The 72,089-nt window shown below is 43.6% G+C and overlaps 2 protein-coding genes across 2 annotated transcripts; one reads left to right on the forward strand and one right to left on the reverse strand.

Moving 5' to 3' along the window:
- Positions 1-26,674: 26,674 nt before the first annotated feature.
- LOC135549775 (glycoprotein-N-acetylgalactosamine 3-beta-galactosyltransferase 1-like) lies at positions 26,675-34,498 on the reverse strand. The gene is made up of 4 exons (XM_064980062.1): positions 34,390-34,498; positions 33,917-34,109; positions 30,707-31,371; positions 26,675-28,802 (listed from the first exon to the last, which is right to left on the reverse strand). The coding sequence occupies exons 2-4, from the start codon at positions 34,083-34,085 to the stop codon at positions 28,626-28,628; spliced, it is 1,011 nt and encodes a 336-aa protein (XP_064836134.1). The 5' UTR covers positions 34,086-34,109; positions 34,390-34,498; the 3' UTR covers positions 26,675-28,625.
- A 566-nt stretch (positions 34,499-35,064) lies between these two features.
- On the forward strand, positions 35,065-48,970 carry sdhaf3 (succinate dehydrogenase complex assembly factor 3). Its single transcript, XM_064980063.1, has 2 exons — positions 35,065-35,627; positions 47,993-48,970. The coding sequence occupies exons 1-2, from the start codon at positions 35,451-35,453 to the stop codon at positions 48,191-48,193; spliced, it is 378 nt and encodes a 125-aa protein (XP_064836135.1). The 5' UTR covers positions 35,065-35,450; the 3' UTR covers positions 48,194-48,970.
- Positions 48,971-72,089: the final 23,119 nt, after the last annotated feature.

Consider the following 72,089-nt stretch of genomic DNA (forward strand, 5'->3'; position numbering starts at 1 on the left):
GAAAGTCGGACCGAAATGCAGGGTGTTGGTTACTCATGTATTTAATGAAACAAATGACGATACATTAAATAACTTATAAATACAAAAACAACAAACGGAACGTGAAAAAACCTATACAGCCTGTCTGGTGAACACAGAGACAGGAACAATCACCCACGAAATACAAAGTGAAACCCAGGCTACCTAAATACGGTTCCCAATCAGAGACAACGAGAATCACCTGACTCTGATTGAGAACCGCCTCAGGCAGCCAAACCTATGAAACACCCATACTCAGCCGCAATCCCAATAACTAAAAAACCCCACTATGAAATACAACAACATAAACCCATGTCACACCCTGGCCTGACCACCTAATTAACAAAAACACAAAATACTAAGACCAAGGCGTGACAGAACCCCCCCCCCCCACGGTGCGGACTCCCGGACGCACCTCAAAACCATAGGGAGGGTCCGGGTGGGCGTCTGTCCATGGTGGCGGTTCCGGCTCGGGACGTGGACCCCACTCCATAAATGTCATAGTTCCTCCCCTTCGCGTCCTGGGATGATCCACCCTCGCCGCCGACCATGGCCAAGTAGTCCTCACCCAGAACCCCACTGAACTGAGGAGCAGCTCGTGACTGAGGGGCAGCTCGGGACTGAGGGGCAGCTCGGGACTGAGGGGCAGCTCGGGACTGAGGGGCAGCCCAGTACTGAGATGAAGCCCAGCCAGGCAGTTGAATCCGGCAGATCCTGGCTGAATGGCGGATCTGGAAGAGTCTGGTTGACTGGCAGATCTGGAAGAGTCTGGCTGAATAGCATATCTGGAAGAGTCTGGCTGACTGGTAGATCTGGAAGAGTCTGGCTGACTGGCAGATCTGGAAGAGTCTGGCTGACTGGCAGATCTGGAAGAGTCTGGCTGACTGGCAGATCTGGAAGAGTCTGGCTGACTGGCAGATCTGGAAGAGTCTGGCTGACTGGCAGATCTGGAAGAGTCTGGCTGAATGGCAGATCTGGAAGAGTCTGGCTGACTGGCAGATCTGGAAGAGTCTGGTTGACTGGCGGATCCTGGCAGACTGACCGCTCTGGCTGCTTCATGCTGACTGACGGCTCTGGCTGCTCCACGCTGACTGGCTGCTCTGGCTGCTCCACGCTGACTGGCAGCTCTGGCGGCTTCTTGCAGACTGACAGCTCTGACTGTTCCATGCAGACTAACAGCTTTGGCAGCTCCTTGCAGACTGGCAGCTCCTTGCAGACTGGCAGCTCCATGCAGACTGGCAGCTCCTTGCAGACTGGCAGCTCCATGCAGACTGGCAGCTCCATGCAGACTGGCAGCTCCATGCAGACTGGCAGCTCTAGCTGCTCCATGCAGACTGGCAGCTCTGGCTGCTCCATGCAGACTGACAGCTCCTTGCAGACTGACAGCTCCTTGCAGACTGACAGCTCCTTGCAGAATGGCAGCTCCTTGCAGACTGGCAGCTCTGGCTGCTCCATGCAGACTGGCAGCTCTGGCTGCTCCATGCAGACTGGCAGCTCCTTGCAGACTGGCAGCACCTTGCAGACTGGCAGCTCCTTGCAGACTGGCAGCTCCTTGCAGACTGGCAGCTCAGGCTGCTCCGAACAGGCAGGAGGCTCCGGCAGCGCTGGAGAGGAGAAAGGCTCTGATAGCGCTGAACAGGCGGGAGACTCCAACAGCACAGGAGAGGAGAAAGGCTCCGACAGCGCTGAATAGGCGGGAGACTCCGACAGCGCAGGAGAGGAGAAAGGCTCTGATAGCGCTGAACAGGCGGGAGACTCCGACAGCGCAGGAGAGGAGAAAGGCTCCGACAGCGCTGAATAGGCGGGAGACTCCGACAGCGCAGGAGAGGGAGAAAGCGCTGGCTGCGCTGAACAGGCGAGGCGCACTGAAGGCCTGGTGCGTGGTACTGGAACTGGTGGTACTGGATCGAGGACACGCACAGGAAGCCTGGTGCGGGGAGCTGCCATCGGAGGACTGGTGTGTGAAGGTGTACTGGAGAGCCTGAGAGCAGGACTGGCACAGGACGTGCAAGGCTAGGTAGGTACACAGGAGGCCTAGTGCGTGAGGCTGGCACATTTTTCACCAGCCGACTAACACGCACCTCAGGACTAGTATGGAGCGCTGACCCAGGTGCCATTAAATCCCCTACACGCTCCGTCGGCCGAATCTTGTACCTAAAGCACCAAACTAGCAACTCCCTCATTACTCTCTCCTCCAATTTCCCCATTAACTCCTTCACAGTCTCTGCTTCGCTCACCTGTCTATTTCTTCCCACGTTGTATACTCCAAGCCTCTGCGGTCCATAACGTCCTCCCTTCACTGCTCCAGCTGCCTGTTAACACGCTGCTCGGTCCGTGTGTGGTGGGTGATTCTGTAACGGCGTTCTTCGTTTGTCGCAAGAAAGTTGGACCGAAATGCAGAGTGTTGGTTACTCATGTCTTTAATGAAACAAATGACGATACATAAAATAACTTGTAAATACAAAAACAACAAACGGAACGTGAAAAAACCTATACAGCCTGTCTGGTGAACACTAACACAGAGACAGGAACAATCACCCACGAAATACAAAGTGAAACCCAGGCTACCTAAATACGGTTCCCAATCAGAGACAACGAGAATCACCTGACTCTGATTGAGAACCGCCTCAGGCAGCCAAACCTATGCAACACCCCTACTCAGCCGCAATCCCAATAACTAAAAACCCCACTATGAAATACAACAACATAAACTCATGTCACACCCTGGCCTGACCAACTAATTAACAAAAACACAAAATACTAAGACCAAGGCGTGACACCGGCTACCCGGATAAAGCACTAAATACACTTCAGTTAGTGCTAAATACGGCTGCTAGAATCCTGACTAGAACCAAAAATGTTGATCATATTACTCTCTCTCTCTGATTTGGTCCTGCCGTACATACCTACACGTATGCTACGGTCACAAGACTGCAGGCCTCCTAATTGTCCCTTCGAAGCAAACAGCTGGAGGCAGGGCTTTCTCCTATAGAGCTCAATTTTTATGGAATGGTCTGCCTACCCATGTAAGAGACGCAAACTCGGTCTCAACCTTTAAGTCTTTACTGAAGTGTAAGGGATTTCTTCCATTGACGGAGAGGCGGAACAAAGCGCAGCGTGGTTATTTTGATTCATGCTTTAATAAATCACTTCACATGAACAAACTTACAAAAACAAGAAATGTGAAAACCCCAAACAGTCCTATCTGGTGCAAACACAGAGACAGGAACAATCACCCACAAACACACAGTCAAACCCAGGCTACCTAAGTATGATTCTCAATCAGAGACAACTAATGACACCTGCCTCTGATTGAGAACCATACTAGGCCGAAACATAGAAATACCCAAAATATAGAACAAACAAACATAGACTGCCCACCCAACTCACGCCCTGACCATACTAAATAAAGACAAAACAAAGGAAATAAAGGTCAGAACGTGACATGAAGACTCATCTCTTCAGTTGGTCATATGATTGAGTGTAGTCTGGCCCAGTAGTGTGAAGGTGAGCGGAAAGGCTCTGGAGCAACGAACCGCCCTTGCTGTCTCTGCCTGGCCGGTTCCCCTCTTTCCACTGAGATTCTCTGCCTCTAACCCTATTACAGGGGCTGACTGGTGCTCTTTCATGCCGTCCTTAGGAGGGGAGCGTCACTTGAGTGGGTTGAGTCACTGATGTGATCTTCCTGTCTGGGTTGGCGCCCCCCCCCCCTCTTGGGTTATGCCGTGGCGGAGATCTTTGTGGGCTATACTCGGCCTTGTCTCAGGATGGTAAGTTGGTGGTTGAAGATATCCCTCTAGTGGTGTGGGGGCTGTGCTTTGGCAAAGTCGGTGGGGTTATATCCTTCCTGTTCAGGGGTATCATCGGATGGGGCCACAGTGTCGCCTGGCCCCTCCTGTCTCAGCCTCCAGTATTTATGCTGCAGTAGTTTATGTGTCGGGGGGATAGGGTCAGTTTGTTATATCTAGAGTACTTCTCCTGTCCTATCCGGTGTCCTGTGTGAATTTAAGTATGCTCTCTCAAATTCTCTCTTTCTCTCTTGGAGGACCTGAGCCCTAGGACCATGCCTCAGGACTAGCTGGCATGATGACTCCTTGCTGTCCCCAGTCCCCCTGGCCGTGCTGCTGCTCCAGTTTCAACTGTTCTGCCTGTGATGATTATTATTTGACCATGCTCGTCATTCATGAACATTTGAACATCTTGGCCATGTTCTGTTATAATCTCCACCCGGCACAGCCAGAAGAGGACTGGCCACACCACATAGCTTGGTTCCTCTCTAGGTTTCGGCCTTTCTAGGGAGTTTTTCCTAGCCACCGTGCTTCTACACCTGCATAGCTTGCTGTTTGCGGTTTTATGCTGGGTTTCTGTACAGCACTTTGAGATATCAGCTGATGTACGAAGGGCTATATAAATAAAATTGATTTGACTAGTATTAAAGCAGATGAGTGCCTGTAACAGACTGGGTTCAAATCCAGCGTTTCCAACATTCCACAACTGTGTAAGCCTTCTGAGCTAATGTCTTGACATTCTTGAAGCAGACCTGTGTTCATTCTGCTGTATCCTTGACACGGTCGGTCGGTCGGTCGGTCGGTCGGTCTGTCTTAAACTATTTAAACGCTCTAGATAATGTCATCACATCCCAACTATTCTCACTGTGTGGCCTGTTTAAAGTTACATTTGGGAAAAAGTTACATTTTGACACTCCCTGGATGACTATTTAATAATTTGATAGCTTGAAATTAGCTTGAGGTTGATGACAGTCTGTGTTAAACTGTGTATCTTGGCACAGCCCTGGAGAGTACGCTGCTGTATATCTTATCTGTACATGGATTTCTTCACACATTCCATACACTTACTATAAATGTTTTGTCTATGGTAGGCTCAGATCTGTTTCCTTGTTCAGATTACATCATAATGTTACAAAACCAGTTCTCACAACCAGTTCTCGCAAGTAACAGACAGTTGTGCTTTGTTTAAAGAGAGTTGGGCCTTGTGCAAAGCCTGCACATTTCCCAATGTTGATGTCAGAGGGATGCACTGAGGACATGGGCTCTTATCTATCTATGGCTGCATCCCAACTCTCCCAAGGATGTGGAGTGTGTAAGTACATACTTTGGGATAAGGGTGGAGAATCGGGACACAGCCTCTCTATCCGTTACAGTTTGACCAAAGATCAGGTGAACGACAACACTGCTACACTGATGCTCCAGAGAGGACCTGTATACTCTATTTCTCTATTGTGTTCTTTATGTAGTCTGTGAACTACCCCCTGTACTGTACAAATATTCAACCTCTTTATATTTTTTATTTTTTCACACACCCCTGTTTTTACTCATTGTGTTGCTTCAAATAATGGTCCATTAAAAGACACCTTAACTTCCAAACCAAAAACACTGAACAGATTCTCACAGGTCAGGAGTCTCATGACATAAAAAGATCTGTTGTGTACTGAACTTAGTCAAAAGGTAATCTTTAGCTAACAATCTGAATTGAAAATTTCACTAGACCTCCAGAAATCTGGAGAACACATTAAGTACATACTTCTATTTGAATTTTAACAAAATATCATGTTATCCTCTGTTTTACTGTAAGTTGTAAAAAATATACACTTGACTGAAGAATATATATATTTTTATATTATACCTTTACAAAATGAAAAAAGGAAATGTAAAACTATCAACAGAAAGAACTCAACTTAGTACAACTGTCTCCCCGTCACAAAAAAAATATATTACTCTATTGTTCATGTATTTGTTGTCTATTCAAACAAACAATGTATGGCTTCAAAATATGTTTAAAACTACCATATCAGTGAATTTGAGAGTGGTTCCATTTCCTCAGTCTCATTGCTCAGCTTACCAAAGAAAGTGGCAATGTCAGGCTGTTGTTTCGGCATTTAAACATGACACAGTAATAAGTTCTTTCTTCAGTGTAGTAGTCTGTCTGTGATATCTCTGTGTTAAGCAGAGACAGGTGTGGTGGTGTTCCTCTCCATTTCAGCTGCTACAGCATCAGGGTTGTACCTGTACTTGTATCCATAGGGCCGTAGATGATAGGTGAAGTATTCCAGTGTGTACATCTCTACAGGGTAGATGTAGTGAAATGATACGATGTGATCTGAACAACATTCTGGGCCCTGGTGGAAAGAAGAACGACAATCTGACTAAGTATATTAATAGTCGTTTATGTCAGGGGTTCGTCAACGTTTTCAGCCTGGGACCCAAATGAGAAATTCTGTGTTTTCCTGGGACCCAAGCATAGAAAAATATGCAACTATATATAAATATCAGTACATTTCATTGCACTTAGCCTAAAACAAATGCAATATAGACAAAAACAAATAACAATGAAATTAAATATCCATATAAATATATATTCATGTTAATTTTTCCCCCATTAAAAACACTCTTACATATCTGTCCAGTTTGGAACTGTTGCTGTTAAAATACAAGAAATAATTTTCATTCTGAACTGGAATAAACGGATTGATCACATCCATGAGCTGTGGATGTTTGCTCAGGACGTGTCATTTATTAATTTGTTCGTTATGAGAGACGCATTACTAAGCACTTCCACACACAAAACACATCGTGGGCGCTCCTCGTTATAAGTTTGTATGAAAGAGAGAGAAACTCATCGCTGTATACGCGTTTCATGACAATTGAGCTCAGTCAGAACTTGTGGCTAGCATCAGTCCATTTGATAGCAGCGGTGAGTGATGACAAGTCCACACCGCATCTTTTTATTCTGTTTTTTATTAACAAATCAATACAGGAAGTACATGTGGAAACACAAGTATATATAAATAATATACAATGGACAGTTGGGCTGGGGGGTACAATATCACATTACACAAGGACCTTATGGGACATACATACACTCATTATTCTAACAGCTTTTTTGTTAGTAGAGTATTTAATTGCCTTAAAATACAGTTCAATTTATTTTTGTGAGGTAAGAAAATGTGTTTAGTTGTTTGTAAATTTACATTTGTGAATATGAAATTTGGCCAAAAGAATAATGAAATGAATTACATAAAAAATGTCAGCTTACTTCTGTCATAGATAAAGAATCCAAGCAGTACATCTCTCCGCAATAGTGTAAGAACATCATAAATGTGTTCAATTATAAATCTATTAATGTCTTGCCGCAGTTTTCTTGCATGAATACAATGCCAAAAAAGATGCAACACTGTTTCTGGGTGGTCATTACAAAAGGAGAAATTTGAGTTGATGTTTTCCTTAAACTTCTTCATATAGTGGTTGGCAGGATATTTATGAATCATTTTAAAGGAAAATTCCTTAATTTTGTTAACAAGTAGGTATGTGTGTGGCAACATCCAAACTTTTTCCCAACAGATTTATCAATAAATCCATTCCAATAAGGTATAGATAGATACAACATCCTGCTGAAACAAGATTCATAATCGCTCCGTTGTTGAATGGACCAAAAGAGAAACAAATCTTTCCTACTGATGAGTCAACAGGGTCAATGGAAGGTATGCTCTGAGGGTCAGGTCTTGACACGTTCCTGAATAACATAGCAACACCTGAGGGAACAGCATCTAAAACAATTGCAAAATATTTTGGTGTTACAGGGACCTTGTAAAGTGATAAGATTTCCTTATAACTGAGTAAAAGACCCTCTGCATTTACCAGTTGGCTCACCAATAGGATATTATTTCGGAAGCAATATTCTAAAAACAAAGAAGTATTTTTATACAATATATCCCGATTATTCCATATATAATATCTGTGTAGAGAAAATTATGCTTAGAAATTAAGGACCATGATAAGAAAACCTGCCGATGAAAAGCAGAAAATTTCGTGGTCGTTAGTCTTGTCACATCGCTGTAACTCCCATAAGAACTTTGGAGAGGCGAAGGTCGAGAGCCGTGCGACATCTGAAACACGACCCAGCCAAACCACACAGCTTCTCGGAAACCACCCGGAAGCCAGCCGCACCAATGTGTCGGAAGAAACACCGTACACCAGGCGGCCGTGTCACCGTACATGAGCCCGGTCCACCACAGGAGTCGCTAGAGCGCGATGGGACAAGGAAATCTTGGCCTGCCAAACCTGCCAAACCCTCTCCTAAGCCAAACCCTCTCCTAGCCCGGATGACACTGAGCCAGTTGTGCACCGCCTCATGGGTCTCCCAGTCAACGCTACGCCACTCGGGAGGCCCCTGCAAATTGATTTTAACAAACAATTGGTCCCCCCAAAAATGCGTCCCTCCGTTGAATTGCAACATCCCAATGTGGTCCTCAAGCCAAAAGGTTTGCCCACCCCTGCCCTAGCCCCTACCCCTGGCTCCTACGCCTAGCTCCTAGCTCCTACCCCCTAGCTCCTACCTCTAGCGCCTACGCCTTGAACCTACACCCTGGCATAGACCCTTCATTTGCTGTAGATCTGTTTGCAGACACATATTGTCAACATCTCTTGTTTCTTTTCAATACCAGTTCCCCTTTAAAAAAAGGTCAAATTATTTTATTTTTGAAAATTGTCATGTGGAACTGAACTAATGTTTGTGTGTTTTGCAGGGTTCTGTGGGCCAGCCAGGTCCACCAGGTATCCCAGGAGCCCAAGGTAGGGGCACATTATCATGCTGGACTGGCATGGTGGGGTGTGCGATAATGATCATCATTTTATTTTACCTTTATGTAACTAGGCAAGTCAGTTAAGAACACATTCTTATTTACAATGACGGCCTAGGAACAGTGGGTTAACTGCCTTGTTCAGGGGTAGAACGACAGATTTTTACCTTGTCAGCTCAGGGATGTCAAACTTGCAACCTTTCGGTTACTGGCCCAACGCTCTAACCACTAGGCTACCTGCCGCCCCCGTTATCTGTATGTTCAGAGGGAAATTGGTTTTGGTACTATCACACTGACGTGGCACAATATTCTGTGTGCCGCTGTATACAGTGTTGTGAGCTGTTATAACATTAGCCGTGATTAACCATGCTAATCGTTAGTCTGGTCTTCTTGTCACCTTCAGGGGCAGCCTGGGTTCCAGGAGCCAATGGGCCCTCGGGGGCCTCCAGGGGATGGCTTTCCAGGAGAAAATGTACAAACTTAGCCAACACTTTTTATCCCTGCGGGAAATGAACCCTGACCCACACAGGGCTGTAAACTGCCAAACAAACACACACAGACCGGTTCAATGACAACATGGACACACACAACCATTTGCTGTTCACTATAAATGTTCTTGTTGATGTGCTTAACATTACTGTCATATTACTGTACACAGGGGGATTGGTGAAGACTGTGGGCGGAAAGGAGACAAGGGAGAATTTGGAGAGCCAGGGTCTGTAGGACACATGGTATGATTGTCTTCTGGTCCCATCATGGTTATAAAATAACTTATTTCATGGTTCACTTATATGTTGATTGCTAACCTGTGTCCAAACTTGCAGGGGAAATCTGGTGAGAAGGGGGAACCTGGCCTGACAGTGTGTAGAGCACAAAATGCATACTGTTTCATAATGGCTCCTTTGTTAAGTCTCTCAACCATATTTTTTTATCTTAATAACGTTTTCTTCCTCCTCCCACAGAGAGAGGACGTCATCAAAATGATCAGGGACATATGTGGTGAGTTAAAACAGATCATTGACTATAATTGCAGTCGCTGTACTCATAATATACAGGAGAACGATCGCCTTACGGCGAGGATAGCTGTGCTGCAAGCCCAGCTTCAGACGCAATCGTTAGGCAAAGGTAATTTCAGTGTAGGAAAGGATGAAATAGCGTCTGTGCCACCAGTAAGTACAGATAGTAGTATAAATCCCCTGGCACGGTCCCCGCAGCCGGACAACTTTCTCACGGTATCTGGAGGGGAATGCTGTAGGAATGCTCAACCGGTGTCGCTCATTCAGCCGACAGAAACTTTGAATCGTTTTTCCCCATTAAGCAACGAGTCCGAGTCAGGCCGAGCCTTCTATTGTCTCTACTTCTCCCGTTACGGGGTCTGAGACGTCGAAGCTTCCCACTGTTAGCTCTGACAAATTGAAAACTCTAGTCATTGGCGACTCCATTACCTGCAGTATTAGACTTAAAACGAATCATCCAGCGATCATACACTGTTTACCAGGGGGCAGGGCAACCGACGTTAAGGCTAATCTGAAGATGGTGCTAGCTAAAGCTAAAACTGGCGAGTGTACAGAGTATAGAGAAATTGTTATCCACGTCGGCACCAACGATGAAACAGTCAGAGATCACCAAGCGCAACATAGCTTCTGCGTGTAAATCAGCTAGAAAGATGTGTCTGCATCGCGTAATTGTCTCTGGCCCCCTCCCAGTTAGGGGGAGTGATGAGCTCTACAGCAGAGTCTCACAACTAGATAATTGGCCCTCTTTCTGGGATTCACCCACAAACAGGACCAAGCCTGACCTGCTGAGGAGTGACGGACTCCATCCTAGCTGGAGGGGTGCTTTCATCTTATCTACCAACAGACAGGGCTCTAACTCCTCTAGCTCCACAATGAAATAGGGTGCAGGCCAGGCAGCAAGCTGTTAGCCAGCCTGCCAGCATAGTGGAGTCTGCTACTAGCACAGTCAGTGTAGTCAGCTTAGCTATCCCCATTGAGACCGTGTCTGTGCCTCGACCTAGGTTGGGCAAAACTAAACATGGCGGTGTTCGCCTTAGCAATCTCACTAGGATAAAGACCTCCTCCAATCCTGTCATTATTGAAAGAGATCATGAGACCTCACATCTCAAAATAGGGCTACTTAATGTTAGATCCCTTACTTCAAAGGCAATTATAGTCAATGAACTAATCACTGATCATAATCTTGATGTGATTTGCATGACTGAAACATGGCTTAAGCCTGATGAATTTACTGTGTAAAATGAGGTCTCACCTCCTGGCTACACTAGTGACCATATCCCCGTGCATCCCGCAAAGGCGGAGGTGTTGCTAACACTTACGATAGCAAATTTAAATTTACACCCCCCAAAAAATGATGATGTTTTCGTCTTTTGAGCTTCTAGTCATGAAATCTATGCAGCCTACTCAATCACTTTTTATAGCTACTGTTTACAGGCCTCCTGGGCCATATACAGCATTCCTCATTGAGTTCCCTGAATTCCTATCGTACCTTGTAGTCATAGCAGATAATATTCTAACTTTGGTGACTTTAATATTCACATGGAAAAGTCCACAGACCCACTCCAAAAGGCTTTCGGAGCCATCATCGACTCAGTGGGTTTTGTCCAACATGTCTCTGGACCTACTCAGTGTCACAGTCATACTCTGGACCTAGTTTTGTCCCATGGAATAAATGTTGTGGATCTTAATGTTTTTCCTCATAGTCCTGAACTATCGGACCACCATTTTATTACTTTTGCAATTGCAACAAATAATCTGCTCAGACCCCAACCAAGGAACATCAAAAGTCGTGCTATGAATTCACAGACAACACAAAGATTCCTTGATGTCCTTCCAGACTCCCTCTGTCTACCCAAGGACGTCAGAGGACAAAAATCAGTTAACCACCTAACTGAGGAACTCAATTTAACCTTGCGCAATATCCGAGATGCAGTTACACCCCTAAAAACTAAAAACATTTCTCATAAGAAACTAGCTCCCTGGTATACAGAAAATAACCGAGCTCTGAAGCAAGCTTCCAGAAACTTGGAACGGAAATGGCGCCACACCAAACTGGAAGTCTTCCGACTAGCTTGGAAAGACAGTACCGTGCAGTATCGAAGAGCCCTTACTGCTGCTTGATCATCCTATTTTTCCAACTTAATTGAGGAAAATAAGAATAATCCCAAAATCCTTTTTGATACTGTCGCAAAGCTAAGTAAAACGCAGCATTCGAGGTTCGACTACTGCAATGCTCTACTTTCTGGCTGTAACGGCGTTCTTCATTTGTCGCAAGAAAGTCGGACCGAAATGCAGCGTGTTGGTTACTCATGTCCTTAATGAAACAAATGACGATACATGAAATAACTTATAAATACAAAAACAACAAACGGAACGTGAAAAAACCTATACAGCCTGTCTGGTGAACACTAACACAGAGACAGGAACAATCACCCACGAACTACAAAGTGAAACCCAGGCTACCTAAATATGGTTCCCAATCAGAGACAACGAGAATCACCTGACTCTGATTGAGAACCGCCTCAGGCAGCCAAACCTATGCAACACCCCTACTCAGCCGCAATCCCAATAACTAAAAACCCCACTATGAAATACAACAACATAAACCCATGTCACACCCTGGCCTGACCAACTAATTAACAAAAACACAAAATACTAAGACCAAGGCGTGACACCGGCTACCCGGATAAAGCACTAAATACACTTCAGTTAGTGCTAAATACGGCTGCTAGAATCCTGACTAGAACCAAAAATGTTGATCATATTACTCTCTCTCTCTGATTTGGTCCTGCCGTACATACCTACACGTATGCTACGGTCACAAGACTGCAGGCCTCCTAATTGTCCCTTCGAAGCAAACAGCTGGAGGCAGGGCTTTCTCCTATAGAGCTCAATTTTTATGGAATGGTCTGCCTACCCATGTAAGAGACGCAAACTCGGTCTCAACGTTTAAGTCTTTACTGAAGTGTAAGGGATTTCTTCCATTGACGGAGAGGCGGACCAAAGCGCAGCGTGGTTATTTTGATTCATGCTTTAATAAATCACTTCACATGAACAAACTTACAAAAACAAGAAATGTGAAAACCCCAAACAGTCCTATCTGGTGCAAACACAGAGACAGGAACAATCACCCACAAACACACAGTCAAACCCAGGCTACCTAAGTATGATTCTCAATCAGAGACAACTAATGACACCTGCCTCTGATTGAGAACCATACTAGGCCGAAACATAGAAATACCCAAAATATAGAACAAACAAACATAGACTGCCCACCCAACTCACGCCCTGACCATACTAAATAATGACAAAACAAAGGAAATAAAGGTCAGAACGTGACATGAAGACTCATCTCTTCAGTTGGTCATATGATTGAGTGTAGTCTGGCCCAGTAGTGTGAAGGTGAGCGGAAAGGCTCTGGAGCAACGAACCGCCCTTGCTGTCTCTGCCTGGCCGGTTCCCCTCTTTCCACTGAGATTCTCTGCCTCTAACCCTATTACAGGGGCTGACTGGTGCTCTTTCATGCCGTCCTTAGGAGGGGAGCGTCACTTGAGTGGGTTGAGTCACTGATGTGATCTTCCTGTCTGGGTTGGCGCCCCCCCCCTCTTGGGTTATGCCGTGGCGGAGATCTTTGTGGGCTATACTCGGCCTTGTCTCAGGATGGTAAGTTGGTGGTTGAAGATATCCCTCTAGTGGTGTGGGGGCTGTGCTTTGGCAAAGTCGGTGGGGTTATATCCTTCCTGTTCGGGGGTATCATCGGATGGGGCCACAGTGTCGCCTGGCCCCTCCTGTCTCAGCCTCCAGTATTTATGCTGCAGTAGTTTATGTGTCGGGGGGATAGGGTCAGTTTGTTATATCTAGAGTACTTCTCCTGTCCTATCCGGTGTCCTGTGTGAATTTAAGTATGCTCTCTCAAATTCTCTCTTTCTCTCTTGGAGGACCTGAGCCCTAGGACCATGCCTCAGGACTAGCTGGCATGATGACTCCTTGCTGTCCCCAGTCCCCCTGGCCGTGCTGCTGCTCCAGTTTCAACTGTTCTGCCTGTGATGATTATTATTTGACCATGCTCGTCATTCATGAACATTTGAACATCTTGGCCATGTTCTGTTATAATCTCCACCCGGCACAGCCAGAAGAGGACTGGCCACACCACATAGCTTGGTTCCTCTCTAGGTTTCGGCCTTTCTAGGGAGTTTTTCCTAGCCACCGTGCTTCTACACCTGCATAGCTTGCTGTTTGCGGTTTTATGCTGGGTTTCTGTACAGCACTTTGTGATATCAGCTGATGTACGAAGGGCTATATAAATAAAATTGATTTGATTAGTATTAAAGCAGATGAGTGCCTGTTACAGACTGGGTTCAAATCCAGCGTTTCCTGCATTCCACAACTGTGTTAGCCTTCTGAGCTAATGTCTTGACATTCTTGAAGCAGACCTGTGTTCATTCTGCTGTATCCTTGACACGGTCGGTCGGTCGGTCGGTCGGTCTGTCTTAAACTATTTAAACGCTCTAGATAATGTCATCACATCCCAACTATTCTCACTGCGTGGCCTGTTTAAAGTTACATTTGGGAAAAAGTTACATTTTGACACTCCCTGGATGACTATTTAATAATTTGATAGCTTGAAATTAGCTTGAGGTTGATGACAGTCTGTGTTAAACTGTGTATCTTGGCACAGCCCTGGAGAGTACGCTGCTGTATATCTTATCTGTACATGGATTTCTTCACACATTCCATACACTCACTATAAATGTTTTGTCTATGGTAGGCTCAGATCTGTTTCCTTGTTCAGATTACATCATAATGTTACAAAACCAGTTCTCACAACCAGTTCTCGCAAGTAACAGACAGTTGTGCTTTGTTTAAAGAGAGTTGGGCCTTGTGCAAAGCCTGCACATTTCCCAATGTTGATGTCAGAGGGATGCACTGAGGACATGGGCTCTTATCTATCTATGGCTGCATCCCAACTCTCCCAAGGATGTGGAGTGTGTAAGTACATACTTTGGGATAAGGGTGGAGAATCGGGACACAGCCTCTCTATCCGTTACAGTTTGACCAAAGATCAGGTGAACGACAACACTGCTACACTGATGCTCCAGAGAGGACCTGTATACTCTATTTCTCTATTGTGTTCTTTATGTAGTCTGTGAACTACCCCTGTACTGTACAAATATTCAACCTCTTTATTTTTTTTATTTTTTCACACACCCCTGTTTTTACTCATTGTGTTGCTTCAAATAATGGTCCATTAAAAGACACCTTAACTTCCAAACCAAAAACACTGAACAGATTCTCACAGGTCAGGAGTCTCATGACATAAAAAGATCTGTTGTGTACTGAACTTAGTCAAAAGGTAATCTTTAGCTAACAATCTGAATTGAAAATTTCACTAGACCTCCAGAAATCTGGAGAACACATTAAGTACATACTTCTATTTGAATTTTAACAAAATATCATGTTATCCTCTGTTTTACTGTAAGTTGTAAAAAATATACACTTGACTGAAGAATATATATATTTTTACATTATACCTTTACAAAATGAAAAAAGGAAATGTGAAACTATCAACAGAAAGAACTCAACTTAGTACAACTGTCTCCCCGTCACAAAAAAACTATATTACTCTATTGTTCATGTATTTGTTGTCTATTCAAACAAACAATGTATGGCTTCAAAATATGTTTAAAACTACCATATCAGTGAATTTGAGAGTGGTTCCATTTCCTCAGTCTCATTGCTCAGCTTACCAAAGAAAGTGGCAATGTCAGGCTGTTGTTTCGGCATTTAAACATGACACAGTAATAAGTTCTTTCTTCAGTGCAGTAGTCTGTCTGTGATATCTCTGTGTTAAGCAGAGACAGGTGTGGTGGTGTTCCTCTCCATTTCAGCTGCTACAGCATCAGGGTTGTACCTGTACTTGTATCCATAGGGCCGTAGATGATAGGTGAAGTATTCCAGTGTGTACATCTCTACAGGGTAGATGTAGTGAAATGATACGATGTGATCTGAACAACATTCTGGGCCCTGGTGGAAAGAAGAACGACAATCTGACTAAGTATATTAATAGTCGTTTATGTCAGGGGTTCGTCAACGTTTTCAGCCTGGGACCCAAATGAGAAATTCTGTGTTTTCCTGGGACCCAAGCATAGAAAAATATGCAACTATATATAAATATCAGTACATTTCATTGCACTTAGCCTAAAACAAATGCAATATAGACAAAAACAAATAACAATGAAATTAAATATCCATATAAATATATATTCATGTTAATTTTCCCCCATTAAAAACACTCTTACATATCTGTCCAGGTTGGAACTGTTGCTGTTAAAATACAAGAAATAATTTTCATTCTGAACTGGAATAAACGGATTGATCACATCCATGAGCTGTGGATGTTTGCTCAGGACGTGTCGTTTTATTAATTTGTTCGTTATGAGAGACGCATTACTAAGCACTTCCACACACAAAACACATCGTGGGCGCTCCTCGTTATAAGTTTGTATGAAAGAGAGAGAAACTCATCGCTGTATACGCGTTTCATGACAATTGAGCTCAGTCAGAACTTGTGGCTAGCATCAGTCCATTTGATAGCAGCGGTGAGTGATGACGATTGGGAATGACAAGTCCACACCGCATCTTTTTATTCTGTTTTTTATTAACAAATCAATACAGGAAGTACATGTGGGAACACAAGTATATATAAATAATATACAATGGACAGTTGGGCTGGGGGGTACAATATCACATTACACAAGGACCTTAAGGGACATACATACACTCATTATTCGAACAGCTTTTTTGTTAGTAGAGTATTTAATTGTCTTAAAATACAGTTCAATTTATTTTTGTGAGGTAAGAAAATGTGTTTAGTTGTTTGTAAATTTACATTTGTGAATATGAAATTTGGCCAAAAGAATAATGAAATTAATTACATAAAAAAATGTCAGCTTACTTCTGTCATAGATAAAGAATCCAAGCAGTACATCTCTCCGCAATAGTGTAAGATCATCATAAATGTGTTTAATTATAAATCTACTGATGTCTTGCCACAGTTTTCTTCCATGAAAACAATGCCAAAAAAGATGCAACACTGTTTCTGAGTGGTCATTACAAAAGGAGCAATTTGAGTTGATGTTTTCCTTAAACTTCTTCATATAGTGGTTGGCAGGATAATATTTATGAATAATTTTAAAGGAAACTTCCTTAATTTTGTTAACAAGTAGGTATGTGTGTGGCAGCATCCAAACTTTTTTCCAACAGATATTATTAATAAATCCATTCCAATAAGGTATAGATAGATACAACATCCTGCTGAAACAAGATTCATAATCGCTCCGTTGTTGAATGGACCAAAAGAGAAACAAATCTTTCCTACTGATGAGTCAACAGGGTCAATGGAAGGTAGGCTCTGAGGGTCAGGTCTTGACACGTTCCTGAATAACATAGCAACACCTGAGGGAACAGCATCTAAAACAATTGCAAAATCTTTTGGTGTTACAGGGACCTTGTAAAGTGATAAGATTTCCTTATAACTGAGTAAAAGACCCTCTGCATTTACCAGTTGGCTCACCAATAGGATATTATTTTGGAAGCAATATTCTAAAAACAAAGAAGTATTTTTATACAATATATCCCGATTATTCCATATATAATATCTGTGTAGAGAAAAATTATGCTTATAAATTAAGGACCATGACAAGAAAACCTGCCGATGAATAGCAGAACATTTCGTGGTCGTTAGTCTTGTCCCATCGCTGCAACTCCAATAAGAGGCGAAGGTCGAGAGCCGTGCGACATCCGAAACACGACCCAGCCAAGCCACACAGCTTCTTGGAAACCACCCGGAAGCCAGCCGCACCAATGTGTCGGAAGAAACACCGTACACCAGGCGACCATGTCACCATACATGAGCCCGGCCCACCACAGGAGTCGCTAGAGCACGATGGGACAAGAAAATCTTGGCCGGCCAAACCCTCTCCTAAGCCAAACCCTCTCCTAGCCCGGATGACACTGAGCCAATTGTGCGCCGCCTCATGGGTCTCCCAGTCAACGCTACGCCACTCGGGAGGCCCCTGCAAATTGATTTTAACAAACAATTGGTCCCCCCAAAAATGCGTCCCTCCGTTGAATTGCAACATCCGAATGTGGTCCTCGAGCCAAAAAGTTTGCCCTCCCCTGCCCTAGCCCCTACCCCTGGCTCCTAGCTTCTACCCCTAGCTCCTACCTCTAGCGCCTACGCCTAGCTCCTACAACCTGGCATAGACCCTTCATTTGCTGTAGATCTGTTTGCAGACACATATTGTCAACACCCCTTTAAAAAACAGGTCAAATTATTTTCTTTTTGAAAATTATTATGTGGAACTGAACTAATGTTTGCGTGTTTTGCAGGGTTCTGTGGGCCAGCCAGGTCCACCAGGTATCCCAGGAGCCCAAGGTAGGGGCACATTATCATACTGGACTGGCATGGTGGGGTGTGCGATAATGATCATCATTTTATTTTACCTTTATGTAACTAGGCAAGTCAGTTAAGAACAAATTCTTATTTACAATGACGGCCTAGGAACAGTGGGTTAACTGCCTTGTTCAGAGGTAGAACGACAGATTTTTACCTTCTCAGCTCAGGGATGTCAAACTAGCAACCTTTCGGTTACTGGCCCAACGCTCTAACCACTAGGCTACCTGCCGCCCCCGTTATCTGTATGTTCAGAGGGAAATTGGTTTTGGTACTATCACACTGACGTGGCACAATATTCTGTGTGCCGCTGTATACAGTGTTGTGAGCTGTTATAACATTAGCCATGATTAACCATGCTAATCATTAGTCTGGTCTTCTTGTCACCTTCAGGGGCAGACTGGGTTCCAGGAGCCAATGGGCCCTCGGGGGCCTCCAGGGGATGGCTTTCCAGGAGAAAATGTGCAAACTTAGCCAACACTTTTTATCCCTGCGGAAAATGAACCCTGACCCACACAGGGCTGTAAACTGCCAAACAAACACACACAGACCGGTTCAATGACAATATAGACACACACAACCATTTGCTGTTCACTATAAATGTTCTTGTTGATGTGCTTAACATTACTGTCATATTACTGTACACAGGGGGATTGGTGAAGACTGTGGGCGGAAAGGAGACAAGGGAGAATTTGGAGAGCCAGGGTCTGTAGGACACATGGTATGATTGTCTTCTGGTCCCATCATGGTTATAAAATAACTTATTTCATGGTTCACTTATATGTTGATTGCTAACCTGTGTCCAAACTTGCAGGGGAAATCTGGTGAGAAGGGGGAACCTGGCCTGACAGTGAGTAGAGCACAAAATGCATACTGTTTCATAATGGCTCCTTTGTTAAGTCTCTCAACCATATTTTTATATCTTAATAACGTTTTCTTCCTCCTCCCACAGAGAGAGGACGTCATCAAAATGATCAGGGACATTTGTGGTGAGTTAAAACAGATCATTGACTATAATTGCAGTCGCTGTACTCATAATATACAGGAGAACGATCGCCTTACGGCGCGGATAGCTGTGCTGCAAGCCCAGCTTCAGACGCAATCGTTAGGCAAAGGTAATATCAGTGTAGGAAAGGATGAAACAGCGTCTGTGCCACCAGTAAGTAAAGATAGTAGTATAAATCCCCTGGCACGGTCCCCGCAGCCGGACAACTTTCTCACGGTATCTGGAGGGGAATGCTGTAGGAATGCTCAACCGGTGTCGCTCATTCAGCCGACAGAAACTTTCAATCGTTTTTCCCCATTAAGCAACGAGTCGGAGTCAGGCCGAGCCTTCTATTGTCTCTACTTCTCCCGTTACGGGGTCTGAGACGTCGAAGCTTCCCACTGTTAGCTCTGACAAATTGAAAACTCTAGTCATTGGCGACTCCATTACCCGCAGTATTAGACTTAAAACGAATCATCCAGCGATCATACACTGTTTACCAGGGGGCAGGGCAACCGACGTTAAGGCTAATCTGAAGATGGTGCTAGCTAAAGCTAAAACTGGCGAGTGTACAGAGTATAGAGAAATTGTTATCCACGTCGGCACCAACGATGAAACAGTCAGAGATCACCAAGCGCAACATAGCTTCTGCGTGTAAATCAGCTAGAAAGATGTGTCGGCATCGCGTAATTGTCTCTGGCCCCCTCCCAGTTAGGGGGAGTGATGAGCTCTACAGCAGAGTCTCACAACTCAACCGCTGGTTGAAATCTGTTTTCTGCCCCTCCAAAAAAAGATAGAATTTGTAGATAATTGGCCCTCTTTCTGGGATTCACCCACAAACAGGACCAAGCCTAACCTGCTGAGGAGTGACGGACTCCATCCTAGCTGGAGGGGTGCTCTCATCTTATCTACCAACATAGACAGGGCTCTAACTCCTCTAGCTCCACAATGAAATAGGGTGCAGGCCAGGCAGCAGGCTGTTAGCCAGCCTGCCAGCATAGTGGAGTCTGCTACTAGCACAGTCAGTGTAGTCAGCTTAGCTATCCCCATTGAGACCGTGTCTGTGCCTCGACCTAGGTTGGGCAAAACTAAACATGGCGGTGTTCGCCTTAGCAATCTCACTAGGATAAAGACCTCCTCCATTCCTGTCATTATTGAAAGAGATCATGAGACCTCACATCTCAAAATAGGGCTACTTAATGTTAGATCCCTTACTTCAAAGGCAATTATAGTCAATAAACTAATCACTGATCATAATCATGATGTGATTTGCATGACTGAAACATGGCTTAAGCCGGATGAATTTAAGGTGTAAAATGAGGTCTCACCTCCTGGCTACACTAGTGACCATATCCCCGTGCATCCCGCAAAGGCGGAGGTGTTGCTAACACTTACGATAGCAAATTTAAATTTACACCCCCCAAAAAATTATGATGTTTTCGTCTTTTGAGCTTCTAGTCATGAAATCTATGCAGCCTACTCAATCACTTTTTATAGCTACTGTTTACAGGCCTCCTGGGCCATATACAGCATTCCTCATTGAGTTCCCTGAATTCCTATCGTACCTTGTATTCATAGCAGATAATATTCTAACTTTGGTGACTTTAATATTCACATGGAAAAGTCCACAGACCCACTCCAAAAGGCTTTCGGAGCCATCATCGACTCAGTGGGTTTTGTCCAACATGTCTCTGGACCTACTCCCTGTCACAGTCATACTCTGGTCCTAGTTTTGTCCCATGGAATAAATGTTGTGGATCTTAATGTTTTTCCTCATAATCCTGGACTATCGGACCACCATTTTATTACGTTTGCAATTGCAACAAATAATCTGCTCAGACCCCAACAAATGAACATCAAAAGTCGTGCTATGAATTCACAGACAACACAAAGATTCCTTGATGTCCTTCCAGACTCCCTCTGTCTACCCAAGGACGTCAGAGGACAAAAATCAGTTAACCACCTAACTGAGGAACTCAATTTAACCTTGCACAATATCCGAGATGCAGTTACACCCCTAAAAACTAAAAACATTTCTCATAAGAAACTAGCTCCCTGGTATACAGAAAATAACCGAGCTCTGAAGCAAGCTTCCAGAAAATTGGAACGGAAATGGCACCACACCAAACTGGAAGTCTTCCGACTAGCTTGGAAAGACAGTACCGTGCAGTATCGAAGAGCCCTTACTGCTGCTTGATCATCCTATTTTTCCAACTTAATTGAGGAAAATAAGAATAATCCCAAAATCCTTTTTGATACTGTCGCAAAGCTAAGTAAAACGCAGCATTCGAGGTTCGACTACTGCAATGCTCTACTTTCCGGCTATAACGGCGTTCTTCGTTTGTCGCAAGAAAGTCGGACCGAAATGCAGGGTGTTGGTTACTCATGTATTTAATGAAACAAATGACGATACATTAAATAACTTATAAATACAAAAACAACAAACGGAACGTGAAAAAACCTATACAGCCTGTCTGGTGAACACAGAGACAGGAACAATCACCCACGAAATACAAAGTGAAACCCAGGCTACCTAAATACGGTTCCCAATCAGAGACAACGAGAATCACCTGACTCTGATTGAGAACCGCCTCAGGCAGCGAAACCTATGAAACACCCATACTCAGCCGCAATCCCAATAACTAAAAAACCCCACTATGAAATACAACAACATAAACCCATGTCACACCCTGGCCTGACCACCTAATTAACAAAAACACAAAATACTAAGACCAAGGCGTGACAGAACCCCCCCCCCCCACGGTGCGGACTCCCGGACGCACCTCAAAAACCATAGGGAGGGTCCGGGTGGGCGTCTGTCCATGGTGGCGGTTCCGGCTCGGGACGTGGACCCCACTCCATAAATGTCATAGTTCCTCCCCTTCGCGTCCTGGGATGATCCACCCTCGCCGCCGACCATGGCCAAGTAGTCCTCACCCAGAACCCCACTGAACTGAGGAGCAGCTCGTGACTGAGGGGCAGCTCGGGACTGAGGGGCAGCTCGGGACTGAGGGGCAGCTCGGGACTGAGGGGCAGCCCAGTACTGAGATGAAGCCCAGCCAGGCAGTTGAATCCGGCAGATCCTGGCTGAATGGCGGATCTGGAAGAGTCTGGTTGACTGGCAGATCTGGAAGAGTCTGGCTGAATAGCATATCTGGAAGAGTCTGGCTGACTGGTAGATCTGGAAGAGTCTGGCTGACTGGCAGATCTGGAAGAGTCTGGCTGACTGGCAGATCTGGAAGAGTCTGGCTGACTGGCAGATCTGGAAGAGTCTGGCTGACTGGCAGATCTGGAAGAGTCTGGCTGACTGGCAGATCTGGAAGAGTCTGGCTGAATGGCAGATCTGGAAGAGTCTGGCTGACTGGCAGATCTGGAAGGGTCTGGCTGACTGGCAGATCTGGAAGAGTCTGGCTGACTGGCAGATCTGGAAGAGTCTGGTTGACTGGCGGATCCTGGCAGACTGACGGCTCTGGCTGCTTCATGCTGACTGACGGCTCTGGCTGCTCCACGCTGACTGGCTGCTCTGGCTGCTCCACGCTGACTGGCAGCTCTGGCGGCTTCTTGCAGACTGACAGCTCTGACTGTTCCATGCAGACTAACAGCTTTGGCAGCTCCTTGCAGACTGGCAGCTCCTTGCAGACTGGCAGCTCCATGCAGACTGGCAGCTCCTTGCAGACTGGCAGCTCCATGCAGACTGGCAGCTCCATGCAGACTGGCAGCTCCATGCAGACTGGCAGCTCTAGCTGCTCCATGCAGACTGGCAGCTCTGGCTGCTCCATGCAGACTGACAGCTCCTTGCAGACTGACAGCTCCTTGCAGACTGACAGCTCCTTGCAGAATGGCAGCTCCTTGCAGACTGGCAGCTCTGGCTGCTCCATGCAGACTGGCAGCTCTGGCTGCTCCATGCAGACTGGCAGCTCCTTGCAGACTGGCAGCACCTTGCAGACTGGCAGCTCCTTGCAGACTGGCAGCTCCTTGCAGACTGGCAGCTCAGGCTGCTCCGAACAGGCAGGAGGCTCCGGCAGCGCTGGAGAGGAGAAAGGCTCTGATAGCGCTGAACAGGCGGGAGACTCCAACAGCACAGGAGAGGAGAAAGGCTCCGACAGCGCTGAATAGGCGGGAGACTCCGACAGCGCAGGAGAGGAGAAAGGCTCTGATAGCGCTGAACAGGCGGGAGACTCCGACAGCGCAGGAGAGGAGAAAGGCTCCGACAGCGCTGAATAGGCGGGAGACTCCGACAGCGCAGGAGAGGGAGAAAGCGCTGGCTGCGCTGAACAGGCGAGGCGCACTGAAGGCCTGGTGCGTGGTACTGGAACTGGTGGTACTGGATCGAGGACACGCACAGGAAGCCTGGTGCGGGGAACTGCCATCGGAGGACTGGTGTGTGAAGGTGTACTGGAGAGCCTGAGAGCAGGACTGGCACAGGACGTGCAAGGCTAGGTAGGTACACAGGAGGCCTAGTGCGTGAGGCTGGCACATTTTTCACCAGCCGACTAACACGCACCTCAGGACTAGTATGGAGCGCTGACCCAGGTGCCATTAAATCCCCTACACGCTCCGTCGGCCGAATCTTGTACCTAAAGCACCAAACTAGCAACTCCCTCATTACTCTCTCCTCCAATTTCCCCATTAACTCCTTCACAGTCTCTGCTTCGCTCACCTGTCTATTTCTTCCCACGTTGTATACTCCAAGCCTCTGCGGTCCATAACGTCCTCCCTTCACTGCTCCAGCTGCCTGTTAACACGCTGCTCGGTCCGTGTGTGGTGGGTGATTCTGTAACGGCGTTCTTCGTTTGTCGCAAGAAAGTTGGACCGAAATGCAGAGTGTTGGTTACTCATGTCTTTAATGAAACAAATGACGATACATAAAATAACTTGTAAATACAAAAACAACAAACGGAACGTGAAAAAACCTATACAGCCTGTCTGGTGAACACTAACACAGAGACAGGAACAATCACCCACGAAATACAAAGTGAAACCCAGGCTACCTAAATACGGTTCCCAATCAGAGACAACGAGAATCACCTGACTCTGATTGAGAACCGCCTCAGGCAGCCAAACCTATGCAACACCCCTACTCAGCCGCAATCCCAATAACTAAAAAACCCCACTATGAAATACAACAACATAAACTCATGTCACACCCTGGCCTGACCAACTAATTAACAAAAACACAAAATACTAAGACCAAGGCGTGACACCGGCTACCCGGATAAAGCACTAAATACACTTCAGTTAGTGCTAAATACGGCTGCTAGAATCCTGACTAGAACCAAAAATGTTGATCATATTACTCTCTCTCTCTGATTTGGTCCTGCCGTACATACCTACACGTATGCTACGGTCACAAGACTGCAGGCCTCCTAATTGTCCCTTCGAAGCAAACAGCTGGAGGCAGGGCTTTCTCCTATAGAGCTCAATTTTTATGGAATGGTCTGCCTACCCATGTAAGAGACGCAAACTCGGTCTCAACCTTTAAGTCTTTACTGAAGTGTAAGGGATTTCTTCCATTGACGGAGAGGCGGAACAAAGCGCAGCGTGGTTATTTTGATTCATGCTTTAATAAATCACTTCACATGAACAAACTTACAAAAACAAGAAATGTGAAAACCCCAAACAGTCCTATCTGGTGCAAACACAGAGACAGGAACAATCACCCACAAACACACAGTCAAACCCAGGCTACCTAAGTATGATTCTCAATCAGAGACAACTAATGACACCTGCCTCTGATTGAGAACCATACTAGGCCGAAACATAGAAATACCCAAAATATAGAACAAACAAACATAGACTGCCCACCCAACTCACGCCCTGACCATACTAAATAAAGACAAAACAAAGGAAATAAAGGTCAGAACGTGACATGAAGACTCATCTCTTCAGTTGGTCATATGATTGAGTGTAGTCTGGCCCAGTAGTGTGAAGGTGAGCGGAAAGGCTCTGGAGCAACGAACCGCCCTTGCTGTCTCTGCCTGGCCGGTTCCCCTCTTTCCACTGAGATTCTCTGCCTCTAACCCTATTACAGGGGCTGACTGGTGCTCTTTCATGCCGTCCTTAGGAGGGGAGCGTCACTTGAGTGGGTTGAGTCACTGATGTGATCTTCCTGTCTGGGTTGGCGCCCCCCTCTTGGGTTATGCCGTGGCGGAAATCTTTGTGGGCTATACTCGGCCTTGTCTCAGGATGGTAAGTTGGTGGTTGAAGATATCCCTCTAGTGGTGTGGGGGCTGTGCTTTGGCAAAGTCGGTGGGGTTATATCCTTCCTGTTCGGGGTATCATCGGATGGGGCCCCAGTGTCTCCTGGCCCCTCCTGTCTCAGCCTCCAGTATTTATGCTGCAGTAGTTTATGTGTCGGGGGATAGGGTCAGTTTGTTATATCTAGAGTACTTCTCCTGTCCTATCCGGTGTCTTGTGTGAATTTAAGTATGCTCTCTCAAATTCTCTCTTTCTCTCTTGGAGGACCTGAGCCCTAGGACCATGCCTCAGGACTAGCTGGCATGATGACTCCTTGCTGTCCCCAGTCCCCCTGGCCGTGCTGCTGCTCCAGTTTCAACTGTTCTGCCTGCGATGATTATTATTTGACCATGCTCGTCATTCATGAACATTTGAACATCTTGGCCATGTTCTGTTATAATCTCCACCCGGCACAGCCAGAAGAGGACTGGCCACACCACATAGCCTGGTTCCTCTCTAGGTTTCGGCCTTTCTAGGGAGTTTTTCCTAGCCACCGTGCTTCTACACCTGCATAGCTTGCTGTTTGCGGTTTTATGCTGGGTTTCTGTACAGCACTTTGAGATATCAGCTGATGTACGAAGGGCTATATAAATAAGTGATTTGACTAGTATTAAAGCAGATGAGTGCCTGTTACAGACTGGGTTCAAATCCAGCGTTTCCTGCATTCCACAACTGTGTTAGCCTTCTGAGCTAATGTCTTGACATTCTTGAAGCAGACCTGTGTTCATTCTGCTGTATCCTTTTTCTGTCTGATGTTAATTACACTCACACATTCATCCACTGGTCTGTCTGTCTGTCCGTCCGTCCGTCCGTCCGTGTAATTTCTCTCAATCTATGTCATTTCTCTGACTGCTGTGAGGAAGATGCTATACCTAGGCGAGGGCACCTTTATGGGTAGTGCCATCTTGAGAGCCAACCAGCTGTTCCAGGCCTCGCGGCCCGGTGTTCATAAAGTCGCCGTGGTACTAGCCGATGGGCAGGCAGACCGGCGTGATGCAGTGCAGCCTGAGGAAGCTGCCGGCATTGAGATGTTTGTCATCAGAGTGGTAAATAAGAAAGACCCGCTGTACGCAGAATTCCAGGCTGAGATGATTGCTATCACCTCTGGCCCAGATGAGGAGCACGTGTACCTGATCGACGACTTCATGACGCTGCCCAGTATGTGGTTCTAGATCAAGTTCAAGACTCTAGATCAAGTTCAAGACTAGATGCTAGACTGCCTAGTATATGGTTATAGTTGAGTTCTATTTACACTGACACTCATAGCAGTCAATACAACATGGAATCCATGCAAATAACATAGGCCTATCTAAATACATTGATAAAATAACTACCAGAACTCAGGATAAGACCCAGATGCAGACAGCTAGAATCACAGATGTTTATTGACCCAAACAGGGGGCAGGCAAAAGACAGGTCGAGGGCAGGCAGAGGTTCGTAATCAGGTCAGAGTCAGGCAGGTACAGAACGGCAGGCAGGCTGTCAGGGCAGGCAGAATGGTCAGAACCGGGGAAACTAGTTAACAGAAACTTGAGAAAACAGGAAGACGGGAAAACATGCTGGCAAGACCTGACGAGACAAGACAAACTGGAAACAGACAGAGAACACAGGTATAAATACACAGGGGATAATGGGGAAGATGGGCAAGACCTAGAGGGGGGTGGAGACAAGCACAAAGACAGGTGAAACCAATCAGAGTGTGGCAAGAACAGACAAGGGACCTATTCTAACAACACAAATGAAGAGCCCCTTAAGGGGTTTGTGACGTCTTGATTTCTGTAGATCGGCATGGAACAGGGCCAAAATTGCTTTGACAATAACTCGATGATGTTAAAAACCTTTATATAACCCTTTGGTTTATGAAGTCTGTGAGAGAGCAGCGATTATTTAAAATGTAAGTATTTGAGTTGAAACATTATGAAAATGCATTGCATGTAAAGCAGTCACCATAGTTACAGTATTGTAAACTCTTTAAACGCTATAGATAATGTCATCACATCCCAACTATTCTCACTGCGTGGCCTGTTGTTTTCCCAAATGTTACATTTGGGAAAAAGTTACATTTTGACAATCCCTGGATGACTATTTAATCATTTGATAGCTTGAAATTAGCTTGAGGTTGATGACAGTCTATGTTAAACTGTGTATCTTGGCACAGCCCTGGAGAGTACGCTGCTGTATATCTTATCTGTACATGGATTTCTTCACACATTCCATACACCCACTTTAAATCTTTTGTCTATGGTAGGCTCAGATCTGTTTCCTTGTTCAGATTACATCATAATGTCACAAAACCAGTTCTCGCAAGTAACAGACAGTTGTGCTTTGTTTGAAGAGAGTTGGGCCGTGTGCAAAGCCTGCACATTTCCCAATGTTGATGTCAGAGGGATGCACTGAGGACATGGGCTCCTATCTATCTATGGCTGCATCCCAACTCTCCCAAGGATGTGGAGTGTGTAAGTGCATACTTTGGGATAAGGGTGGAGAATCGGGACACAGCCTCTCTATCCGTTACAGTTTGACCAAAGATCAGGTGAACGACAACACTGCTACACTGATGCTCCAGAGAGGACCTGTATACTCTATTTCTCTATTGTGTTCTTTATGTAGTCTGTGAACTACCCCCTGTACTGTACAAATATTCAACCTCTTTATTTTTTTTATATTTTCACACACCCCTGTTTTTACTCATTGTGTTGCTTCAAATAATGGTCCATTAAAAGACACCTTAACTTCCAAACCAAAAACACTGAACAGATTCTCACAGGTCAGGAGTCTCATGACATAAAATGATCTGTTGTGTACTGAACTTAGTCAAAATGTAATCTTTAGCTAACAATCTGAATTGAAAATTTCACTAGACCTCCAGAAATCTGGAGAACACATTAAGTACATACTTCTATTTGAATTTTAACAAAATATCATGTTATCCTTTGTTTTACTGTAAGTTGTAAAAAATATACACTTGACTGAAAAATATATATATTTTTACATTTTACCTTTACAAAATGAAAAAAGGAAATGTTGAAACTATCAACAGAAAGAACTCAACTTAGTACAACTGTCTCCCCCTGTCACAAAAAAACTATATTACTCTATTGTTCATGTATTTGTTGTCTATTCAAACAAACAATGTATGGCTTCAAAATATGTTTAAAACTACCATATCAGTGAATTTGAGAGTGGTTCCATTTCCTCAGTCTCATTGCTCAGCTTACCAAAGAAAGTGGCAATGTCAGGCTGTTGTTTCGGCATTTAAACATGACACAGTAATAAGTTCTTTCTTCAGTGCAGTAGTCTGTCTGTGATATCTCTGTGTTAAGCAGAGACAGGTGTGGTGGTGTTACTCTCCATTTCAGCTGCTACAGCATCAGGGTTGTACCTGTACTTGTATCCATAGGGCCGTAGATGATAGGTGAAGTATTCCAGTGTGTACATCTCTACAGGGTAGATGTAGTGAAATGATACGATGTGATCTGAACAACATTCTGGGCCCTGGGGGAAAGAAGAACGACAATCTGACTAAGTATATTAATAGTCGTTTATGTCAGGGGTTCTTCAACGTTTTCAGCCTGGGACCCAAATGAGAAATTCTGTGTTTTCCTGGGACCCAAGCATAGAAAAATATGCAACTATATATACATATCAGTACATTTCATTGCACTTATGCCTAAAACAAATGCAATATAGACAAAAACAAATAACAATGAAATTAAATATCCATATAAATATATATTCATGTTAATTTTCCCCCATTAAAAACACTCTTACATATCTTTCTAGGTTGGAACTGTTGCTGTTAAAATACAATAAATCATTTTCATTCTGAACTGGAATAAACGGATTGATCACATCACACAGATGTAGACCAGAACACACAGCAGTCCTAATGATCATGTCTATTCTGGGCTCTGTTTTTGAGTGTAACACTTAGGTCATGCTTAGCCTTGAAACTGTTTCTGTACTTGTTTTTTTAAGTATGTCAGAGTTGAGGACCTTGACTCGCATAGGTATGTGGTGCCAAACTGGACCAGAACATCTACTGCTTTATCAGTCAGGCAGGAGACCGCTTCCTGCTGTAGATGAGCAACCCAGAACTGTGTGAGTGTGTTTGCCTTAAAAAAACAAACATCTTGCTTCAATCAGTTTATTCCAGTTAAGAATAACAATTATTATTGTATTTTAACAGCAACAGTTCCAATCTAGACAAGTTTTTAACTATTTCTACAGTAAGATATACAGTAGGCCTGATCATGTTTCATCTTCATCTGTACTGTTACTGGGATGCGCTATCAGTAGCTAGATTGCTTTGGCGAATGTTAGCTATTTGCTGTGTACAAGGCCATGGGATCGTATGAAAGAAAAACTCACATCTACTACTATAAGAGTTAGTACTCCCTTATTTCTGCTTATCATCACCTGTTATGAAATGACTGCAATGCCTTGCTAGCTTACTTTTTCACTGTCGATGCACTGTTTCCTGAAGCATTCTGTCCTGTTCTGAAAGAACTCCCTGGGTTTACCATCATGCTGTGGATGTTTGGTCAGGACGTGTCGTTTTATTAATTTGTTCGTCATGAGAGACTCATTACTAAGCACTTCCACACGCAAAACACATTGTGGGCGCTCCTCGTTATAAGTTTGTATGAAAGAGAGAGATACTCATCGCTGTATATGTGTTTCATGACAATTGAGCTCAGTCAGAACTTGTGGCTTGCATCAGTCCATTTGATAACAGCGGTTAGTGATTTGGAAGGACAAGTCCATGGCTAACAGCGCTGCCTGAACCACAGCGCTGCATCGGGTGGGTCGCGGAGTGATCTTCAAGAAAACTGCAGAAAAAAGATCCGGTAAACCGGGAAGCACACGGGCATCTCCCTTTCACACTCGCACAGCTGCCAAACTGAGCAGGGACCGCTGCAAAGCAGAGAGCGCAGATGCACTTGGCCTAATCAATAATTATACATTTACACTGACACGTCGCGACCATACTTTAAGAAAGGCTGGTTTAGGTAGTATACCAAATGCTGTATTAAGCCTGTATAAAACATTATACAAGTGTTTATATAAGGCCCTGCGATAGACTTGAACATCATGCTGCCTCACGCTACAGTAACAAAATATAGGCTCTTGTCTTATGAGCCTTTCCGGCTCGCACAAACCTTGGCTACTTACTTATAATAAGTACAAACCATGAGTAAATATTTACTGTAGCTACTCAATCATAAAACACTTTGAATGCCAAACCCAAAGCATCTATGACACCTCTCAATATACATTACACATGATTGAGGGAGCATCACACCCACACACAGAGCTTGAAATATAATTTAATAGAATGGTATGTATGATTATACTTAATGTAAGTGTCCACTTCATTAGGGTTAGGCTATGCTTACCTCTCTTGGTTTGTAGTGTTCGTATAAGAGATACCAGGGCAGTTTTCTGGGTGGCTCTTTGATCAGGTACATGTCTGGTGGGTAGGGATGAAACGTCTGCCTTCCCTTCACATCTCTGGAGTCCCCCGGCTCCACACCCATAGTCTCCATACACTTCCCTAGAGCCATGTCTTCAATGGTGGAGAAGTGGGAACATTTCCCAGTGTCGAATCCCTTGATGAACCTTCTGACGGCTTCTTTACTGAGGACATAGCCAGCTCCACCACTCATGTAACCCTGCTGGACGAACGGGCGGAACCTTCTCCCAAAGTATACAGGCTTCTCCGGGTCCTGTTTAGACAATGTGTGTCGGAGGTTCTCGATGACCACGAACGTGTCATCGTCAGCTTTGAGGACCCAGTCGTAGTCGTTGCGGTGGTGTTGGTAGATGTACTGGAAGGCTCTGATGGTCTTCCAGTAGAGCTGGTCTCGTCCCTCAGTTACGTTGAGCCCCACCGTGGGGAATTCTGTCTCCACTGAGCTCATGTAGAGGATTTTGTTGCATCGTTTGCCCCAGGTGGCCCGGATGTGTTTGGTTCTGGACTCCAGGTTCTTAGGCCCAGTCATGATCCAACATAGTAGTCGTACATTTTGGGACAGGTTGGCTGCAACACTCCTGTCCTCATCTGAAAGAGTTCATTTAAAAATAATGAATAAAAAGTGTGGTCAATTAGCACAGGGTGTCCCAAACTCGGTGCGTGCTTAGACACCTCCTGTACACCCTGTTCGCCCACTTCTGCGTGGCCGCGCACAATTTCAACACCATCATTAAGTTTGTTGACGACACGACGGTGGTAGGCCGGATCACCAACGACGATGAGCGAGCCTACAGGGAAGAGGTCAGAGACCTAGCAGTGTGGTGCCAGGACAACAACCTCTCCCTCAACATCAGCAAGACAAAGGAGCTGATCGTGGACTACAGGAAACAGAGGACTAAGCCTGCACCCATCCACATTGACAGGGCTGTAGTGGAGCAGGTTGAGAGCTTCAAATTCCTCTATGTCCACATCACTAAGGAATTATCATGGTTCACACACACCAACACAGTCATGAAGAGGGCATGACAACACCTCTTCCCCCTCAGGAGGCTAAAAAGATTTAGCATGGGCTGTCAGAACAGTACAGTACCAATGCACAAAGTCTGTGAGCAACAGGACCCTGAACAGCTTCTACCCCCGTAAGACTGCTAAATAGTTAGTCTGGGTAGCTATTGGTTAACTCCTTAACTATATGCATTGACTCTTTTTGCAACTCTTTTGACCCATCACATACGCTGCTGTTGTCATGAACATGATGGGAGACAGAGAGCTGGTTTCAAGCGCAGGGCACAGCAGGTGTTTATTTGTAAAGGACCACAGGAGGAGGCAGGTAGGTGGGCCCAGAGAAAGGTAGAAGGTCATACACAGGGGGTCCGAAAAGGCAACAGTACAGGCAGGGAAAAGGCTAGTAATGTCATCTGGGAGATCAGGCAATAGGTTGATTACAGGAAATCTGAGGCTTAGGTAAGGCAGGGAATAGGCAAAAGGCATTTTTAGTGAGGCAGGCCAAAACTATCATACATGGGAGGATTAAATTACAGTAAAACCAGCACTCCAACTAGAAGTGTGTCAGAAAACAAGCAATACCTCTCAATGATGGGGTGCAAAGAACTGAACTAAATAGTGTGTGATAATGACATACAAGTGTGTGAACAGGTGATTAGAATTCGGGTGATTGGGATCTGGAGAGTGAGCTGCGTTCAGGGGATCTACGTGTCTATTATCTATCTTGTTGACTAGTCACTTTATCCTTACCTATATGTATATTCTGTACAATGACAATCTACATGATTCTGTGCTTTCAACTTTGTGGCAACAGTTTGGGAAAGGCCCTTTCCTGTTTCAGCATGACATTGCCCCTGTGAACAAAGCGAGGTCCATACAGAAATTATTTGTCCAGATCGGTGTGGAAGAACTTGACTGGCCTGCACAGAGCCCTGACCTCAACTCCTTCTAATGCCTATGGGATAAATTGGAACGCAGACTGTGAACCAGTTGTAATCGCCCAATATCAGTGCCCGACCTCACTAATTCTCTTGTGGCTTAATGGAAGCAAGTCTCCACAGCAATATTCCAACATTTAGCGGTTTCCTTCTTCTCTGGCAGCTGAGTTAGGAAGGACGCTTGTACCTTTGTAGTGACTGGGTGTATTGATACACAATCCAATGTGTGATTAATAACTTCTCGATGCTCAAAGGGATATTCAATGTCAGATTTTAGTTTAGGTGGGGTTTCCTTCTTTGATAGGCATTGGAAAACCTCCCTGGCCTTTGTGGTTGAATCTATGTTTGAACTTCACTGCTCAACTGAGGTACCAAAAATCATGTTAAAAACATTGCACACAGAGTGAGTCCATGAATTTATTTTGTGACTTCTTAAGCACATTTCAACTTTTCAAAGCATTTCAGCTATTCATTTTTTATACATTTGCAATAATGTCTAAAAACCTAATTCCAATTTGACATTATGGGGTATTGTGTGTAGGGCAGTGACACAAAATCTCAATTTAATCCATTTTAAATCAGGCTGTAACACAACAAAATGTGGAAAAGGTCAAGGGGTGTGAATACTTTCTGAAGGCACTGTCACGCCCTGGACTAAGACTTTGTTAAAGTGGGGTCCACGTCCCGCGCTGGAGCTGCCACCGTGGACAGACGCCCACCCGGGGGCACGCCGCATTTTGGTCCGACTCTCCTTTGCCTACAGAAAACCGTGACAGGCACTGTATTTGAATCAGCTGTGTAGTGATAGGGCACCAACGTTTTTTTGTTGGGGGGCCAGGACCGAGTTTGGGAAACTGTACTTTATCCAAAGTATTTGGTTGTCATTGAAACAACTGCATTTGGCCTATGCAGGAATCAAACCCTGAACAGTGGTGTTCCCAGCACTGTGCTCAAATCCACTGGCCTCTTGGAACCAGAATTATTTCAGGAATCACAGATATTAGAAGATTCTCTCACACACAAAAAAAAGCTTTCTACTTAGACCTTACATCGTCATAGCAAGTGGAGAAAACCTCAAAACGCATTTGTTTACATTACATTCGTTTTTGATGAATAACATTTTACTACAATATTGGGATTAAGAAAGCCACAAATAAAAGGCAGTGAATGGATATTCAGAAGTCAATTACCTGAGTGTATGTGTCTTGGAACCCTTTTGTCATTATGAACTCCACTGGAGTTGCCCAGTGAGAAAACAGCTGGTTTTGCAGTGCTGGTGTCTGAGTAAACAACGTATTGAATAGACAGAAATCCTATACACAGCCCAGACACAAAGGGTACCAGTGAAAGAGTGATCATAATTCCCCTCTTTCAGACCAAACCCTGTGAGTGATACAAAAAAATAAGTGAGTTAGGGCAGGTGAACAAACACTTGTTACTTCCAACCTGTCAAAAATCATTTGCAAATATCCTATATACAGTATACAACTGACGTTGATTGTGCTATCATGTTCAAGATCATGCATTTAAAATAAAGGATTGTAATAATGACTCTCAAGTTACTGTTACTTTTAAAGTCACAATAACACATTTTGCAACATTTTGATATTCAAATATTTTGGTATTATCGTTGGTCATTTTTACTGGAAGAAAACGGGCTTACCTGATCACACAAAAATGTTTAAAACAAATATTCTCCTCTGATTGTGGATAACGCATAGAAGCATGGATTGGCAAGAGTAAGAGCACATAGCGGTGGGAGTGAGTTTTATAGGCAGGTGAACTCCTGGTTTATCAGGTACCTCCTATACTCATGCATGGAATGTTACCAAGCAGTTTGTCTTAATTTTGCCATGTCTGATACATCTGATGATGAGACTGTGAGTATGTATGTACACTAGTAGGCTATAATTGACACATTTTCAGTCTGTGCATGGTCATATCCACTGATACAAATGGAATCCGTATTTGTTGTTTAAATTCAGATATTGATCGAACGGTATACGGATCGTGCTTTCATACATTTACCTGCAATTACTTTTTTTTTCTCTTTATCTTTGGGGGAGGGAACTCAAATAAAAATGTCACTTTGTAACAGTTCTATAACATGTTCATAACCACTCTTTATAATACTTGTCTCAGGTTACGATGGACATTGAGAATCCCCTGACTGATTTGTTTTTTGTCGTTTAGACTACTGCTTAGTGCTGCAATGCATATATCATTTGGTTCACGTCATTTCCAATAACTGGAACATGAAATTAACCTGAATAACTTTACGTCCTACAAATTCACCGCTAGGGGGCACTATAGGAAAACAGTCATCTTGATGTTTTCCGATCCAAGTCAGTGAATGGTCAAGAAAATTCTACTTCCGGGATAAACAAGGGCACGCTGTTTTGTTGAATAACTGTCCTTGTTTTAATGTGACTCAGTTAACAAAACTGCACATCTACAGAGGTATTTGCTCTTATCTGAATGTGTCATGCGACATTTTTTCACGAAAGGACTTGTGAACGGAACGTTTAGTTTGAAACCTGAAAGTTGTGAGTTCGAGCCAGCAGTCACAGATTCGTACAGCTTGTTTAGTTAACATTCACCTGTCATACAATCAGCCACCAAATTGTCTTTGAGGGAAAGTCAAGTAGCTAACCGTCATACATAGTTGGCTAGCGATCTTACTAGATTTATTTGTTTTTGCGTGTTTCTCTTGCCAACAACTTCATGGCGAATCCTTCCCATGTATCAAGAGTTTTCTCTTTGTACAAGAGGATTCTACTGTTGCACCGGTTCCTGCCCATTGATTTGAGAGCGCTGGGAGACCAGTATGTCAAAGATGAATTCAGAAGGAACAAAACGGCGGCGCCCGAGGAGGTCACTGTCTTCATGAGGGAATGGGGGGTAAGTTGGCAACACTACAGAACTGCTTGTCATTGCATGTGCACGGTCAATACATATACATGTGTAGCTAATAAATGAAATTGATACGCACGTACTTATACTTATGGTCATGCTAGTTATTGCCTTGAATAGAGGATATTTGAAGGGACAGGAGATTTAACAAACATCGTTGGTCACTTTGTTCTAGAAGAACATGTGCCGTTTAATCCCTCGCCGCACGATGGCGGTGTTTACCTTAATTCCAGAGCCTAGACAATATCTCTGCATCTCTGATTCAAGATTTTAGCACAGCACACAATGAACATATGTTATCAATCATCAGTATTATAGTACATGCAGCGTATTTATTAAGCCCACGAAGCCATCAAGCCCACGTCAATCTTTGGGTTCAACCCATTTATCTGGTTGTTATATCCATGACCGTTTTAATTTTAAGCCATTCAGATGTTTTATTTTTAGGTTATTGACAGCTGTGTAAGTACCCACTAGTGACCACTTTCAAAGCTGTAAAAAAACGTTGCTGTTGAGGGGACCCCCAGATAAACACATTTTTCAGATATGTTTTGTATCTTCTCAGATCATACTTTATGTACAATTAAAATATTATATGCACATGTCATGGGCATTAATGACTATTTCTTACCAATTGAAAATATTTTTCATGCTAGTTATTGAGCCTGTATGTCACAGTCACACAATAGGAGCATCATTTGGTTAACTTCTACAAGATAATAGATTTCAGGCATTCACAGCTTACATTTTGAAATGCATTTAGTCTTATTTTACTGTTAAATGAACCTTTTATTGTTATACATAGATACCATTTTTGTCAGTTTGTAATTTTTCTCAGGTGAGCTTAAAGCAGTGGTCACCAACCTTTTCTGAGTCAAAATGCAAGCCGAGATCTACCGCTCACATGTATTGTTGTTCAAACCATTTAAAAACATTATACTGATGGTCAGTCACAGGGTCCACCTCGCAACGTCCCTCCGCTCTCCCTTTCCTCCACTGACACTGTCTTCCAGCTGATGGTGAAACTCGAGTCGCCTCATGCACAAATTCATGATACACTTTCCTACTCCTTCATTACAGTTGGTTGTAGCAGGAGTGGAAGTAGGAAGAATGCACATTTTATGGCTTATAAAAGTGATGAATAAAAAGTGTTGACAGTGCTGAGTAAGAACTAGCGTTGCATAATATTGTAGTCTATAGCAGCGGTCCCAAACCACCGGGCCACGGACATTCGCTACCGGGCCGCACGGAAAGGATAAATATACATATTTTTCTTTATTTTTGGGGGGTAAAATAATAATTCTATACAATTATAGGCTATTTGTGCAGTAATCACATTGAACTTGGTGCAGTCTGTTGGTCCCTTTCTCACCACTCTAATATCTCTGTCAGGGCCACAACAGTTTACAGACTTTGAACTTGAGTAATGCGTGTGCAGCGAGTTCATCACGGTCTACGTGAGCTGTGTTGCACGCCAACTTTATACTATGTTAGCTGACATGAATAAAATAAATAATAATAATAAAATGTTTTTGCCGTGGTCCATGCTCAATCAGGCACAATGCACCCCCAAATATTTTATTCACTTAGTTGAGACAATGTTCAGTTGTCCCTTAAGGGTGGAAGGTTGCCGTAGTAATAGTGAAACCGACATGTCTCTAAATGAGACTGAATCTCTGTTATTCGCTAGCACATGCAGCAAACTCAAACTAACATTGAAAATAACTTGGTGTGTGAACAAAAGGATGTAAATAGCCAAGAAGCACGAGGACAAAGTCACACTACCAGACTTTCGGCTAAATTAGACAAACTTCTGTGTGGTGGGCTTAATTTTTAAAACCTTTCAGCACTTCACTTAGATCTACAGTGCAAGCAGAGCATAGAAATAGAATGAATAGAATGGGAATCCCCATTCAAGTCAATGGTGTCATAATGGGTGCCCGATTCGTATCATATGTTATGAATCCAAAACAGATAAGCCTTATTTACGTAATTATTTAGACCCTTTGCTATGAGACTCGAACCCTGTGCATCCTGTTTCCACTGATCATCCTTGTGATCTTTTTACAACTTGATGGGAATCCAGCTGTGGTAAATTCAAATGATTGGACATGATTTGGAAAGGCACACACCTGTCTATATAAGATCCCACAGTTGACAGTGCATGTGCAAGCAAAAACCAAGCCATGAGGTTGAAGGAATTGTCAGAGAGCTCCGAGACAGGACTGTGTCGGGGCACAGATTTGGGCAAGAGTACCAAAAAATGTTTGCAGTATTAAAGATCCCCAATAACGCAGTGTCATCCTCCATTCTTAAATTGAAGAAGTTTGGAACCACCAAGACTCTTCCGCGAGCTGGCTGCCCGGCCAAACTGAGCAATCGGGGGAGAAGGGCCTTGGTCAGGGAGGTGACCAAGAACCCGATGGTCACTCTGACAGAGATCCAGAGTTCCTCTGTGGAGATGGGAGAACCTTCCAGAAGGACAACCATCTCTGCAGCACTCCACCAATCAGGCCTTTACGATAGAGTGGCCAGATGGAAGCCACTCCTCAGTAAAAGGCACAAGATGGCCCTCTTGGAGTTTGCAAAAAGGTACATAAAGCCTCTCAGACCATGAGAAACCAGAGTCTCTGGTCCGCTGAAACCAAGATTGAACTCTTTGGCCTGAATGCCAAGCGTCACATCTTGCGGGAACCTGGCACCATCCCTACAGTAAAACATGGTGGTGGCAGCATCATGCTGTGTGGATGTTTTTCAGCGGCATGGACTGGGAGACTAGTCAGGATTGAGGGAAAGATGAACGGAGCAATGTACAGAGAGATCCTTGATGAAAACCTGCTCCAGAGCACTCAAGACCTCAGACTTGGGTGAAGGTTCACCTTCCAACAGTATAACAACCCTAAGCACACAGCCAAGACAACGTAGGAGTGGCTTTGGAAACAAGTCTCAATGTCCTTGAGTGGCCCAGCTATAGAGCCTGGACTTGAACCCAATTGAACATCTCTGGAAAGACCTGAAAATAGCTGTGCAGTGACGCTCCCCATCCAACATGACAGAGCTTGAGAAGAATGGGAGAATCTCCCCAAATACAGGTGTGCCAAGCTTATAGCCAAAGGTGCTTCAACAAAGTACTGAGTTAAAGGGTCTGGATACTGATTTAAATGTGATCTTTAAGTTCATCTTTAATGAAGAATTTGTAAACAGTTCTAAAATCTATTTTTGCTTTGTTATTATGGGGTATTGTGATGCTATTATGGGGTATTGTGATGTCATTATGGGGTATTGTGATGTCATTATGGGGTATTGTGATTTCATTATGGGGTATTGTGATGTCATTATGGGGTATTGTGATGTTATTATGGGGTATTGCGTGTAGGTTGATGAGGGGAAAGAAAACAATTTAATCCATTTTAGAATGAGGTGGAACTTAACAAATTGTGGAATAAGTCCAGGGTCTGAATACTTTCCGAATGCACTGTACTTTGTTTCCCTCATTTACTCAAGTGTTTCTATTATTTTGGCAGTTATCTTTATGTTGAAAAGTGTGTGGTCATACGCACATCCTTAAAAACATAGTTGCTGGGCTAATAAAGAATACTAGTATAGAACACGAAGGCCTTCACACTGTTAAAGCCCCCAATTCAACGCTTTATTGACAACGTTTCCATCCCAAACAATGCATCACAATACCAGGCAGCCGTTAAGTGTACCGCTGAGTTTACCAGTCATTTTATTTAACCTTTATTTAACTAGGCAAGTCAGTTAAGAACAAATTCTTATTTTCAATGACGGCCTAGGAACAGTGGGTTAACTGGCCTAGGAACAGTGGGTTAACTGGCCTAGGAACAGTGGGTTAACTGGCCTAGGAACAGTGGGTTAACTGGCCTAGGAACAGTGGGTTAACTGGTCTAGGAACAGTGGGTTAACTGGTCTAGGAACAGTGGGTTAACTGGTCTAGGAACAGTGGGTTAACTGGTCTAAGAACAGTGGGTTAACTGGTCTAGGAACAGTGGGTTAACTGGTCTAGGAACAGTGGGTTAACTGGCCTAGGAACAGTGGGTTAACTGGTCTAGGAACAGTGGGTTAACTGGCCTAGGAACAGTGGGTTAACTGGTCTAGGAACAGTGGGTTAACTGGTCTAGGAACAGTGGGTTAACTGGTCTAGGAACAGTGGGTTAACTGGTCTAGGAACAGTGGGTTAACTGGTCTAGGAACAGTGGGTTAACTGGTCTAGGAACAGTGGGTTAACTGGTCTAGGAACAGTGGGTTAACTGGTCTAGGAACAGGGGGTTAACTGGTCTAGGAACAGGGGGTTAACTGGTCTAGGAACAGGGGGTTAACTGGTCTAGGAACAGTGGGTTAACTGGTCTAGGAACAGTGGGTTAACTGGTCTAGGAACAGTGGGTTAACTGGTCTAGGAACAGTGGGTTAACTGGTCTAGGAACAGTGGGTTAACTGGTCTAGGAACAGTGGGTTAACTGGTCTAGGAACAGTGGGTTAACTGGTCTAGGAACAGTGGGTTAACTGGTCTAGGAACAGTGGGCTAACTGGTCTAGGAACAGTGGGTTAACTGCCTTGTTCGGGTGCAGAACAACTTTTTTTTTTTTACCTTGTCAGCTCGGGGATTTGATCTCGCAACTTTTCAGTTACAAGTCTAATTCTCAAACCACTAGGCTACCTGGGTTCCAGGTTCCAAGCCTGTCCTTTCATTCTATTTGGGGTAGCTTAGTAGTTAGAGCGTGGGGCCAGTAACCGAAAGGTTGCTGGATCGAATCCCCGAGCTGACAAGGTAAATCTGTTGTTCTGCCCCTGAACAATACAGTTAACCCGGTAGGCCGTCATTGTAAATAAGAATTTGTTCTTAACTGACTTTCCAAGTTAAATAAAGGTTAAATAAAAAATAAAAACTGTATACATTAAAAAAATATATATTTTTGTGGCGCACATCCCCCCCAGGCACAGCTGCTATGCAAGATGGGAAATGGGATTGGTATTTCATTGTGTGATTACCATGCAGTGAAACAAAATAGCTACGGCAGCCGTTTATTTTGCACATATTTTTTGGTCGCAAATGTCAATGAAATGGTCGCGCTGTAGAGCCCTGATGTAACCAATGCATTCAGATTCAGAATCCTCCTATCTCTCTCTTCCCACTCTCTTTCTCTCTATTCATTCATTAAGGAGTGGGTGAATCACCACTCCCTTCCTCCGTCCTAGCTGCCTCAGAGAAGTGCGGAAGGGCGGCAGGCAGAGCAAAGAACAGACAAGGAGCGAGACCCCTAAATGTGATTACATACACACACACACACACAAACACACACAAACACACTCTCTTAGACACACCCACGCATACATACATACATACATCCATACATACACACACATACACACACACCCTCTTTCTCTCTCTCTCTCTCACACACCACACACACACACACACACACACACACACACACACACACACACACACACACACACACACACACACACACACAGAGAGAGACTCCTAACCAGATTACAAGCACTGAGTGTTCAGTCTGATTCAGTTACATAGGACCTGTGGAATAGAGCTCCTCCTAATAAATCGCCCTGTATCAAAACAGACAAGCTCTCACATGAGGGGGAGAGACACTACAGAAGCAGGGACCAGGTCTGCTTAATACAGCCAGTATGTTAGGGACTCGGGAGAGAGTGGAGTGGAGTGGGAATTACCTTTAGAGAGAGAGAAAGTGGAGTGGGAATTACCTTTAGAGAGAGAGAGAGGAGTGGGAATTACCTTTAGAGAGAGAGAGAGGAGTGGGAATTACCTTTAGAGAGAGAGTGGAGTGGGAATTACCTTTAGAGAGAGAGAGAGGAGTGGGAATTACCTTTAGAGAGAGAGTGGAGTGGGAATTACCTTTAGAGAGAGAGAGAGAGAGTGGAGTGGGAATTACCTTTAGAGAGAGAGAGAGAGTGGAGTGGGAATTACCTTTAGAGAGAGAGAGAGAGAGTGGAGTGGGAATTACCTTTAGAGAGAGAGAGTGGAGTGGGAATTACCTTTAGATAGAGAGAGTGGAGTGGGAATTACCTTTAGATAGAGAGAGTGGAGTGGGAATTACCTTTAGATAGAGAGAGTGGAGTGGGAATTACCTTTAGAGAGAGTGGAGTGGGAATTACCTTTAGAGAGAGAGAAAGATTTGCAGCCGACCATACGATTGAGTTGTCGAGATTCAGAGGGAAGTTTTGACCAACCAAAGCAAGTCTGGGGACTACTTTACCCACATTGCTTTGGCGCAAATCCAGTCGTATAGTTTAGACTAAATAGGTTTACAGAAGAGATGCATTAAAAAAGTACACCGATTGTCTGTTGTTCAAAACTTACTCTGAGAAAGTAGATTCGATTTGGATATCAGCTTTATACTGAATTTGTTGTTACCAATGGACAAATAAAGTTGTACTGTAACCTTGAGAAAGTCATTTCTACACGACAGTCAACAGGTTTCCTAAAAACTTTGAATATAAATGTGACATTGAAATGTCTGTCCTGGGTCTGTGCTGGAGCCACTAGTAAAATCATTTTGGGGTTGTCGTGGAGACCCGACTGCTCTCCTCTGTCTCCAAGAAAATATGACCCCTTGGCCAACACTCAAAATAATTCCATTATGTAAAAGACAGGAGAAAGCCTTTTAGACAAATGGCCTGTTATTTCTTAAATTGAACCGCTTCCAGAACCTTCCGATGTCTTTATGAATGGCTCGATGCGAGGTCCTAACATTTGTTCCAACTCCAGACAGGGATTTGTATTCAATTTTTATGAATAAAAACAGAAGTTTGCTCTATATCTCCTTGTTGTTGATTCGTAAATGGTCTTGACACAGATTTAACATGTCTGTCTGGGCTGTGTCCAATGACACACTATGTTGTCTTGGACATGCTTCAGCAGAGGTCACACTAGCTTGATGGACATCATCTGTCCCAGTAGCATAGCAAGGAGGATACCAGGGAAAAGGAATCATTGAAATGGATTTGTTGACTGTTCTGTTACCTGTATTTGTCACTCCACGGTTACAGTGATCAACCTCTTATATTGATCAGATTGTCCTGCACAAATGTGATCACGATGCGGAGTGCTCTCACTGCACTGTATTAGTTAAGTGGTTTGGTCCTCTTTATGCAGTAATGTGTGCTTTGAGAGCTGCAAGAGGGTGCTCTGAAGGGTTGACATTTTAGAAAATAAAAATGGATTCCCGTCCCCCATATCTCTTATAGTCAGTGTCAGCCCTAGACTCTTGCCTGTCCTGATATTGTACAATGTACAGTCGTGGCTAAAGGTTTTGAGAATGACACAAATATTAATTTCTACAAAGTGTCTTTGGATATTTTTGTCAGATATTACTATGGAATACTGAAGTATAATTACAAGCATTTCATAAGTGTCAAAGGCTTTTATTGAAAATTACATGAAGTTGATGCAAAGAGTCAATATTTGCAGTGTTGACCCTTGTTTTTCAAGACCTCTGCAATCTGCCCTGGCATACTGTCAATTAACTGACTGATGGCAGCCCATTCTTGCATAATCAATGCTTGGAGTTTGTTCGAATTTGTGGGGGGTTTTTCGTCCGTTCGCCTCTTGAGGTTTGACCACAAGTTCTCAATGGGATTAAGGTCTGGGGAGTTTCCTGGCCATGGACCCAAAATATCAATGTTTTGTTCCACGAGCCACTTAGTTATCACTTTTGCCTTATGGCAAGGTGCTCCATCATGCTGGAAAAGGCATTGTTCTTCACCAAACTGTTCCTGGATGATTGAGAGAAGCTGCTCTTGGAGGATGTGTTGCTACCATTCTTTATTCATGGCTGTGTTCTTAGGGAAAATTGTGAGTGAGCCCACTCCCTTGGCTGAGAAGCAACCCCACACATGAATAGTCTCAGGACTGTTGGCATGACACAGGACTGATGGTAGCGCTCACCTTGTCTTCTCCGGACAAGGTTTTTTCCGGATGCCCTAAACAATCGGGAAGGGGATTCCTGTGCAGATGCACTCACACCTGCCTGCTGACATTCCTGAGTAAGCTCTGTACTGGTGGTGCCCCGATCCCGCAGCTGAATCAACTTTAGGAGACGGTGCTGGCGCTTGCTGCACTTTCTTGGGCTCCCTGAAGCCTTCTTCACAACAATTGAACCTCTCTCCTTGAAGTTCTTGATGATCCGATAAATGGTTGATTTAGGTGCAATCTTACTGGCAGCAATATCCTTTCTTGTGAAGCCATTTTTGTGCAAAGCAATGATGACGGCATGTGTTTCCTTGTATGCAGCCATGGTTGACAGAGGAAGAACAATGATTCCAAGCACCACCCTCCTTTTGAAGCTTCCAGTCTGTTATTTGAACTCAATCAGCATGACAGAGTGATCTCCAGCCTTGTCCACGTCAACACTCACACCTGTATTAATGAGAGAATCACTGACATGTCAGCTGGTCCTTTTGTGGCAGGGCTGAAATGCAGTGGAAATGTTTTTTGGGGATTCAGTTCATTTGCATGGCAAAGAGGGACTTAATTGCAATTCATCTGATCACTCTTCATAACATTCTGGAGTATATGCAGATTGCCATCATACAAACGGAGGCAGCAAACTTTGTGAAAATTAATATTTGTGTTGTGGCCAAAAGTTTTGAGAATGACTGTAGTGTGACAGACTGGCATGTTGAAGGACATCATTGAGTTACCAAAGTATTTGCTGCTAGCCCTGAACAGTTCTGAACCACACGCCTCTGCAAATACCACTGTATATTGCTTATTTGACTCTACAGTCTCTATGTATGACCTGCGCTCCAGTTTTGACTGGCTGCGTTGCATTTTAGGTGTGGGCTATGACCTCTATTAACCCTTAAAATGACCCCAAATCATCCGCTAGTGACCCCTGTAGTGTCCGTATCAAATCCCATGATACTGCCAGTCCAGGAATTCAGAGATAAGAATCAGAGAATACTCCTTTATAACCAATCAACCTTACGTGGTGCTATTGAATAGATTCGTGTTGTAGAATGGCTTGATTCATGCATGTCATATTTTCCCTAGTGAGGGCGGTAAAGCAGGCCAATGATGTTTCTCTATAGACTCAAGGGATATGGGCTTTCCATATTGATGTGATATATTCATACATGGCCTATCTATTGTGTTTCCTTAATAATTTTCATTAATTCAGCTGAATTGGCTACTGAAAATCCTCTGTAGGCAAGGGTTTGCCAGAGCAGTGGATTCGCTGGAGGGGAATGGAATGGTTAGTTCTTTGATATGTCTAAAGCAGTGGTCCTCTGTGTGTACCTGGCCTATCCACACAGGGTGTTTGGGAAGACATAAGCCGATTGATCATTTGCACATCAGGGGGTACTTTGAGCATGTGATTAGTGGTACAGTAATCAGAAATAGGGCTGTTATGGTGACTGTATTACCGCCACACCGGCAGTCATCAGTCATGCCAGCAGTAAAATTCCTTGTGATCGTTGAGTCTGCTTTCTTGCACTCTGGACATGTATTGGTAGTACCCAACTCGCTAACGATCATCAGTCCCTATTGGCTTGGTACTCAGGGCTCTATTGTCCCTCCATCAAAAGGAATATCACCTGTCACGCAGTGAGAGCATGCTCTTCATACAGGAATATCACCTGTTGAGACAGTGAGAGCATGCTCCTCAAACAGGAATATCACCTGTTGAGACAGTGAGAACATGCTCCTCATACAGGAATATCACCTGTTGAGACAGTGAGAACATGCTCCTCATACAGGAATATCACCTGTTGAGACAGTGAGAACATGCTCCTCAAACAGTGGTAACGTGTGGAGTGAAATAGTGTGTATATTTATTTCTCAGCTGCTCATATTAAGCACATGCTCCGCTATAAAACTGAAGTTGCCTACAAAATGGACTGGTGGGAGAGCGCGCGACCTCCATTCGCTATTAGAAAGATATGCTGATATAGCTGTCTTTTTTCCCCCTGCTCCTGTTCCTACTCATTTAATAATGGGCCATTCTAAATCTAAACAAATTCAACGTATTAGCAAATACAAGATTAAATTGAGAATAATCTGATGGGTGAAATTATGATCGATCACTTGATGAGGACTTTCTCAAGTCATTAATAGTCTCTAGTCGCTTCATGCAGCCCATATATCTTTTGATTTCTAAGACATTCTAAGGTTTGTATCATTCACAACTAAAGTTGCCAAATAACTTTAAATCTAGCATATACGACCTGTTTCAAATGATCACTTTTACACTCAACATAGCCACTTCATATGCACACTCGCTCCGGAATGGGATAAATATCCTTTCTATTTTATTCAGCTAAGTTCAATAATATTCTTCTTATTATGAAATCATATAATATAAAATAATGCCACGGGACTATAAACATATTTTGTCTGCTAACTGAACAAGTCTACAGTCTATGGCACATAGCCAGATAACATACAGTAGACCAACTCATATTCTGTTCTTCTGAAATACATTTTCTTCATATCATAATGTTTCTTTAGACCTGAATAAAATAAATAATGGATATGTTGTGATGGTGTATATTACATTGATTTATTAGACTTTTTAAAATGTAGATGTTCCAAAAGCACACAATCAGTGGCTTGTATGTATGGAGGCCTGGAGATGCTCAACATGTTGTTAATTAACCATCAGTTACCGTGAGAACGGATGTGTTTTGCATGACAGTAACCAGCTGACAAAATGTCATTACCGCCAGAGCCCTAAATAAAATAAATAAAAACACTGTCATGACACATGTATTTATAGTTGCTGTGACAACATGGTGTTATTTTATGGCTGGTTTTGACACCTACATAAGAGTTTAAAACCTACCACACAAGGCAAAACATTCCATTACACCGTAGCCTACTGGTCAGTAGTATGTTTATGTTATATAGCATTTTCAGAAATGGACCATATTAAATGATCATTGTAATTGTGCACACATTGATGTCAGACATGCAGCTACCTCACTGCTCTGCTTCTGATGACTGGGATGAATGCAGGAGCAGATTTCAGGATTAGGACAAAACACCCTCTTTTTGACTGATGACTGACATAAGGCCATGTACGTGATAGGCCTGGGTGGATTATGATTGATGGTCATAACGCTTTATGACACTGTCAAAAAGCACATCTTCTTAGTCCAAGTGAAGTGACACAGGATGGTCATAACGCTTTATGACACTGTCAAAAAGCACATCTTCTTAGACCAAGTAAAGTGACACAGGATGTTCATAACGCTTTATGACACTGTCAAAAAGCACATCTTCTTAGTCCTTGTGAAGTGACACAGGATGGTCATAATGCTTCATGACACTGTCAAAAAGCACATCTTCTTAGTCCAAGTAAAGTGACACAGGATGGTCATAATGCTTCTTGACAGTGTCAAGTGTAAAAACGTGACTTTAAAGAATTCAGTACAACAACAACAAAGAATTTAAGAAACAAACTTTCAAAAGAAAGGAATCTTCTTGACAGGGAAAAACCCCCACATTTGAATAAATGTGGGTTTTGACACTCTTATGTAGGTGTCATAACCAGGCATAAAACGCAATATATGTCACAACAGGTGTAAATATATAGGTGATGACAGTGTTACGACCATATTGTGACAAGTTGTCAGCTGTTATGACATGGTTATGACCGTATTACGACCATATGGTGACAAGTTCTCAGCTGTTATGACATGGTTATGACCGTATTACGACCATATGGTGACAAGTTGTCAGCTGTTATGACATGGTTATGACCGTGTTACGACCATATGGTGACAATGTCAGCTGTTATAACATGGTTATGACCGTGTTACGACCATATGGTGACAATGTCAGCTGTTATGACATGGTTATGACCGTATTACGACCATATGGTGACAAGTTGTCAGCTGTTATGACATGGTTATGACCGTGTTACAACCATATGGTGACAAGTTGTCAGCTGTTATGACATGGTTATGACCGTGTTACGACCATATGGTGACAAGTTGTCAGCTGTTATGACATGGTTATGACTGTGTTACGACCATATGGTGACAATGTCAGCTGTTATGACATGGTTATGACTGTGTCGTAACGTGTTATGACGGTAGGTGTCAAGTGAAGTGTTACCGGAAATGAATTGTCTTAATGATCCTTTATTTCCCTGTCTCTGCTCTAGAACTACCAGGACAGTCAAAATGTTCCTTCCCCGTCTCTGCTCTAGAACTACCAGGACAGTCTAAATGTTCCTTCCCCGTCTCTGCTCTAGAACTACCAGGACGGTCTAAATGTTCCTTTTCTGTCTCTGCTCTAGAACTACCAGGACAGTCTAAATGTTCCTTCTCTGTCTCTGCTCTAGAACTACCGTGACACCTTGCAGACCCAGGTGCTGGAGTCTGCTAGGGACCGTTTGAAGAAGGTGGAGTTTGGAGCAGAGCTGTCGGAGGGGGATCTCAAACTGTTCCAGGACGAGCAGGTGGGACAGCTGTATGAGCTGATGCTGGAGTCCACCAAGCCCAACAGACAGTTCGACATCCAGGAGGAAGGATTGAAGAAGTGAAGGAGTAGACGGGATGCTCCCATACTGACCAGAGAGGGAGGTGGTGCATCTCAATAGTTTAAAGTGTCTCTTTCCTTGTCTCCTCTCCTTCATATACTCCGTTTTTTTCTTCTTCATTGAACCTGTATTTTTACAGGACAGGTTAGTCTCATTTAGTCACTTGTTCAAGCGAGACGTTTCATTTCACACAGTGGACACCCCACAGATATGTCCAATTCATCAGTGCAGATGAAGAAAGGCGACGAGGGAGAAAGACACTTTAGACCAGGGGTCGGCAACAGGCAAGCCGCGGGGAAAAACCATCCCACAAGTGATTTTGTTTTGGCCCGCCAAAGTTTTTAGTGAAAAAAGAGTAGCATCGCCAGCAATTCAGCCCCAAAATTTAATTCAGGACCATTTGTTCCCAAGTTTTCCCAGAAATGTAGAGAGAGACATATGTGATGGTGTCTCAATGTAATCAAGGTATGAAATGATTGTTATTATCTGTTTTGTCTGTATTGTCTGTTTTGAGGCTTGCTTTTGGTCAATTTGCAGTGTGCAAATGACAGAAATTGGCCTGCGGTTGAATCTAGTTGTCCCCCTGCTTTAGACTAGTGCGCTGGAGCCAGGGAGAAGAGTAAGGTATGAGTGACTTAGACTTGACGCAGAATCTGAGGTACTCTGACTGGTACACCTCCGAAGGAACTAACTGCACTCAAGCCCCGAATGAAATGGATGCTTTTAGGAAATGTTGTAATTATATTAAAGTACTGTCTGAAATAAAAATACCACAGCATGCTCAGTATCTGTGTTAATTTCCTTTCTCTATTGTTGTGTTTGTGAGGAAAACGGAGGTTCCTGGAGAGGACCTGAAACTGGCACTACACTGTCACACTCCTGCGTCACGACTAGCACCCTATTCACTAAATAGTGCACTACTTTTGACCAGGGACCATGGGCACTACTTAGGGAATAGGGTGCCACTTTGGACCCTAACGCTGTCAGTAATTAGCTTCATGGGAAGCTTCTTGAAGGAGCGTGAAGCAGTACTCATGTCTCAATATAGAGACGAAACAGAGACGATGGCAATGAGAGAAGATGCATCTTTCCTCCAAAGATGCGAAGTATAAAAAAAAAACGATTGAATCAATAACGCCACCTTTGTTCGGTCCCCCTGCAGAATCTGATCCATTGTAAGGGAATCGTGTTTGTGTCTGTCTTTGTGTCTGAGTTTCATTGTCAGTCATGTGGAAATATGAACATGTCCCCTCGTGTAGCAGCGAACGCTGTGAACCAAGATTAAGGGAGTGAAGGCAATGTGACAGAAGTCGTTGTGCATCAACACGTCATATTGCTCAAAAGCTCACACTTTTTATTCTACAATGAAGAGCAATTTGTATGGCGTTGCACTTCGCAAGTATTTTGGGATAAAGAAATAGACATTGCAGACACAGAATGGCACATGGCAAAATGAATGGGGATTATCAACTAGATGGACAGTGGACAGAGACTGCTTTTACCTAATGGGTCATTTTTTTATTTTATTTAACTAGGCTAACTAAGTCAGTTAAGAACAAATTCTTATTTTCAATGACAGCCTAGGAACAGTGGGTTACCTGCCTTGTTCAGGGGCAGAACGACAGATTTTTACCTTGTCAGTTCGGGGTTTCGATCTTGCAACCTTTCAGTTACTAGTCCAACGCTCTAACCACTAGGCTACCTGTCGCCCCATTCAATTATTGCTTGATCAAATGACAATAGCACCTGAGGCTGTAGTTCCCTCTGGTGTCAGTCTGGGACCTGAGTTCTATTCTTCATATCTAGGAATAGATTCAATGTTTTTTTGTTGCTGAAAGATTCTGTTTCATGATCATATCTACAATATTCCATCCGATGTTCCATTCTGTTTTTCCTTTTGTCTGTTGCTTGGTCAGACGTTTTGGTTTTCACAACCCAGTATGATGTCCTCAATCTTACACTACAGACCAGCGGTCCGTCAATGTGTATAGCTGTACTGTCACACACACACACACACACCTGAAACTGAAAATGTTCCCTCATTGCATCATTTGAGGGTAAATTGGTTAGTTCTTTGCACCTTACGCTCACACAATGGGAGGTAGGTGTCAAAGCCTCTAAGATCACACACCCTGCTCAGGAAACGCACACGATGTTATGCTAGCAGACACAGCATGCTAGCAGAAGTCTGTGGGGTAACACTAGTTAGCATTTGCTCCTGAAACGACCTGTAATTCTCTTCATAATGGACACAGAGACATAAATGTATCCACGAGTTCATCTGACTCTGGGGAAGTAGACACAGGGCCTTTTTGCCAAAACCCTGAAGTATCCCTTTAAAAGCAGCACTCTTTACTTCAGCAAGATTCACACACAGAGGGAGCGGAGATAGATCCATACGGAACTAGTCAGTAGAAGGGCATGTCACCTGGCTCTGAGCGGTTCCGACGAGCCAGAAGAAAAGTGTGTATCCAGGGGATTAGGGGGCGAGAGGAGCGATATAGCGTGTAATCTCTGTCTGTGAACACTGGGAAAGGAGAAAAGGAGTGTTTGGCAACCTTTCAGACGCACTGCTGCTTCCACTGTAGAGAGGGAGGAGACGAGGAGGGGAAAGGATCTTAAACACAAATCAATGGAGGAATATTCCCTTCAGGCACGTCTGCCTCTCTTACTGATCAATGCCAGTCTATGTGGTAATACTGAAATCTTAATGAGACCAATAGATACACAAGCACAAACAAACAAGGATGCTCCGGCATCATGATCACATAGTTTAGAAGCATATGTTGTTCTACACCGTGATTGTTAGGTTCCCCAGTTTCTGTGTTGTGGGTTTGTGTGTGTATTTGAGGAAATGGCTTCCTGGAATCCTAAAGCAGCTGATTGGTCAGCCCCATCGCTGATTAGAGTAATGACTCCTCCCTCTCGTCAGGGGATACAGTTGTCTCTGCAATTACCAACTCCTTCTCCAGCTTGATAAAAGCCAGTGTTCCTGCCCCAGGAGCACTTTTGATGTCCTGTGTTGGTTGTTGGTCAGTGAAAGTTTTGTTGATATGCTTTTGAGGCCGCTCCATCAGAGGTATGTGTATGCCAATAGGATTTAGCGTTTTTGGTTGATTAAATTTTTCACTTAAAGTATTGGTAATTATTCTGTTTAATTTGTTCCCAGGGGGGGGAAAGGGGAACGCACCCTGGGAGTGTTTAGGCAAGAGGCCTATGGGTATACATAACCCGTAGTATTTAATCTGTCTAATCTCTTCCTCTGTTGTCCTTCCCCGCACCTAAGATCACATACTTTTTCACTCCACGGGGAGTTGTAGCAGGGTGTTGCGTTCCCTCCTCCAAGAGGGGTGCCTAACATAATGGGGGCTCATCCGGGATCATTAAACCCACTGGACCCTGCTGCTCTGAGCTCTCTGTGATTGGTGATGGAGGCGTGGTGGTAAGGTTGTGAGTTTAGGTTACGTGTGTTCAGTAGGCTGCTGTGTACAAAATGGCTGCCTCAGCCGTCTGCAGTTGTATTGAAGCGCCCTCTGTTGTTGGGGTTGTGTAAAGTGGACCTTTGCGCCATAACTGACCATTGTGGACTCTCTCATTATGAAATCCCTACAGGCTGAGCCTTTGGTGCTAGTCAGGGAGGGTTTAGTGAGAAAATCCATTTTCTTGTTGAAAGGTGACGGAGGCTTCAGGAGAGGAGACGGGTTGACCTTCCGATGCCAAGTTGGAGGACGGCACGGAGGAAGGGGTTGCTCGTACCCCCTTTGCCCCAATTTGACCTTTTCTCTTCTGCTTTGGGTCGTTCAGACGGGACCGCTAGGCTAAAGGTGAGGCTGGCCCGTTTGGAAATTGAGCAAAAAGATAAAGAGCTCATTAGACAGCTGGAGTTTGAAAGCTAACACCTTTGCTGATATTCGGGAGTTAATGCTGTTGAAGGATTTTAAAAATAACCTCCCTGATAGAATTGGAGTTAATTTAAATGAACAGAAAGTGGCGACATTGGCCCAGGCAGCAGTGTTGGCAGATGATTACGCTCTGACATACACCTGTTTGGTGCACCTCGTTTTGAAGGCCGAACGATTACATCATCAGTGCCTCGTTTTTTTTCCTCCGGTGACCCTAAGACTTCTCACAAAATCTGTGACTGGAGTTGGGAGTTAAAGGGCATCTACAGGGTGGTGGTGGAGGGACGCTGGATCAAACACACACCTGGGTCAAATAGAAGACACTGGCCAAGATTCAAGCCAACACTGTCACACCCTGATCTGTTTCACCTGTCCTTGTGCTTGTCTCCACCCCCCTCCAGGTGTCTCCCATCTTCCCCACTTATCCTCTGGGTATTTATACCTGTGTTTTCTGTCTGTCTGGGCCAGTTTGTCTTGTTTGTCAAGTCAACCAGCGTTTTTGGTCTCAGCTCCTGCGCTTCCCAGTCTTTCTTTTTCTTGGTTTCCTGGTTTTGACCCTTGCCTGTCCTGACTCTGAGCCCGCCTGCCTGACCACTCTGCCTGCCCCTGACCCTGCCTGCCGTCCTGTACCTTTGCCCCATCACTCGGGATTATCGACCCCTGCCTGCCTTGACCTGTCATTTGCCTGCCCCTGATGCCACAATAAACATTGTTACTTCAACACAGTCTGCATTTACCTGTAATGTTATAAACACAGATCAACAACCTGCGTATGGCGATTGTGCATATGGATATCCCCTTTAAGAGTAAATGGCAGTGCACAGATTCTCAGTTAGTTGGAATCCCAGCCACAGGAGAAATACAGTGCCTTGCGAAAGTATTCGGCCCCCTTGAACTTTGCGTCCTTTTGCCACATTTCAGGCTTCAAACATAAAGATATAAAACTGTATTTTTTTGTGAAGAATCAACAACAAGTGGGACACAATCATGAAGTGGAACGACATTTATTGGATATTTCAAACTTTTTTAACAAATCAAAAACTGAAAAATTGGGCGTGCAAAATTATTCAGCCCCTTTACTTTCAGTGCAGCAAACTCTCTCCAGAAGTTCAGTGAGGATCTCTGATTGATCCAATGTTTTCCTAAATGACTAATGATGATAAATACAATCCATCTGTGTGTTATCAAGTCTCCGTATAAATGCACCTGCACTGTGATAGTCTCAGAGGTCCGTTAAAAGCGCAGAGAGCATCATGAAGAACAAGGAACACACCAGGCAGGTCCGAGATACTGTTGTGAAGAAGTTTAAAGCCGGATTTGGATACAAAAAGATTTCCCAAGCTTTAAACATCCCAAGGAGCACTGTGCAAGCGATAATATTGAAATGGAAGGAGTATCAGACCACTGCAAATCTACCAAGACCTGGCCGTCCCTCTAAACTTTCAGCCCATACAAGGAGAAGACTGATCAGAGATGCAGCCAAGAGGCCCATGATCACTCTGGATGAACTGCAGAGATCTACAGCTGAGGTGGGAGACTCTGTCCATAGGACAACAATCAGTCGTATATTGCACAAATCTGGCCTTTATGGAAGAGTGGCAAGAAGAAGCCATTTCTTAAAGATATCCATAAAAAGTGTCGTTTAAAGTTTGCCACAAGCCACCTGGGAGACACACCAAACATGTGGAAGAAGGTGCTCTGGTCAGATGAAACCAAAATTGAACTTTTTGGCAACAATGCAAAACGTTATGTTTGGCGTAAAAGCAACACAGCTCATCAACCACAACACACCATCCCCACTGTCAAACATGGTGGTGGCAGCATCATGGTTTGGGCCTGCTTTTCTTCAGCAGGGACAGGGAAGATGGTTAAAATTGATGGGAAGATGGATGGAGCCAAATACAGGACCATTCTGGAAGAAAACCTGATGGAGTCTGCAAAAGACCTGAGACTGGGACGGAGATTTGTCTTCCAACAAGACAATGATCCAAAACATAAAGCAAAATCTACAATGGAATGGTTCAAAAATAAACATATCCAGGTGTTAGAATGGCCAAGTCAAAGTCCAGACCTGATTCCAATCGAGAATCTGTGGAAAGAACTGAAAACTGCTGTTCACAAATGCTCTCCATCCAACCTCACTGAGCTCGAGCTGTTTTGCAAGGAGGAATGGGAAAAATGTCAGTCTCTCGATGTGCAAAACTGATAGAGACATACCCCAAGCGACTTACAGCTGTAATCGCAGCAAAAGGTGGCGCTACAAAGTATTAACTTAAGGGGGCTGAATAATTTTGCACACCCAATTTTTTAGTTTTTGATTTGTTAAAGTTTGAAATATCCAATAAATGTCGTTCCTCTTCATGATTGTGTCCCACTTGTTGTTGATTCTTCACAAAAAAATACAGTTTTATATCTTTATGTTTGAAGCCTGAAATGTGGCAAAAGGTTGCAAAGTTCAAGGGGGCCGAATACTTTCGCAAGGCACTGTATATTCTGGATGGTTCGTCAGTTCTTAGTCAATTTATGTACTGTATCTCCTACAGTATAGTCTCCATTAGAATGGTGTGTCTGATCTACCCCTATAGAGGCTCTGTCCATATTAGAGCTCGACAGGAAGCACATACACTCTTTCAGATCTAAATAGGTTGCAGTACGGAGGTGAATTGAAAGAGCTGTTTGTAAGGAAGGAGGTTGTCTCTAATTTTGGAACACCACCCGGAAGGAAGTAATAGAGACAGCGTTTCATTTATTACAGTCAATTAAATGTTCTTTGGTTTCAGGATAGACGTTAGTGTGGAAAGTCTCCATGCACACTGTAACATATACTCAGGGAGCCAGGAAGCAAGTGCAGTTAGTGAGTTTAATGACAAACATGGAACGATACAAAACAAGGGACGCGATTAACATGGAAACATAAACCATATTGCCTGGTGGGTGATGACAAAGGAGGGTTGCCAGGACTGATGGTTAGTAGACTGTGGAGCGCAGGAGTAGACCTGACACACAAAGTAGCCAGGCTACCTGAAATAATGGATAAATAGTTTAACGGATAAATAGTTTAGTGCATCTAGCCCTTCATGCTGTTCTTCTGTCCTCAGGTAGTGTACACAGGACAAAATAATGTATTTTAGTTTACAGAAACGCTGTGATTATGGTTGACTTTATCGACCTATGATTTTGAGAAGAGAGTATAGTCTCCATTAGAATGGTGTGTCTGATCTACCCCTATAGAGGCTCTGTCCATATTAGAGCTCGACAGGAAGCACATACACCCTTTCAGATCTAAATAGGTTGCAGTACGGAGGTGAATTGAAAGAGCTGTTTGTAAGGAAGGAGGTTGTCTCTAATTTTGGAACACCACCCGGAAGGAAGTAATAGAGACAGCGTTTCATTTATTACAGTCAATGAATATGAATATGTATGAGACGTATACAAACATATTATTTCTTTGCGTATATGAGCTCCATTGACCATAATTGAGCAGTATTAAAATAAGATAGATCTTCGGTTGTCTGCTGTCTAATGGAAAGTGACAGGTTGTTGTCTGAAGGGGCCCAGAGACACCTGTGTGTCATCTGAAGGGGCCCAGAGACACCTGTGTGTCATCTGAAGGGGCCCAGAGACACCTGTGTGTCATCTGAAGGGTCCCAGAGACACCTGTGTGTGTGTGTGTGTGTGTGTGTGTGTGTGTGTGTGTGTGTGTGTGTGTTATCTGAAGGGGCCCAGAGACACCTGTGTGTGTGTTATCCGAAAGGGCCCAGAGACACGTGTGTGTGTGTGTGTGTTATCTGAAGGGGCCAAGAGACACGTGTGTGTGTTATCTGAAGGGGCCAAGAGACACGTGTGTGTGTGTTATCTGAAGGACCCCAGAGACACCTGTATGTGTGTATGTTATCTGAAGGGGCCCAGAGACACCTGTGTGTTATCTGAAGAGGTCCAGAGACACCTGTGTGTGTGTTATCCGAAGGGGCCCAGAGACACCTGTGTGTGTGTGTTATCTGAAGGGCCCCAGAGACACCTGTATGTGTGTACCTTATCTGAAGGGCCCCAGAGACACCTGTATGTGTGTATGTTATCTGAAGGGGCCCAGAGACACCTGTGTGTGTGTTATCTGAAGGGGCCCAGAGACACCTGTGTGTATGTTATCTGAAGGGGCCCAGAGACACCTGTATGTGTGTACGTTATCTGAAGGGGCCCAGAGACACCTGTATGTGTGTACGTTATCTGAAGGGGCCCAGAGACACCTGTATGTGTGTACGTTATCTGAAGGGCCCCAGAGACACCTGTATGTGTGTACGTTATCTGAAGGGCCCCAGAGACACCTGTATGTGTGTACGTTATCTGAAGGGCCCCAGAGACACCTGTGTGTGTGTTATCTGAAGGGGCCCAGAGACACCTGTGTGTGTGTGTTATCTGAAGGGGCCCAGAGACACCTGTGTGTGTGTTATCTGAAGGGGCCCAGAGACACCTGTGTGTGTGTTATCTGATGGGGCCCAGAGACACCTGTGTGTGTGTGTGTGTGTGTGTGTGTGTGTGTGTGTGTGTGTGTGTGTGTGTGTGTGTGTGTGTGTGTGTGTGTGTGTGTGTGTGTGTGTGTGTGTGTATCTGAAGGGGCCCAGAGACACCTGTGTGTGTATGTTATCTGGTGGGGCCCAGAGACACCTGTGTGTGTGTGTTATCTGAAGGGGCCCAGAGACACCTGTGTGTTATCTGAAAGTGTGTGTGTGTGTGTGATTTGAAGGGGCCCAGAGACTTTGTCACTGATGATTCTATTATTTGTTTACACAGTGAATAATTCATGAACCAGGGGTTTGTTGTCTTGGATGAACAACAAACAACACCCACGCCAAGTAAACACATTAGCATGACAAAAGGAAAAAGTATTGAGTTATTGTTATGACACAATGTTTCTCTATGGAAATGAGGGAGCGTTAAGCATCACTATAAGCGTGTTTTTAATGGATCATATCCAGAATCAGCACAGCCATGGGTTTCCACAGAGCGGATTGCAGCTTGTTCCTTCTGTTTATTTTACTACATTTTTTTATTGTAAATGATGTCCCCCTGTTTCCTACTGTCCTGTTTATTTTATTACAACTACTGTATCTTTTGGAACCCCAATGGCAAACTAAAAGATATTGGATGCCCAAAGAGACGATTCAAAACTCATTATATTGTGGCATTTTGGAGTCACTGTTATTGTGAAAAAGAATAGTGTGTGATGCTCAACACTTCTACATGAATGTGGATGCCACCATGATGACGGATAATCCTGAGTTGTGAATAATAATGAGTGAGAAAGTTAGAGGCATGTCAAATGGCAACAAAAAGATGGGTGGATTCTAACTCTGACTCTGTGTAACGTCTTACGTTACTACTACAGTACATCAACATTACAGGGTTGGGACTCAAATGTGTAACCATGGTAAATTCAGCAAGACGTATAATCATTCATTCTACACTGAACAAAAATATAAACGCAACATGTAAAGTGTTGGTCCCGTGTTTCATGAGCTGAAATAAGATCCCAGAAATGTTCCATAAGCACAAAAAGCTTATTTCTATCAATTTTTGTGCACAAATTTGTTTACATCACTGTTAGTGAGCATTACACAGGTGCACCAATATAAGGCCACTCTAAAATGTGCAGTTTTGTCACAAACAATGCCACCGATGTCTCAGGTTTTGAGGGAGTGTGCAATTGGCATGCTGACTCCAGGAATGTCCACCAGAACTGTTGCCAGATAATTGAATGATCATTTCTCTATCATAGGCCACCACCAATGTTGTTTTCGAGAATTTAACAGTACTTCCAACCGGCCTAACAAATGTCAACTTTGTGAACAGTGTGCCCCATGGTGGCGGTAGGGTTATGGTATGGGCAGGCCTAAGCTATGGACAACGAACATAATTGCATTTTATCAACGGCAATTTCAATGCACAGAGATACCGTGATGAGATCCCCATTGCCGTGCCATTCATCCATCACCTCATGTTTCAGCATGATAACGCACACCCCCATGGCGCAAGGATCTGTACACCATTCCTGGAAGATGAAAATGCCCCAGTTCCTCCATGGCCTGCATACTCACCAGACATATGTCACCCATTGAGCATGTTTGGAATGCTCTGGTTCAACGTGTACGACAGCGTGTTCCAGGTCCCGCCAATATCGATCAACTTCGCACAGCCATTGAAGAGTGGGACAACATTCCACAGGCCACAATCAACAGGCTGATCAACTCTATGTGAAGGAGATGTGTCGTGCTTCATGAGGCAAATGGTCACACCAGATATTGACTGGTTTTCTGATCCACGCCCCTACCTTTTCTTTAAGGTATCTGTGACCAACAGATGTATATCTGTATTCCCAGTCCTGTGAAATTCATAGATTAAGACCTAATGCATTTATTTCAGTTGATTTCATTATATGAACTGGAACTCAGTGAAATTGTTTCATTTGTTTTTGTTCAGTATATTTCTATTAAGACAGCACTTCAACTTGTTTCTAAAGACTCCTATCATAACTCATTCTAAACTCCAAAAGTAGTGTGCAAATTCACTCACAACATTTTCAGTCAGACAAAGTTTGGAGGATGACAAGGACTCTTGCATTGATTTGGGGATTCAAGGCTTTTCACTGTGCTTTGAAAAGAAAACATTGCGTACTTGACCGCTCCATCGACCTTGGATAATAAAAATACAAAAACTGGAGAAGTGGATCAAATATGTAAATAGTTTGTGTTAACATAGAGAGAGGAGTGTGCTAGAGGTTGACTTGAAGGACCATAGGATGTTAGGGTCATCTGTGACTCAACCGAGCCCTGTTGTTCACTGAACAATTGATGTAGGTTGAAGAGCTCTCTCTCTTCCTCTTATTCACTCGTTCTTTCTCTCCTCTTTATCTCACTGTTTCTCTTTGTCTGCACCAGTGTTTCAAGAACATGGAGGCTGAGGAGCTGCTTCTCTCTCTCTTTCTCTAAAAGTCATTGTTGACGTGTATTTGTGGATGTTGTGTTGTTGCTCATCAAAATACATCAAAGAAGATAAAACATGAACAATATCATGAACAATGTGATAACTTAAATAAGCATATTATTGTCAAGCATATTATTACCAAAATGAAATCTCAAGTAGAGGCTAAGAACAAGTAGACCATGTTGAGTACAATCTACGCTTGTATCCACACACACTAGTCCACTACATGCTCCCACTGTCCCTCTCCTTCTATATGTATTTTTATAAATAAAACATTCATAACTAAAATATAACCGTTCCATAAGTATTCAGCCCCTTTGTTTAGGCAAGCCTACATTATTTCAGGATTCAAGTGTGCTTAACAAATCACATAATAAGTTACATGGACTCACTGTGTGAAATAATAGGGGTTGAAATTATTTTTTTAATGACTAACCCTTCCTCTGTCCCCCCATACATACAACATCTGTCAGGTCCCTCAGTCAAGTATTGAATTTAACTACAAAAGCCATAAGCCACTACATAAAGGGCAGTGGTTGGTAGATGGGTAACAATAACAAATCAGACATTGAATATCACTTTAAGCATTGTTAATATGCTGTGGGTTATGTATCAAACCACCCAGACACATCAAAGACACAGCTGTCCGAATACTTTTGCAAGACACTGTATTTAGGGTAGGCACTAGTAAAAACAGCATCGTCTGATGTCACTATATAAAGTTCAGGCAGTTGTCATCATACACCCACTCCTGGTTCTCACATGCTTGTTATTTACCCTCTACGACATGGTTCAACCTCTTCCAGAACGCTCTCCACGAGTTTCCATTCAAGATGAATGTTGTTCCCTTTTCGTGCAATGTTGAGTGTGAACAATCAACCCCTCTGTCCAAGCACTGAATCTGATGACAAATATGTTCAAATCCGAAATACACAAAGCTGTCGCGTCTTATGTTATAATTGCTTCAGTTGCTCCAATGTAATGTAAAGCCTTTGGTGTTTTTTTGTGATTTTATGGGAATTATGTTATTTTCTTCTGTCTTTGTCCCAATCCAATAGCGCAGCTGACGCATCACATTCTATACTTTATTATCTGATTGGGAATCCCAAATACAAAAGCCGGACCTACTGTTTAGCTGAGCTGTGGAGAATACAAGTCATTAACTGAGTTGCTGTCTGAAATGGTGATGGAAACTACTGCTATATTATACTATTCTTTTAGTTTATTTTTCCCTTATCTCAGCCTGATACATAAAACATGTAGAAATGTAAATGTAAGGAGATCTTCCTCTCTTCCCCCACCTCTATCTCTCTCAATTCAATTCAATTCAAGGGGCTTTATTGGCATGGGTAACATGTGTTAACATTGCCAAAGCAAGTAAGGTAGATAATATATAAAGTGAAATAAACAATAAAAATTAACAGTAGACATGACACATACAGAAGTTTCAAAACAATAAAGACATTACAAATGTCATATTATATATATATACAGTGTTTTTACAATGTACAAATGGTTAAGGACACAGGATAAAATAAATAAGCATAGATATGGGTTGTATTTACAATGGTGCGTGTTCTTCACTGGTTGCCCTTTTCTCGTGGCAACAGGTCACAAATCTTGCTGCTGTTATGGCACACTGTGGAATTTCACCCAGTAGATATGGGAGTTTTTCAAAATTGGATTTGTTTTCGAATTCTTTGTGGATCTGTGTTATCTGAGGGAAATATGTCTCTCTAATATGGTCATACATTGGGCAGGAGGTTAGGAAGTGCAGCTCAGTTTCCACCTCATTTTGTGGGCAGTGAGCACATAGCCTGTCTTCTCTTGAGAGCCATGTCTGCCTACGGCGGCCTTTCTCAATAGCAAGGCTATGCTCGCTGAGTCTGTACATAGTCAAAGCTTTCCTTAATTTTGGGTCAGTCACAGTGGTCAGGTATTCTGCCGCTGTGTACTCTCTGTGTAGGGCCAAATAGCATTCTAGTTTGCTCTGTTTTTTTGTTAATTCTTTCCAATGTGTCAAGTAATTATCTTTTTGTTTTCTCATGATTTGGTTGGGTCTAATTGTGCTGCTGTCATGGGGCTCTGTGGGGTGTGTTTGTGAACAGAGCCCCAGGACCAGCTTGCTTAGGGGACTCTTCTCCACGTTCATCTCTCTGTAGGTGATGGCTTTGTTGTGGAAGGTTTGGGAATCGCTTCCTTTTAGGTGGTTATTGAATTTAACAGCTCTTTTCTGGATTTTGATAATTAGTGGGTATCGGCCTAATTCTGCTCTGCATGCATTATTTGGTGTTCTACGTTGTACACGGAGCATATTTTTGCAGAATTCTGCGTGCAGAGTCTCAATTTGGTGTTTGTCCCATTTTGTGAAGTCTTGGTTGGTGAGCGGACCCCAGACCTCACAACCATAAAGGGCAATGGGCTCTATGACTGATTCAAGTATTTTTAGCCAAATCCTAATTAGTATGTTGAGATTTATGTTCCTTTTGATGGCATAGAATGCCCTTCTTGCCTTGTCTCTCAGATCGTTCACAGCTTTGTGGAAGTTACCTGTGGCGCTGATGTTTAGGCCAAGGTATGTATAGTTTTTTGTGTGCTCTAGGGCAACAGTGTCTAGATGGAATTTGTATTTGTGGTCCTGGTGACTGGACCTTTTTTGGAACACCATTATTTTGGTCTTACTGAGATTTACTGTCAGGGCCCAGGTCTGACAGAATCTGTGCATAAGATCTAGGTGCTGCTGTAGGCCCTCCTTGGTTGGTGACAGAAGCACCAGATTATCAGCAAACAGCAGACATTTGACTTCAGATTCTAGTAGGGTGAGGCCGGGTGCTGCAGACTTTTCTAGTGCCCGCGCCAGTTCGTTGATATATATGTTGAAGAGGGTGGGGCTTAAGCTGCATCCCTGTCTAACCCCACGACCCTGTGTGAAGAAATTTGTGTTTTTTGCCAATTTTAACCGCACACTTGTTGTTTGTGTACATGGATTTTATGATGTCGTATGTTTTACCCCCAACACCACTTTCCATCAGTTTGTATAGCAGACCCTCATGCCAAATTGAGTCAAAGGCTTTTTTGAAATCAACAAAGCATGAGAAGACTTTGCCTTTGTTTTGGTTTGTTTGGTTGTCAATTAGGTGTGCAGGGTGAATACATGGTCTGTTGTACGGTAATTTGGTAAAAAGCCAATTTGACATTTGCTCAGTACATTGTTTTCATTGAGGAAGTGTACGAGTCTGCTGTTAATGATAATGCAGAGGATTTTCCCAAGGTTACTGTTGACGCATATTCCACAGTAGTTATTGGGGTCAAATTTGTCTCAATTTTTGTGGATTGGGGTGATCAGTCCTTGGTTCCAAATATTGGGGAAGATGCCAGAGCTAAGGATGATGTTAAAGAGTTTTAGTATAGCCAATTGGAATTTGTTGTCTGTATATTTGATCATTTCATTGAGGATACCATCAACACCACAGGCCTTTTTGGGTTGGAGGGTTTTTATTTTGTCCTGTAGCTCATTCACGGTAATTGTAGAATCCAGTGGGTTCTGGTAGTCTTTAATAGTTGATTCTAAGATCTGTATTTGATCATGTATATGTTTTTGCTCTTTATTCTTTGTTATAGAGCCAAAAAGATTGGAGAAGTGGTTTACCCATACATCTCCATTTTGGATAGATAATTCTTCGTGTTGTTGTTTGTTTAGTGTTTTCCAATTTTCCCAGAAGTGGTTAGTCTATGGATTCTTCAATTACATTGAGCTGATTTCTGACATGCTGTTCCTTCTTTTTCCGTAGTGTATTTCTGTATTGTTTTAGTGATTCACCATAGTGAAGGCGTAGACTCAGGTTTTCCAGGTCTCTATGTTTTTGGTTGGACAGGTTTCTCAATTTCTTTCTTAGATTTTTGCATTCTTCATCAAACCAGTTGTCATTTGTCATCATTCTCTCTCTCTCTCACTAACTCTTTCTCTCTTCCCCCCACCTCTCTCTCTCTCTCTCTCTCTTCCCCCCCACCTCCCTCTCTCTCTCTCTTTCTCACTAACTCTTTCTCTCTCTCCCCCCCACCTCTCTCTCTCTCTCAGTTAAGAACAAATTCTTATTTTCAATGACGGCCTAGGCACAGTGGGTTAACTGCCTGTTCAGGGGCAGGACGACAGATTTGTACCTTGTCAGCTCGGGGGTTTGAACTTGCAACCTTTCGGTTACAAGTCCAACACTCTAACCACTAGGCTACCCTGCCGCCCCAGTTAGTGAGAGAGAGAGAGAGAGAGAGAGAGAGAGAAAGAGAGATGGGGAAGAGAAAGAGTTAGTGAGAGGTGGGGGGAAGAGAGAAAGCGTTAGTGAGAGAGAGAGGTGGGGGGGGAGGGAGAAAGAGTAAGTGAGAGAGAGAGAGAGAGAGAGGTGGGGGGGAAGAGAGAAAGAGTTAGTGAGAGAGAGAGAGAGAGAGAGAGAGAGAGATGGGGGGAAGAAAGAAAGAGTTAGAGAGAGAGAGAGAGAGAGAGAGAGAGAGGTGGGGGGAAGAGAGAAAGAGTTAGTGAGAGAGAGAGAGAGAAAAAGAGAGAGCCACCCACCTCTCTCTCCCCACCTATCTCTCTCTCTTTCTCTCTCACTAACTCTTCCTCTCTTCCCCCCACCTCTCTCTCTCTCTCTCTCTCTCTCACTAACTCTTTCTCTCTCTCCCCCACCTCTCACTAACTCTTTCTCTCTCTCCCCACCTCTCCCGCTCTCTCACTAACTCTTTCTCTCTTCCCCCACCTCCCTCTCTCTCTCTCTCTCTCACTAACTCTTTCTCTCTTCCCCCACACCCTCTCTCTCTCTCTCTCACTAACTCTTTCTCTCTTCCCCCCACCCCTCTCTCTCTCTCTCACTAACTCTTTCCTCTTCCCCCACCTCTCTCTCTCCCTCTCTCTCTCTCTCTCTCTCTCTCTCACTAACTCTTTCTCTCTTCCCCCCCACCTCTCTCTCTCTCTCTCTCACTAACGCGTTCTCTCTTCCCCCCACCTCTCACTAACTCTTTCTCTCTCTTCCCCACCTCTCTCTCTCTCTCTCTCTCTTTCTCTCTCTCTCTCTCTCTCACTAACTCTTTCTCTCTTCCCCCCACCTCTCTCTCTCACTAACTCTTCCTCTCTTCCCCCACCTCTCTCTCTCTCTCTCTCACTAACTCTTTCTCTCTTCCCCCCACCTCTCACTAACTCTCTCTCTCCCCCCACCTCTCACTAACTCTCTCTCTCCCCCACCTCTCCCTCTCTCTCTCTCTCTCTCTCTCTCTCTCTCTCTCTCTCTCTCTCTCTCTCTCTCTCTCTCTCTCTCTCTCTCTCTCTCTCTCTCTCTCTCTCTCTCTCTCTCTCTCTCTCTCTCTCTCTCAATTCAATTCAAGGGGATTTATTGGCATGGGTAACATGTGTTAACATTGCCAAAGCAAGTAAGGTAGATAATATATAAAGTGAAATAAACAATAAAAATCAACAGTAGACATCACACATACAGAAGTTTCAAAACAGTAAAGACATTACAAATGTCATATTATATATATATACAGTGTTTTTACAATGTACAAATGGTAAAGGACACAAGATAAAATAAATAAGCATAGATATGGGTTGTATTTACAATGGTGCGTGTTCTTCACTGGTTGCCCTTTTCTCGTGGCAACAGGTCACAAATCTTGCTGCTCTGATGGCACACTGTGGAATTTCACCCAGTAGATATGGGAGTTTTTCAAAATTGGATTTGTTTTCGAATTCTTTGTGGATCTGTGTAATCTGAGGGAAATACGTCTCTCTAATAGGGTCATACATTGGGCAGGAGGTTAGGAAGTGCAGCTCAGTTTCCACCTCATTTTGTGGGCAGTGAGCACATAGCCTGTCTTCTCTTGAGAGCCATGTCTGCCTACGGCGGCCTTTCTCAATAGCAAGGCTATGCTCGCTGAGTCTGTACATAGTCAAAGCTTTCCTTAATTTTGGGTCAGTCACAGTGGTCAGGTATTCTGCCGCTGTGTACTCTCTGTGTAGGGCCAAATAGCATTCTAGTTTGCTCTGTTTTTTTGTTAATTCTTTCCAATGTGTCAAGTAATTATCTTTTTGTTTTCTCATGATTTGGTTGGGTCTAATTGTGCTGCTGTCATGGGGCTCTGTAGGGTGTGTTTGTGAACAGAGCCCCAGGACCAGCTTGCTTAGGGGACTCTTCTCCACGTTCATCTCTCTGTAGGTGATGGCTTTGTTGTGGAAGGTTTGGGAATTGCTTCCTTTTAGGTGGTTATAGAATTTAACAGCTCTTTTCTGGATTTTGATAATTAGTGGGTATCGGCCTAATTCTGCTCTGCATGCATTATTTGGTGTTCTACGTTGTACACGGAGGATATTTTTGCAGAATTCTGCGTGCAGAGTCTCAATTTGGTGTTTGTCCCATTTTGTGAAGTCTTGGTTGGTGAGCGGACCCCAGACCTCACAACCATAAAGGGCAATGGGCTCTATGACTGATTCAAGTATTTTTAGCCAAATCCTAATTGGTATGTTGAAATTTATGTTCCTTTTGATGGCATAGAATGCCCTTCTTGCCTTGTCTCTCAGATCGTTCACAGCTTTGTGGAAGTTACCTGTGGCGCTGATGTTTAGGCCAAGGTATGTATAGTTTTTTGTGTGCTCTAGGCAACCGTGTCTAGATGGAATTTGTATTTGTGGTCCTGGTGACTGGACCTTCTTTGGAACACCATTATTTTGGTCTTACTAAGATTTACTGTCAGGGCCCAGGTCTGACAGAATCTGTGCATAAGATCTAGGTGCTGCTGTAGGCCCTCCTTGGTTGGTGACAGAAGCACCAGATCATCAGCAAACAGCAGACATTTGACTTCAGATTCTAGTAGGGTGAGGCCGGGTGCTGCAGACTTTTCTAGTGCCCGCGCCAGTTCGTTGATATATATGTTGAAGAGGGTGGGGCTTAAGCTGCATCCCTGTCTAACCCCACGACCCTGTGTGAAGAAATTTGTGTGTTTTTTGCCAATTTTAACCGCACACTTGTTGTTTGTGTACATGGATTTTATGATGTCGTATTATTTACCCCCAACACCACTTTCCATCAGTTTGTATAGCAGACCCTCATGCCAAATTGAGTCAAAGGCTTTTTTGAAATCAACAAAGCATGAGAAAACTTTGCCTTTGTTTTGGTTTGTTTGGTTGTCAATTAGGGTGTGCAGGGTGAATACATGGTCTGTTGTACGGTTATTTGGTAAAAAGCCAATTTGACATTTGCTCAGTACGTTGTTTTCATTGAGGAAATGTACGAGTCTGCTGTTAATGATAATGCAGAGGATTTTCCCAAGGTTACTGTTGACGCATATCCCACGGTAGTTATTGGGTTCAAATTTGTCTCCAGTTTTGTGGATTGGGGTGATCAGTCCTTGGTTCCAAATATTGGGGAAGATGCCAGAGCTAAGGATTATGTTAAAGAGTTTTAGTTTAGCCAATTGGAATTTGTTGTCTGTATATTTGATCATTTCATTAAGGATACCATCAACACCACAGGCCTTTTTGGGTTGGAGGGTTTTTATTTTGTCCTGTAGCTCATTCACGGTAATTGTAGAATCCAGTGGGTTCTGGTAGTCTTTAATAGTTGATTCTAAGATTTGTATTTGATCATGTATATGTTTTTGCTCTTTATGATTTGTTATAGAGCCAAAAAGATTGGAGAAGTGGTTTACCCATACATCTCCATTTTGGATAGATAATTCTTCGTGTTGTTGTTTGTTTAGTGTTTTCCAATTTTCCCAGAAGGGGTTAGAGTCTATGGATTCTTCAATTACATTGAGCTGATTTCTGACACGCTGTCTTCTTTTTCCGTAGAGTATTTCTGTATTGATTTAGTGATTCACCATAGTGAAGGCGTAGACTCAGGATTTCCGGGTCTCTATGTTTTTAGTTGGACAGGCAATTAACTGTTTCTCTCTTCCCCACCTCTCTCTCTCTCTCTCACTAACTCTTTCTCTCTTCCCCACATCTCTCTCTCTCCCTCACTAACTCTTTCTCTCTTCCCCACATCTCTCTCTCTCTCACTAACTCTTTCTCTCTTCCCCCTCCTCTCTCTCTCTCTCTCCCTCACTAACTCTTTCTCTCGCCCTCTCTCTCTCTCAATTCAATTCATGGCAAGTTCATTATTACTTACATTGTCAAAGTATACATATCGAAATATGTATATATAAAAATAAAATAAAAATATATATTTATATATAAAATATTTATGTATATAAATAAATGGTGGAACCAACAGCAATAATAATAGTAGTAGTGGAAATGGGATTACCATTAACAACAACTACAACAACAATATTAAACAACAATACATTAAAGCAATAGTAGTAGACCAGTGTCAACATGACTGAGAAGACACATGACATGGTATGAAAAACAAAACAAAACAAGATGGGAAATATTATCGACATTACTTTGCACTTTTCACTGGCTGTCCCTCAGGTTGTGGCAGGAGGACACATATTTGGCTTTTCACCCAATAAATATTTGATTTTTTTATAGTTTGAAATTCTTTGTATTGAATTATAATTTTGGGAAAGAAATATTCTCTTTGGTCTGAGTATTTGTCACAGTGAAATAGGAAATGCAGCTCTGTCTCTACCTCTCCCCTAGAGCAGAGTGAGCACAGCCGGTCCTCTCTGGGCAGCCAGGTTTGGCTGTGACGACCGGTCTTTATAGCCAGACTGTGCTCACTGAGTCTGTACCTAGTCAATGTTTTCCTCAGTTTTCTATCCTTCACAGTTGTCAGATAGTCTGCCACCATGTACTGTCTGTTTAGAGCCAAATAGCATTGAAGTTTAAACTTGGATTTTTTTTGTGGTGTCTTTCCAATAGGTGATATATTTTTATTTTTTGTTTTGTGATGATTTGGTTGGGCCAGATTTTCTGAGTGCTGTCCTGAGGCTCTATGGGGTTTGTTTGGGTTGGCGAACTGAGCCTCAGAACCAGCTGGCTGAGGGGACTCTTCTTTTGACATTGTAGAGCTGTGTGATGGAATGTTTTGGGGGCACTTGTTTTTAGATGGTTGTAAAATTTGATGGCTCTTTTTTCTATTCGAAGGAGGTATTGGCCCAATTCTGCTTTACATGCGTTATTTGGAGTTTTTCTTTGCACTTGCAATAGTCTTGCAAAACTCTGCATGCAGTATTTCGATCTTAATGGTTGTACAGTCGTCTCAAATAAAACTGTGAAGGACCTCGGCGTTACTCTGGACCCTGATCTCTCTTTTGAAGAACATATCAAGACCATTTCAAGGACAGCTTTTTTCCATCAAAGTAACATTGCAAAATCAGAAACTTTCTGTCCAAAAAATGATTCAGAAAAATTCATCCATGCTTTTGTCACTTCTAGGTTAGACTACTGCAATGCTCTACTTTCCGGCTACCCGGATAAAGCACTAAATAAACTTCAGTTAGTGCTAAATACGGCTGCTAGAATCCTGACTAGAACCAAAAAAATGTATCATATTACTCCAGTGCTAGCCTCCCTACACTGGCTTCCTGTCAAGGCAATGGCTAATTTCAAGGTTTTACTGCTAACCTACAAAGCATTACATGGGCTTGCTCCTACCTATCTCTCTGATTTGGTCCTGCCGTACATACCTACACGTACGCTACGGTCACAAGACGCAGGCCTCCTAATTGTCCCTTCGAAACAAACAGCTGGAGGCAGAGCTTTCTCCTATCGAGCTCCATTTTAATGGAATGGTCTGCCTACCCATGTAAGAGACGGAAACTCGGTCTCAACCTTTAAGTCTTTACTGAAGACTCATCTCTTCAGTGGGTCATATGATTGAGTGTAGTCTGGCCCAGGAGTGTGAAGGTGAAAGGAGCAACGAACCGCCCTTGCTGTCTCTGCCTGGCCGGTTCCCCTCTTTCCACTGGGATTCTCTGCCTCTAACCCTATTACAGGGGCTGAGTCACTGGCTTACTGGGGCTCTTTCATACCGTCCCTGGGAGGGGTGTGTCACTTGAGTGGGTTGAGTCACTGATGTGATCTTCCTGTCTGGGTTGGTGCCCCCACCCCCCTTGGATTGTGCCGTGGCGGAGATCTTTGTGGGCTATACTCGGCCTTGTCTCGGGATGGTAAGTTGGTGGTTGAAGATATCCCTCTTGTGGTGTGGGGGCTGTGCTTTGGCAAAGTGGGTGGGTTTATATCCTTCCTGTTTGGCCCTGTCCGGGGGTGTCCTCGGATGGGCCACAGTGTCTCCTGACCCCTCCTGTCTCAGCCTCCAGTATTTATGCTGCAGTAGTTTATGTGTCGGGGGGCTAGGGTCAGTTTGTTATATCTGGAGTACTTCTCCTCTCCTATTCGGTGTCCTGTGTGAATTTAAGTGTGCTCTCTCTAATTCTCTCTTTCTTTCTCTCTCTCGGAGGACCTGAACCCTAGGACCATGCCTCAGGACTACCTGACATGATGACTCCTTGCTGTCCCCAGTCCACCTGGCCGTGCTGCTGCTCCAGTTTCAACTGTTCTGCCTTATTATTATTGGACCATGCTGGTCATTTATGAACATTTGAACATCTTGGCCATGTTCTGTTATAATCTCCACCCGGCACAGCCAGAAGAGGACTGGCCACCCCACATAGACTGGTTCCTCTCTAGGTTTCTTCCTAGGTTTTGGCCTTTCTAGGGAGTTTTTCCTAGCCACCGTGCTTCTACACCTGCATTGCTTGCTGTTTGGGGTTTTACGCTGGGTTTCTGTACAGCACTTTGAGATATCAGCTGATGTACGAAGGGCTATATAAATAAATTTGATTTGATTCGACTGGATGTTTGTCCCATTTGGTAAATTCATTATTAGAGATTGGACCCCATACTTCACTGCCATATAGAGCAATTGGTTCTATAAATGATTGAACAGGTTTGAGCCAGATTCTAATTGGAATTTCGATTTTGATGTTCCTTTTAATGGCATAAAAGGCTCTTCTTACTTTGTCTCTCAGCTCATTCACAGCCATGTGAAAGCTACCTGTGTTGCTGATATTTAGTCCTAGATATGTGTAGTTTTTGGTGTGTTCTAATAGAACTGTGTACAAATAGAATTTATATTTGTCATCCTTATTTTGAGCGAGATGCTGCTGTAACCCCTCTTTAGTGGGAGACAGCAGCACCAGGTCATCTGCGTACAGCAGACACTTGATTTCAGTGTTGTGTAGGGTGATACCTGGTGCTGCCGATTCTTCTAATGTTTTTGCCAATTCATTAATGTAGATGTTAAATAGTGTTGGACTTATTGGGCAGCCCTGTTTCACCCCCCGTCCCTGAGAGAAGAAGTCTGTTTGCTTGTTGCCAATTTTAACCGCACATTTGTTTTTAGTGTACATTGATTTAATAAAATCATATGTTTTCCCTCCAATACCACTTTCTATTAGTTTATAAAAAAGACCTTCGTGCCAAATTGAATCAAATGCTTTCTTGAAATCTACAAAACACAAGTAGATTTTGCCTTTTTGCCGTTTTGTTTTACTTGTTTATCAATTAGAGTGTGGAGGGTGTAAATGTGGTCTGTTGTACGATAATTTTTTAGAAATCCAATCTGGCTTCTGCTCAGGACGTTGTGTTCGTCAAGGAAATGATGTAGTCTGCTATTTATAATACTGCAGAGAATTTTCCCCAAGTTGCTGTTAACGCAAACTCCTCTGTAATTATTTGGGTCAAATTTGTCTCCATTTTTATAGATTGGTATGATCAATCCCTGGTTCCAAATATTGGGGGAAATACCTGCAGTAAGGATAATGTTGAAGAGTTTGAGTGTAGCCAATTTGAATTTGTGGTCTGTATATTTGATCATTTCATTTAAAATACCATCAGCACCACAGGCCTTTTTGGGTTGGAGAGTGCATAGTTGTTCCCATAATTCTTCTTCTGTAATTGGGGTTTCCACAGGATTCTGATAGTCTTTGACTGCTGATTCAAGGATTTGTCATTTTTCTTGTATATATTTTTGTTCTAGGCTCTTTGTTATATTGCTGTAGAGGTTTGCAAAGTGATTTCTCCACATATCCCCATTTTGGATAGCCAGTTCCTCCTGATGAGGTTTGTTTAATTTATTCCAATTCTCCCAGAAGTGGTTTGATTCTATGGATTCCTCAATTCCATCCAGCTGATTTCTAATGTTCTGTTCCTCTGTTCTTAAGGTGTGTTTGTGTTGCTTCAGTGTTTCCCCATATTGAAGGCGTATATTTTTGTTGTCTGGTTCTCTGTGTTTTCAATTATATATTTTTCTCAATGACTTTCTTAGATTTTTGCAATCATTATCAAACCATTTTTCATTATCTGTTATTTCTGGTTTGCTCTTATGCTTCTTTAAATTAGCCAAGGAGGCTAACTTGTCAAATATAAAGTTTATGTTCCAAACAGCCAAATGTACACCTTCATTGCTGTAGGAGAATGTTAAGGCTAAAAAGTTGTCCAGGAGAGATTGTATTTTTTGGCTACTAATTGCTTTTTGGTAGATGTCTGTACTGTTTGCACTCCATCTATGTTTTGTACCATGTCATTTATTGGGCCGTGATGCTTCATGGTTGGGTTCTGCTCTTCTCAGATACACTGTGATTTTACTGTGGTCTGAGAGAGGTGTTAGTGGGCTGACTGTGAAGGTTCTGAGGGACTCTGGGTTTAGGTCGGTGAGGAAGAGGTCTACAGTGCTGCTGCCAAGGGATGAGCTGTAGGTGTACCTACCAAAAGAGTCCCCTCTCAGCTTACCATTGACTATGTACAGACCCAGTGTTCGACAGAGCTGTAGGTGTACCTACCTAAAGAGTCCCCTCTCAGCCTACTATTGACTATGTACAGACCCAGTGTTCCACAGAGCTGTAGGTGTACCTACCTAAAGAGTCCCCTCTCAGCCTACCATTGACTATGTACAGACCCAGTGTTCCACAGAGCTGTAGGTGTACCTACCTAAAGAGTCCCCTCTCAGCCTACTATTGACTATGTACAGACCCAGTGTTCCACAGAGCTGTAGGTGTACCTACCTAAAGAGTCCCCTCTCAGC

Source organism: Oncorhynchus masou, chromosome 12, assembly GCF_036934945.1.
Source record: "Oncorhynchus masou masou isolate Uvic2021 chromosome 12, UVic_Omas_1.1, whole genome shotgun sequence".
Classification (NCBI taxonomy): domain Eukaryota; kingdom Metazoa; phylum Chordata; class Actinopteri; order Salmoniformes; family Salmonidae; genus Oncorhynchus; species Oncorhynchus masou.

Bases quoted from the DNA above. Each gene is read 5' to 3' on its own strand.
- LOC135549775 (XM_064980062.1), bottom strand. From the start codon at position 34,085: ATGATCACTCTTTCACTGGTACCCTTTGTGTCTGGGCTGTGTATAGGA. The intron at 31,372-33,916 runs GTAATTGACTTC...GAACTCTTTCAG, and splicing joins TCCAAGACACATACACTCAG to ATGAGGACAGGAGTGTTGCA. The intron at 28,803-30,706 runs GTAAGCATAGCC...TCTTTCCCCCAG, and splicing joins AACACTACAAACCAAGAGAG to GGCCCAGAATGTTGTTCAGA.
- sdhaf3 (XM_064980063.1), top strand. From the start codon at position 35,451: ATGGCGAATCCTTCCCATGTATCAAGAGTTTTCTCTTTGTACAAGAGG. The intron at 35,628-47,992 runs GTAAGTTGGCAA...TCTCTGCTCTAG, and splicing joins TCTTCATGAGGGAATGGGGG to AACTACCGTGACACCTTGCA.